The 71,373-nt window shown below is 44.7% G+C and overlaps 3 protein-coding genes across 6 annotated transcripts in view; 2 read left to right on the forward strand and 1 right to left on the reverse strand.

Annotated features, from left to right (window-relative positions):
- The first annotated feature begins 752 nt into the window (after positions 1-752).
- Positions 753-27,636, forward strand: LOC137095320 (putative Kunitz-type serine protease inhibitor). Of its 3 annotated transcripts, none has more exons than XM_067461816.1 (7): positions 753-1,009; positions 15,821-15,985; positions 20,428-20,496; positions 21,882-21,941; positions 23,874-24,044; positions 24,153-24,227; positions 26,389-27,636. In XM_067461816.1, exons 1-7 carry the CDS (start codon positions 922-924, stop codon positions 26,550-26,552), a joined length of 792 nt encoding a protein of 263 aa, XP_067317917.1. In that variant the 5' UTR covers positions 753-921; the 3' UTR covers positions 26,553-27,636. The 3 variants fall into 3 exon arrangements, with proteins under 3 accessions (XP_067317917.1, XP_067317915.1, XP_067317916.1); XM_067461814.1 differs by having other exon boundaries at positions 754-1,009; positions 26,386-27,636; XM_067461815.1 differs by having other exon boundaries at positions 754-1,009; positions 21,885-21,941; positions 26,386-27,636.
- Positions 27,637-35,869: 8,233 nt separating this feature from the next.
- Positions 35,870-47,024, reverse strand: LOC137095181 (protein YIF1B-like). Of its 2 annotated transcripts, none has more exons than XM_067461545.1 (8): positions 46,911-47,024; positions 44,757-44,986; positions 42,674-42,778; positions 41,044-41,122; positions 40,822-40,879; positions 38,779-38,934; positions 38,535-38,628; positions 35,870-36,623 (listed from the first exon to the last, which is right to left on the reverse strand). In XM_067461545.1, the coding sequence occupies exons 1-8, from the start codon at positions 46,969-46,971 to the stop codon at positions 36,468-36,470; spliced, it is 939 nt and encodes a 312-aa protein (XP_067317646.1). In that variant the 5' UTR covers positions 46,972-47,024; the 3' UTR covers positions 35,870-36,467. The 2 variants fall into 2 exon arrangements, with proteins under 2 accessions (XP_067317646.1, XP_067317647.1); XM_067461546.1 differs by having other exon boundaries at positions 46,920-47,023.
- A 15,499-nt stretch (positions 47,025-62,523) lies between these two features.
- Positions 62,524-71,373, forward strand: part of LOC132780140 (potassium channel subfamily K member 6) — a 20,055-nt gene continuing 11,205 nt past the window's right edge. The window contains exon 1 of the mRNA XM_067462126.1: positions 62,524-62,878. Coding sequence (XP_067318227.1) covers positions 62,563-62,878 — 316 coding nt within the window. The 5' untranslated portion in view covers positions 62,524-62,562. The remainder of the gene's footprint in view (positions 62,879-71,373) is intronic.

Genomic DNA, 71,373 nt, shown 5'->3' on the forward strand with positions numbered 1-71,373 from the left:
AAGGCCCTGTCTCTCGTCCCCGCCAAGCGTGCTTGTGAAGCAGACGGGATTGAGAGCAGGGCCTCCTCAGATGATCTTAGCTTCCTGGAGGGTTCGTAGGAAGAGATGCGTTCGGATAGGTAGGCTGGGCCAGAACCGTTTAGGGTTTTATAGGCTAAAGCCAGCACTTTGAATTGGGCCCGGTAGCAAACCGGCAGCCAGTGAAGCTGGCGCAGCAGAGGAGTTGTGTGCTCCCTGAGCGCCGCTCCTGTTAGCAACCTGGCTGCTGCACGCTGGACCATTTGAAGCTTCCGGGCCGTCTTCAAAGGCAACCCCACGTAGAGCGCGTTGCAGTAATCTATGCGGGATGTAACCAGAGCGTGGACTACCGTGGCCAAGTCAGACTATTATTATATTATTATTAAAATAGTAATATATGGTTCAACATATTATTGCTTATTATTGTTATTTTGGAGGCCTCTTTTGTGATGCAAGGAGAGGCAGGTAATAATACAACAATAATAATAGTTATTATTTATTATTGTTATATTATTATATTATTGTTGTTCAGCAGCACCATGAGCACAAGTAATTTTGTCTTCCACGGGTTTTGGACTCCAGCTCCCAGAATCCCTGATCACTGTCCCAGTTAGCTGAGGCTTCTGGGAGTTGAAGTCCAAAACACTTGGAAGAGGAGAAGGAATCTGCGCATGCTCCTTCTTCCTTAGCCCCTCCCCCTCATTGGCGCTATGCAAACGAGGTGGGCGTGGCCTGGGCCCTCTTCGCATCGCAGGTGCTGCGGAGGCGAGGCTCTGTCTGTGACGTCGCGCTCCCCGATTGGGCGACGGGGACCCGGGGGGCGTGGCTCACCTGTGGGGTTTGGTAGCCTCTGCCCTTCTCCGCCCAGTTGCCCTCCTGGAAGCAGCGTGGAGAGATCAGAGGATGCATTCGGCCAGGGAAAGCGGTGGAGCCCCGTTGTGGGCCTTGCTGGCCCTATTGATGATGCTGACCGGGGCGGAGTCGGTGCCAGGTGAGAAGAAAACCAATATTTCGAAGGGAAACACCCCTCTTTATTGAAATGGACCAGTCCATTCGCGTTTGGAAAAGGGAATGGAAGCATCCATTTGGAGGCCTTATAGGGGGGGGGGGATTTGACTTTATCAGATTTGGAACTAAAATGCTCCCCAATGGGAGTATTGTGTGTTTAGTGGGTTTGCTGGTTGTTGTTTACACTGAACCCACTTGTGTTTGGAAACCTGACGCTCCTTCTGCGGGGTCCTTTAAGACATACTAGTGATGTCAGGCTGGGCCTCAGGATGTCCCATTCAGTTTTGGCCTTTCTTTGGAAACTCCCCTCTTTATTGAAATGGACCAGTCCGTACGCGCTTGGGAAAAGGAGTGGAAGCATCCATTTGGAGGCCTTATAGGGGGGATTTGGACTTTTTCAGATTTGGAACTAAAATGCTCCCCAATGGGAGGATAGTGGATTTAGTGGGTTTTCTGGTTGTTGTTTACACTGAATCAACTTGTTTTTAGAAACCTGATTGAACCAGTTTGGGGCTGGAGGAGGAGAAAGAGGCAGCCCCCCTCCCCAAAAGGAGTGGAGGAGAGTTCAAACTAGCCATGGTGTGACGTCATTGCAGGGTGTTTTGGGCAACAATATGGGGAGTGGCTGATCAGGGAAATTGGGAGGGAGGATTCTTCTTTTGCAGCACCTAAAATCTATAGAATTGGAAGAAATCACAAAAGCCATCTAGTCCAATCCCCATTCCATTATTATTATTATTATTATTATTAGTGACACAAAAACACAGTATGTCACAGCAAACGAGACCTATGTGCTGGATTTCGGAAGTGTTCAACAAAATCACAAGTTGAACACTTCCGAAGCGTCTAGGACTGTGTTGTTGTTGTTATTATTATTATTTTGTATCAAAAGCATTGCATAAATTAGTATAAAACTAATAAAAATAGAAGGAACGCAGGTGGCTAAATATCCTTTGACCAAAAACGAGCAACAGCAACAGCATTGTCTGTAGCCTCCAACAACTCCTCCTCTGTACATGAAGCAGGGCACAGTGGACAAGCATACAGATGCAGAGTTGTCTGCTGATCAGGGAAATTGAGTGGGAGGATTCCTCATTTGCAGCACCTAAAATCCATAGAATTGGAAGGAATCACAAAAGACATCTAGTCCAACCCCATTCCATTATTATTATTATTATGTATCAAAAGCATTGCATAGATTAATATAAAACTGATAAAAATAGAAGGAACACAGGTGGTTAAATATCCTTTGATCAAAAACGGGCAACAGCAACAGCATTGTCTGTAGTCTCCGACAACTCATCCTCTGTACATGAGGCAGGGCACAGTGGACAAGCATACAGATGCAGAGTTGTCTGCTGATCAAGGAAATTGGGTGGGAGGATTCCTCATTTGCAGCACCTAAAATCCATAGAATTGGAAGGAATCACAAAAGACATCTAGTCCAACCCCATTCCATTATTATTATTATTATTATTATTATGTATCAAAAGCATTGCATAGATTAATATAAAACTGATAAAAATAGAAGGAACACAGGTGGTTAAATATCCTTTGATCAAAAACGGGCAACAGCAACAGCATTGTCTGTAGTCTCCGACAACTCATCCTCTGTACATGAGGCAGGGCACAGTGGACAAGCATACAGATGCAGAGTTGTCTGCTGATCAAGGAAATTGGGCAGGAGGATTCTTCATTTGCAGCACCTAAAATCCATAGAATTGGAAGGAACCACAAAACCTATCTAGTCCAACCCCATTCCATTATAATATTATTATTTTATATCAAAAGCATTGCATAAATTGGTATAAAACTGATAAAAATAGGAGAGCAGGTGGCTAAATATCCTTTGACCAAAAACGGGCAAGAGCAATGGCATTGTCTGTAGCCTCCAACAACTCTTCCTCTGTACATGAGGCAGGGCACAGTGGACAAGCATACAGATGCAGAGTTGTCTGCTGATCAGGGAAATTGGGAGGGAGAATTCTTCATTTGAAGCACTTAAAATCCATAGAATTGGAAGGAACCACAAAAAAAAAGCCCCAACCCCATTCCATTATTATTATTATTATTATTATTATTATTATTATTTTGTATCAAAAACATAGCATAACGTAGCATAAAACTGGTAAAAATAGAAGGAGCGCAGGCGGCTAAATATCCTTTGACTAAAAACGGGCAACAGCAATGGCATTGTCTGTAGCCTCCAACAACTCTTCCTCTGTACATGAAGCAGGGCACAGTGGACAAGCATACAGATGCAGAGTTGTCTGTTCTGCTCAACAATCACACAATAATTTTTGGCTTTTAAACCCTATTTTATCACCTAAGAAGACACATTCTAAGCCAGGCATAGGCAAACTTGGGTCCTCCAGGTGTTTTGGACTTCAACTCCCACAATTCCTAACAGTCTCAGGGCCCTTCCTTTTCCCCCTCAGGCACTTAAGCCTGATCTAAGCACTCCTAACAGATGACCATCCAACCTCTGCTTAAACGAGACACAACCACACTTTGTAGCAGCCTATGCCACTGCGTAGAAGCTCTTACTGTCAAGAGGTTCTTCCTAATGTTTACGTGAAACCTCTTTCGCTGTACTTTGAACCCAAGTTTGCCCCCTCCTCAATGGGACATTCATTCAGATCTTTCGACATGATGTCCCCTTTCGATGGTCTCTTTCTCCAAACTAAACATACACAGCTCCCTAAGCTGCTCCTCATAGAACAGTGGTTCTCAACCTGTGGGTCTTGAGATGTTTTGGCCTACAACTCCCAGAAATTCAAGCCAAAACATCTGGGGACTTCCAGGTTGAGAACCACTGTCATAGAGCATTGCTTCCAGACTTTGTACTATTGTGGTTGTCCTTCTCTGTTCCATATTGCCAATATTCTTCTTAGATTGTGGTTTCACAGAAATAGATGCAGTCTTACACTAGGTGAGGTCTACCCAAAGCACAATGGAGTGGGACTACGAATCCCTTGATGTATAGTTATGGTTATTAACCTTACTAATGTCATGACCCCTTCATACAGTTCCTCATGTTGTGGAGACCCCCAAACATAACATTATTTTTGTTGCTACTTCATAACTGGAATTTTGTTACTGTTATGCATCGTAATGTAAATATCCGATATGCAGGATGTATTTTTATTCATGGGACCAAATTTGGCACAAATACCCAATATGCCCAAATTTGAATACTGATGGGTTGGGGGGGATTGATTTTGTCATTTGGAATTTATAGTTCACCTACAATCAAAGAGCATTCTGAACTCCACCAACGATGGAATTGAATCAAACTTGGCACACAGAACTCCTATAACCAACAGAAAATACTGGGAGAATCTGGTGGGCACTGGCCTTGAGTTTGAGAGGTGTAGTTTACCTACATCCAGAGAGCACTGTGGACTCCAACAATGATGGATCTGAACCAAACTTGGCATGAATACTCAACATGCCCTTATGTGGACACTGGTGGAGTTTGGGGGAAATAGATCTTGATATTTGGGAGTTGTAGTTGTTGGGATTTGCAATCAAAGAGCATTCTGAACTCCACCAACAATGGAATTGAATCAAACTTGGCACACAGAACTCCCATGACCAACAGAAAATACTGGGAGAATCTGCTGGGCATTGACCTTGAGTTTGGGAGTTGTAGTTCACCTACATCCAGAGAGCAGTGCGGACTCCAACAATGATACATCTGGACCAAACTTGCCACCAATACTCTGCATGGCCTAATGTGAACACTACTAGAGTTTGTGGAAAATAGACCTTGACATTTGGGAGTTGTAGTTGTCGGGATTTATAGTTCACCTGCAATCAAAGAGCATTTTGAACTCCACCAACAATGGAATTGAACTAAACTTGGCACACAGAACCCCCATGACAAACAGAAAATACTGTGTTTTCTGATGGTTGGTGACTCCTCTGACATCCCCTGGTGACCCCTCCCCCCGGGTCCCGACCCCCAGGTTCAGAAAGACTATATTCCTATGCATGCAGCCTAGAATTGCATTGGCTTTCTTGGCCGCTGCATCACACTATTGACTCATTTTCAAATCATAGTATTTAGGGGGGTTCTTGGCGTGGTGATCCCAAGAGTACAAGGGTGGCCAGGCTCTGGAGAGTTACATCCTCCTCACCGTTGCCACGTATACCCATATTAAGACTCCTGAGTTACCGGAAAGCCTCCTTAAAAAGGGAGTAATGGTTGTCAAGTACATGATGTCCTTCCTGGTTTCTTGAAACTGTGTGCCAACCCTTGTGCGAGCTTGTCCGAACCTTAGTGCAGTATTACTGGAAGGGGAAGGGCAAGCTGCTCCCCTTAGCAACCCCCCCCCCCCAATTGCAGTGTTTTGGCCCATTATGACACAGTTTAGAAAAGGATTATTCTAAGAGGGAGTGCCACTCAATCAGCCCCAGGCAGTGGCTTGCTTTGGGAAACTGAAGTTGCCTTTAACAATGGAAGCGGAGGAGGAAATAGTGCATGTTTACTCATGGCTAAAGGTGTGTGGGTGCAGAGAGCCGCAAGTCAATGCCCAGAGTGTAGGAGTGAAGTCTGAGTTACTAAAGGAATGGTTCCTGTCCAGAATGGGGTGGGAAAATCCCTCTCAGGCCTGCAGATCTCATTGGAATGCCAAGTTGGGAATTTCAGGTGGCAATCTGAACTTCCCAACTGGTTTCCAGCAAGCTGTTTGCACTGAAATTTCCCCGATGTTCCAACATTTACCTGACCTGGAAGGACATAACCTGCTTTGCCTGTGGATGGTGAATGGTGAACTATTATGCCAGGTGTAGTGAGTCACAGAGTTGGAAGAGATCTCAAGGGCCATCTATTCCAACCCCATTCCATCATGCAGGAAGACACAATCTAAGCACTCCCAACAGATGGCCACCTGACCTCTGCTTAATGGAGACACGACCATACTTTGAAGCAACCTATGTCACTGCCGAGCAGCTCTTACTGTCAAGAGATTCTTTGTCTGCAAGAAAAACACAATCAAAGTACCCCTGATAGATGTTCATTCAGCCAGCCTCCAAGGAAGGAGCTTCCACCACTCTAAAGCAGTGAGTTCCACTATTGAACAGCTAATATGGTCAGGAAGTTCTTCCTAATGTTCAGTGGAATCTCTTTTTCTGTTATTTGAACCCATTACTCTTAGTTTCCAGGGCAACACAAAACAAGCCTGCTCCCCTTCCTTATGACAGCCTTTCAGATATTTAAACATGGCCATTCTGTCTCCTCTCCACCTTTTCTACAAGCTGAATAGACCACTCCTCAGGGGGATTGATGGTCTACAGACCTTTGTTATCTTTCCCTTGTTTTGGTGGATTCTTTTCACAGAGTTTGAGAGGGCATGACTGTTTCTGGGTTGAGGAAGAGGCTGCCCTAGCACTGAACCAACACAGTGCTTTAGATTCAGAGTGAAACCTGCTTGAACTGGGTTGGGCCACCTTCCCCAAACTGGCTCTACCTGTTTGCCCTGATGTCACCATGGCGGCCTCCGGCTGAGTCAACAACAAGCAGCAGCAGGAGGATTGGGCACATAGGGATGGCCAAGACTCAGACTTCCTTGTGGGGAGTCGGTTTGTCTGACACTGACATGACCTCTTTTGCTTTCTTTCACGTCCCTTTACCTTTCTCAAATGTGCAAAGAGACCTAACTGGATACTCCGTGCTGTCTTCTTGTTTCAGAATGACAGATTTGTTGCATAGTCTTGTGTCATATTCAAGGGTGCAGAGTTTATAGGACTGAGAATGGTGGCCTTGTGGAGGGTTTTTATTTATTTACGACATTTATATGCCGCCCTTCTCACCCCAAAGGAGACTCGGAGCAGCTTACAAGATAATATATACATGCAATGTATTATATTATTAGCATAGCACAATATCAGTATTATATATTACTATATTGTACTATATCATTATACTGTAATAATAATAATATTACATCTATATACATAAAAATGTAATGTTCGTTTGTGGGATTAACATAACTCAAAAACCACTGGACAAATTGACACCAAATTTGGACACAAGACACCTATCAGGCCAACAAGTGACCATCACTCATAAAAACACTGAAAAGCACAACAGAAGAGACTTAAAAAGCCAAAAAACAAAAATACATATCGATATATTATTATTTATATTATTATATATTTATTATGTGTGTAGAAGATATATGTATAGAAGATAGAAAATATATGTAGATTTACTTAGAATATCAGGTGCTATTCTATAGCTGTGGACATAGTACTCCAAACTACCTACACAATTGTTAAGTCCCAAGAGGAACTACCAGCCTTCAGAGGAGGAGCCTTCACCACACTCTGGGGCAGAGAGTTCCACTGCTGAACAGCTCTCACAGAAAGGAAGTTCTTCCAAATGTTCAGGTGGAATCCCCTTTCCTGTGGTTGGAAGCCATTGTTCCATGTCCTAGTCAGCAGAAAACAAGCTTGCTTCCGCCTCCCTATGACTTCCCCTCACATATTTATACATGGCCATCATCTCTCTTCCCCCCCCCCCCCCCAGCCTTCTCTTCTGCAGGCTAAACATGCCCAGCTCTTTAAGCCAGGGGTCCTCAAACTAAGGCCCAAGGGCCGGATACAGCCCTCCAAGGTCATTTACCCGGCCCTCGCTCAGGATCAACCTAAGTCTGAAATGACATGAAAGCACACAGCAACAACAATCCTGTCTCATCAGCCAAAAGCAGGCCCACACTTCCCACTGAAATACTAATAATTTTATATTTGTTAAAGTTGTTCTTCATTTTAATTATTGTATTGTTTTAAGTGTTTTTTGCACTACAAATAAGATATGTGCAGTGTGCATAGGAATTCATTTATGTTTTTTTTCCTTCAAATTATAATCCGGCCCTCCAACAATTTGAGGGGCTGTGACCTGGCCCTCTGTTTAAAAAGTTTGAAAAGCCTTGCTTTAAGCTAATAATAGAGTAAAATAATAAATGCAATAATAATAAATTCAAAGCACTGAGCTGCTGAACTTGCTGACCAAAAGGTCACAGGTTCGAATCCGGGGAGTGGCATGAGCTTCCACTGTTAGCGCCAGCTTCTGCCAATCTAGCAGTTTGAAAACATGCAAATGTGAGTAGATCAATAAGTACTGCTCCAGCTGGAAGGTAACAGCTCTCCATGAAGTCATGCTGGCCACATGACCTTGGAAGTGTCTATGGACAGTGCTGGCTCTTAGAAATGGAGATAAGCACCAGCCCCCAGAGTTGGACACGTCTGGACTTAATGTCAGGGGAAAACCCTTTACCTAATAATAATAAATTGAGTAAAATAATAAATGTAATAATAATAAATAGAAGTGTCCGACCTGTGATCCAGTACAACAGCCAGCATATAGTGACCTTGTTTGCTGTGTACTAATTTTGTTGTGTTTCAAATAAATGGAGTAAAATAATAAATGTAATAAAAAATAATAACAGAGTAAAATAATAAATAACCTTGACTCGATTATAAGCCGAGGGAGGCTTTTTCAGCCTAAAAAAAGACTGAAAAACTCAACTTATAATCAAGTATCCATGGTGCATGCTACATTTTAGTCTTTGCTAAATAATTTTTTGTGTGATTCTGCTACTTTGTTGCAATTGCAAACTTTTGTCGGTGGAGATACATTTGTTATTTTATGCTCCCTAGTATATGTGAAAGTTGCTTATTAAAAGCTCATTATCATTTTCTAACATGTGGAAGGTAGACTTTGCCTAAAGGGAGGGAGGGAATAGGATGAGATGGAATTTACCTGTTACCAAAAATGATGACAAAATGGTTGATGACCAACAGACAGGAAATGGGTCTTCTTTGGGCAGCTTTACGGTGTATGAGTCTGGCTTAATGACGCATGTAAAAAACGTTGGGAGTGGGGAGGTATTTTTGCTGTGTTAGTCAAACAGTCCTCAGGCACCTTAAAAGGCTAAACATTTCCATTCACCTACATCTTAGATGTAGATCTAATGAAATTGGATGTAGTCCTCAAACTATAACCTGCTAGCCTTTAAGGTGCCACAAGGCTCCTTTTTCTTATATATGTAAACAAACTAAAACCCACACACCTTCTTGTGGCCAGCACATGCCCATAAGCTGCAGGGAACATGCTATGTTTCCCAAGGACATGCACCTACTCTCTTAAGTGAGTCAAAATCCAGTTTGGTTGGTTACCGTTGCTTCAGGAAACAACCTGGAGGCAGTGAGAGTTTTGTGACCTTTCCACAAATCCTTTAGTTAAGCAGCTGCCTCCATGAAACAACAACAGCCCAGCCACACCTAAAAGACAGACACTGGGTAATATATGATGGTACGGCTTTTCTGGGCTAGAGTCCAATATATCACAAAAGAGCCTGGGAGAGCGCTCTGCCACAATGGATCCTTTATCTCAGAGCTTTCCAAACTTTCCATGTTGGGGGCATGCTTTTTAGACCTGCACTATTTCGCGACACGGTCATTCGGTTTTACTAGCAAGCTGGAGGATAAACCAACCTTTTATAAGAGATTCATACAATATCTATATAAATAAAAATGTAATTTTCATTTGTGGGATTAACATAACTCAAAAACCACTGGGTGAATTGACACCAAATTTGGACGCAATACACCTATCAGGCCAACAAGTGACCATCTATATAAATAAAAATGTAATGTTCGTTTGTGATACCATCAGAACTCAAAAACCACTGGAGGAATTGACACCAAATTTGGACACGATGCACCTAACAACCCAATGTATGTCCTTCACTAAAAAAAACAAACTGATTTTGTCATTTTGGGAATTGTAGTTGCTGGGATTTATAGTTCACCTACAATCAAAGAACATTCTGGACCCCACCAACGATGGAATTGAACCAAACTTGGTACACAGAACTCCCATGACCAACAGAAAATACTGGAAGGGTTTGGTGGGCAGTGTCCTTTGCTTTGGACTTGTAGTTCACCTACATCCAGAGATCACTGTGGACTCAAACAATGATGATTCTGGACCAAACTCTACACGAATACTCAATATGCCCAAATGTGAACACTGGTGGAGTTTGGGGAAAATAGAATCTTGGCATTTGGGAGTCGTAGTTGCTGGGATTCATAGTTCACCTACAATCACAGAGCATTCTGAACAACACCAACGATAGAATTGGGCCAAACCTCCCACACAGAACCCCCATGTGGGCCACAGCAATGCATGGCAAGGGACGGCTAGTATCTATATAAATAAAAATGTAATGTTCGTTTGTGGGATTAACATAACTCAAAAACCACTGGGTGAATTGACCAAATTTCGACACAAGACACCTATCAGACCAACGAGTGACCATCACTCATAAAAACACTGAAAAACACACAGATTAGATTTAAAAAGCTAAAAAACAAAAATAGATTACAACACATACACAAAACCACACACATATACGCTAACACATATACACAAATAGGAGTCCCCGGTGGCGCAGTAGGTTAAACTGCTGAGGTGCTAAACTTGTTCACAGGTTCAAATTGTGTCCAGATTTGGTTCTAATCCGGGGAGCGGCATGAGCTTCCACTGTCAGCCCCAGCTTCTGCCAATCTAGCAGATTGAAAACATGCAAATGTGAGTAGATCAATAGGTACCACTCCGGCTGGAAGGTAATGGCGCTCCATGCAGTCATGCTGGCCCCATGACCTTGGAGGTGTCTATGGACAATGCTGGCTCTTTAGCTTAGAAATGGAGATGAGCACCAGCCCCTAGAGTCGGACACGACTTGATTTAATGTCAGGGGAAACCTACCAACTCTACACAAATATATATATACACATATATACACACACAAAATACATATACACAGATTGGGCCACAGCAATGTGTGGCAGGGGACGGCTAGTATAATATAAGTATCATATAATCTGTAATATTTACATGAGGTTTGGAAATGTCTCCTTTATACTTCTTATGTACTACAGTTGATTCTTGCATAGTTCCCTCTATGGCCCCTCCGTGGGGTTCCTCGCAAATATCATTGTCAATAGATGATATGATTGAGAGATAGATATGGTTGAGAGAGAGAAGATCATGTCAAAGGGGTCACCAAAGACCATCAGAAAACACAGTATTTTCTGTTTGTCATGGGGGTCCTTTGTGGAAAGTTTTACCTAAACCTATTATTGGTTAGGTTCAGAATGCTCTTTGGTTTTAGGTGAACTACAACTCCCAGCAACTACTCCCAAATGCCAAGGTCTATCTTCCCCAAACTCCAACAACATTCACTTTGGGCATACTGAGTATTTATGCCAAGTTTGATCCAGAGTGCTGTCTGGATGTAGGTGAACTACAACTCCAAAACTAAAGGTCAATGCTCATCAAACCCTTCCTGTATTTTCTGTTGGTCATGGGAGTTCTGTATGCCAAGTCTGGTACAATTCCATCATTGGTGGAGTTCAGTATGCTCTTTGATTGTAGGGGAACTATAAAACCCAGCAACTCCAACTCCCAAATGACAAAATCCTACCCCAACCCCACCAGTAGTCAAATTTGGGTATGTTGGGTGTTTGTGCCAAATTTGGTCCAGTGAATGAAAATACATCCTGCATATCAGATATTCATATTGCGGTTCATAACAGTAGCAAAACTACAGTTATGGAGTAGCAAAGAAAATAATGTTATGATTGGGGTCACCACAACATGAGGAACTGTATTAAGATTGAAGCATAAGGAAGTTTGAGAACCACTGTTGTAGAGTAAAAAGGAAAGGAAAGTGCAGCAAAATACATTTTTTTGCTGATTCAACACCGCCCATTATCAACCAGTTCCCCAAATCAGGACAATACATAAAGAAGAACACTCAAAAAGCAGGGGAATTCCAGACAAGAATCAATCAGGGTCAGCTAATACCTCCCAACAAAGGATCTTCCCAAGTAGCAACCAGCTAGGCTTTGAAGCTGCAAGGCTATTAAATGCTAATCAAGGTGGCCAATTGCAACATTCACACTTGCCTCAAGCAATCAAAAGTTATTTCCCCCACCTTGGACATCATTCCACAGGTATATAAACCTCACTTGTCTAGGTTTCCAACAGACCTCACAACCTCTGAAGATGCCTGCTATAGATGTGTGCAAAAGGTCAGAAGAGAATGCTTCTGGAACATGACCATACAGCCCGGAAAACTCACAGAAACCCCTTTTCCCATGATCCCAGACCAAATATACCCTCTCAAGACCTGGTTTATCTACCATCCCTTTTTCTCCTTACTCATCCTCCTCTTTTTCCTCAAGGAAAATGATCTGTTTTTCAAATCGAACCTTATATGCCCCAAACCTAAATACCTTGAAAGTACCAGATCCCATCTGATTTTGGAAGCAGGACCAGGCAGGATTAGTACTTGGATGGGAGACGTTCAAGGAACCGGAGGGTGCTGTAAAATATATTTCAAAGGATGATGAGTTACTTCTGAGGATTTCTGACTAATGAAAATCCTATGATATTAATGGGGTCAGCAAAGATCAATAAATGTCTTGGCAGCACATAGACCCTGCCCATATCCCAGTAGGTCATGGATGGAAAAAATTCAGCTCTGGGGCCACAAGAATTGAGGAGGGGGGCAAATAAAGACATTGCCCCTTCAAATAAGAATTCTGCTTGCCAATTGAATTTTCTTTTAGTCCCCAAATATCTAGCACTGTACAATGTGTGACATCTACAACTCTTAACATGTGCTGTGTTTGCTTCCCATCTGTCACTTTGCCTTATTTGATCCTTATTTTTATTTTGGTTGTCTAAATTCCAATGGCTTCAAACTACAAGAAAGAAGATTCCATCTGAACATGAGGAAGAACTTCCTGACTGTGAGAGCTGTTCAGCAGTGGAACTCTGCCCCGGAGTGTAGTGGAGGCTCCTTCTTTGGAAACTTTTAAACAGAGGCCGGATGGCCATCTGTCAGGGTGCTTTGAATGCTATATTCCTGCTTCTAGGCAGGGGGTTGGACTGGATGGCCCATGAGGTCTCGTCCAACTCTATGATTCTATATTTTCAGTGCTCCAGTTTTAAATTATTGGGAATGGAAGGAATATTTTCCTTTTTTGGGGAGATACAGTACTCTCAGGTTGGCCCTATACTTTTAAAGAAATCAGAAGTCTCCTTATCGCCTTAGGCCTGGAGGATGGATTTCCCTTTGACAGAGGGCATGAGAATTGTCCTGTATTCCTTTTGTCCTTCTCTGCTACCTGAAACAAGGTACTTCTTCACAAAAGTAGGCAGATGGGGCGGTTATGATGCGGAGGGAACATGTTTTTCTGTTGTGATATTCCCAAGCATTTCCAGAGGAAGTTTGTTTGAGTCCCAATCCTTGGCCCAGCCTCCAGCTTCCCTTTGACCTAGGTGAAGAGGCATCGCCCCACATTGCTATGCAGTCTGAAATGTTGTCACGCTGGGCTATTTGCTGCAAGACGTCCCACTTGGCTGTTGCAATCGGAAAATCTCCACTGTCCGCTTTAAGTTGGGTGAACCTTTCCATCGGGATGAACAAGCAGAGTTCACTGGCTTGATGGGTGGGATCACAAAGTAGATCAGACATGGACAAACTTTGTGGGACATCTCCCACCATTCTTAACAGCTGGTAAGCTGGCTGGGATTTCTGGGACTTGAAGTCCAAAACACCTGAAGGGCCAAAGTTTGCCCATGCCTGGTGGATCGGTCCCATTTTCCTAAGTGATCCTTGGGTGGGCTGTTTAGCTTGGAGCTTCCACACTTAATAATCATACTTACTGATTAGGATTATTTTCATATGATGAGAATTCTCCAATTATTACATTTATTATCTTTTTAAAGATGAAAATCTAAAATTATGTGCATTGTGTCAGTCACTTCTCCTCAAATATTTATCCATGGCCTTCATCAACAGCTTTCACGGTTAGGAAGTTCTTCCTAGTGTTCAACTGGAATCTCCTTTCCTGTAGTTTGAAGCCATTGTTCCACGTCCTAGTCTCCATAACAGCAGAAAACAAGCCTGCTCCCTCCTCCCTATGACTTCCCTGCACATCTTGATCCATGGTCCTAATCATGTCTTCTCTCAGCCTTCCCTTCTGTAGGCTAAACATGCCCAGCTCTTTAAGCCGCTCCTCATAGGGCTTGTTCTCTAGACCCTTGATTATTTTAGTCGCCTTTCTCTGGACACATTCGAGCTTAGAATCAACATCTCACTTCAATTGTGGTGTCCAGAATGGGACACAGTGTGGTTCTCAGTGTGGTCTGACCAAGGCAGAATAGAGAGGTAGCATGACTTCCCTGGATCTAGAGTCCTGTTTATACAGACCAAAATCCCATTGACTTTTTTAGCCTCCGCTTGACATTGTTGGCTCATGTTTTACTTGGTCCTCACGAGGACTCTATAATCTTTTTTTCTTGCTGTTGAGTCAGGCATCGTCCCTCATTCTGTATCTTTCCATTTCATTTTTTTCTTCCTAAGTGGAGTATCTTGCTTTTGTCCCTGTTGAACTAGTTCATCAGCTTAAGTGGCTGAAGGGGAAAAGAAAGGGACCTGTAGCTGTGAGGAATTGTGGGAGTTGAAGTGCAAAACACCTGGAGGGCCCAAGTTTGCCCATGCCTGATTTAACCTGTTAGAATCTGTGTAGGAAATGTATAAATAATAATCAGACCAAAAGGAAGACTAGAAAAACATTGTAATAGAAAGGAAGAACAGAATTATATACGAATGTTTCCAACCCAAGGGACAGGAAGTTTGAATATATTTAAAGTGTGTGTGTGTGTGTTTTTGAGAGTGGAGATTTTTATTTCTAACTAGCCATCCCCTGCCCAGTTGTGTTGCTGTGTTGCTGTGGCCCAGTGTTGCTGTGGCCCAGTTTGTGTATTTGTGTTTTGTGTGTGTGTGTATATGTGTATATATGTGTGTTTGCATATATATGTGGTTTTGCACATGTGTTGTAATATATATTTTATATTTTTCTGTGTGTGTGTGTATATATGTGTGTGTTTGTGTGTGTGTATGTGTGTTTGTGCATATATATATATATGGATGGGGTTTTGCGCATGCTTTTTGTTTTTTTGGCTTTTTAAGTTTCTTCTGCTATGTTTTTCAGTGTTTTTATGAGTGATGGTCACTTGTTGGCCTGATAGGTGTCTTGTGTCCAAATTGGGTGTCAATTCGTCCAGTGGTTTTTGAGTTATGCTAATCCCACAAACGAACATTACATTTTTATTTATATAGATTGTGATTTGGTGGATTTTAGTTGTTAATAATGACATTGAATTAATAAAAGCAACAATAGTCAATTTTTATCTAATAGGAATTTTAATATATCTTTAGAGGAAAAAGTCCTCCATGCTTTGCCCTTTTCCTTTCAAGTATGCGTCCTTTGCACAAATAGCACTATATAACATGATTTTGTTCCCGGGTTGTAAATGCCATTTCCTAATGGGGGAAAGTTGATTAAGGTGCAAAAACTTTGTTTTTGTGGGACATCTTGCAGCACATTTTCCTCTAGTTTTTCAATGAGCATCTCCTAGAATCTCCACCAATTCAACATAGTTTATGGCAATCACAAAAGCAAAGTTTTTGGAGTGTAACAACTATTTTCAAAGTAAGTCCCACACAGTTAAACAGGAATTAACACTTTCAAACCAGGAACAGATTTTTTTCCAATTTTGTTAGATAGTGTAATCAACCTGAAAAGTGGTTCCTGGCCCCACAGAAATTGAGCGATCAGTTGCTTGTCCCCAGTGTCTACATGTGGTGGTTCTATTCATGGCTCAACTACTTAGCCTCCCTCTCACAGGCTCCCTCTTTGCTTTCAGAACATTGCCACTTGCCCAAAGTTGTGGGCCGATGCCGGGCTTCCTTCCCAAGATGGTGGTACAACGCCACCAGCCAGACGTGCCAGAGATTCATCTTTGGGGGCTGTAAAGGCAACGACAACAACTTTCTGTCTGAAGAAGAGTGCCAGAAGGGGTGTCCCACAGGTGAGAGGTTTGTTTGGGGAGACAGGGGCAAAATATACCAGTGTATCTAGCACACCTGAAATTCTGCCTTTGTCAAGAACCTTTTCCTTTTATTATTATTATTATTATTATTATTATTATTATTATTAGTATTTATAGTCTGCCCTTCTCACCCCAAAGGGGACTCAGGGCAGATCACAGAACACATATACAGCAAAAATTCAATGCTGATTATACAATGACAGAACAGACAACAGATAGAGGGATTATATAGGCTTTTTCTGTCTTTTTGGCGTATTTGGAGGCTGTGCTCGGTTCCGGCCACAGGAGGGTGCTGTCGCACCATCTCCTTTACGAACAACTTTCTTTGTTCGTAAACTTTTCCTTTTTTTCTGATTGAAATGCTGTGCCTAAAATATCTCCCCGCTTTAATTCAGTTCCTATTTATCTACTAACATTGCTGTTTTCGATCTGCTAGGTGGGCGGGGAGCTGGGATGAAGGTCAGGAGCTCACCCTGACCTGGCTCTGAACTGTCAACCTTTCGGTTGACAAGATTTATTGCAGCTGGTGATTAACTTGCTGTGCTAAAACCGGCCCTTTTCCTTGTAACCAAATAATCATTGCTGCTGCCTTTGAGATCTCATGTTTACACATTCTCGCGGTGGTTTTACAATGATGGAGTATATCAGAGTGGTTTTTATCGTTGTATCACGGAGTTGAAAGAGACCTCCAAGGGCCATCTAGTCCAGTGTTCTCAACCTTCCTAATGCCGCGAAACTTAATACAACTCCTTATGTTGTGGTTACCCTCAACCATAACATTATTTTTGTTGCTACTTCATAACTGTAATTTTGCTACTGTTATGAATCATAAAGAGCAAACTACAGACCACCTGCTGCAATGCAACCAGAGCCCTGCCACATGCACCATGGAGGACCTTCTTGCAGCAACGCCAGAGGCACTCCAGGTGGCCAACCACTGGTCAAAGGACATTTAATCAACTACCAAGCTTGCAAACTTTGTGTTTGTTTGCTTGTTTAAAAAATGCAATGCAACTGTTTGGTCTGCCCCTGACACGATAAATAAATAAAATGAATCATAATGTAAATATCTGATATGGAGGATGTATTTTCATTCACTGGACCAAATTTGGCACAATATGCCCAAATCTGAATACTGGTGGGGTTGAGGGGATTGATTTTGTCATTTGGGAGTTGCTTGGATTTATAGTTCAACCTAAAATCAAAAAGCATTCCGAACTCCATCAATGATGGAATTAAACCAAACTTGGCACACAGAACTCCCATGACCAACAGAAAATACTGGGAGGGTCTGTTGGACATTGACCTTGAGTTTGGGAGTTGTAGTTCACCTACATCCAGAGAGCACAATGGACTCAAACAATGATGGCTCTGGACCAAACTTGGCATGAATACTCAATATGCCCAGATGTGAACATATGTGGAGTTTGGGGAAAATAGACCCTGACATTTGGGAGATGTAGTTGCTGGGATTTATAGTTCACCTACAATCAAAAAGCATCCCGAACTCCACCAAGGATGGAATTAAACCAAACTTGGCACACAGAGCTCCCATGACTAACAGAAAATACTGGGAGGGTCTGGTGGGCATCGACCTTGAGTTTTGGAGTTGTAGTTCACCTACATCCAGAGAGCACCGTGGACTCAAACAATGATAGCTCTGAACCAAACTTGGCATGAATACTCAATATGCCTAGATGTGATCATAGGTGGAGTTTGGGGAAAATAAACCTTGACATTTGGGGTATGTAGTTGCTGGGATTTATAGTTCACCTACAATCAAATAGCATTCTGAACCCCACCAATGACAAAATTGGGCCAAACTTTGCACACACGACCCTCATTGCCAACAGAAAATACTATGTTTTCTGATTATCTTTGGTGACCCCTCTGACACTCCCTCGTGCTCCCCAGGTTGAGAAACGCTGGTCTAGAACAACAGAAAACAAACTTGCCTCCACCTCATTACTGAACATAACTATCATATCCCTCTCAACCGTCTCTTCTCCCAAGTCAAACATCCCCAGCTCCCTAAGCCGCTCCTTATAGGGCTTGGCTTCCAGACCTTTGACCATTTTAGTTGCCTTTCTTTGGATGCATTTCAGCTTGTCAATATCCAAGTAGAGAAGGCAGGGACAGGTTCAACGGGTTCTGCTTACTACTATTTACTCATATATATATAAGTCAAGAGAAGGTATGGGGAGCAAAATTATGGATTTTGATACGACCCGTGGGTAAGTTGAGTGGCACCAGCACCACCTCAGGGGGTCAGTTTTAACTGATATTGCTCAATTTATGCATGAATAGATAGATAGATAGATAGATAGATAGATAGATAGAGTAACTTCTGGGATCTGATTGCAACCTACATGCAGCGTTTCCCCTCCTTTCCAGAAAGTAAACATTCAAAAGTCATGCAACAGAAATGGGGCAAGGAGAAAGGCATTTATTTCCTCCAACCCACTTCCTCTTTCGTATTCAGTATCCAAACGCCTACTATCTGATAGTTAAAGTATTTGGAACAGTGGGAAACAAAATGAGGAAACTGTTCATTTATTACAAGTTCTTCTTTGTTTGCGGGATCTTGAGTTTATGTTTAACTACAAACCCATTTTCACTTCCTTGGCTGATTCTTTTGCCTCTACAGCAGGCATGGGCAAACTTGGGCCTTCCAGGTGTTTTGGACTCCAACTCCCAGCATTCCTAACAGCCTCAGGCCCCTTCCTTTTCCCCCTAAGCGGCTGAGGGGGAAAAGGAAGGGGCCTGAGGCTGTTAGGAATGCTGGGAGTTGGAGTCCAAAACACCTGGAGGGCCCAAGTTTGCCCATGCCTGCTCTACAGATAAACAACGTTGAGCTATTTTTCATTGCTTGGGATCCTTTTGCAATATCCAAGTTACAGCCTTACGTTTCTCCATGCAGTCCTGGGATTTGTAGTGCGGATAAGAGTTTTAGAAATCTCAGGCAGGGAATTCTAATGCCTCACCAACTCTCAAGATTCCACAAGATTCAGCCATGGCTGTTAAAGTGCAGTGATAACACTATAATCCTGCATTGTCAAAAGCTCCCCTGATGATCTTAAGGCAGGTTTGTTTTGCGGAGTAATTTTCAGGCTGGGCATTGGGCACTTTTCTCTTTTTATATGCATGTCTTTGATGCTTTCTTTTGGAAGTCCAAAGGCATGTCAATGCTGACAAATTGCATTATTGTCTTTGACGTTTGTAACAAAGCACTAACAACCAATTAAAATGTCTTGGTGCCTTTGTTTATAGGTCAGTTCGTGGAGTTATTTTGGGCACAGATTCGGAAACTCATTTTTTCTATTTTCTAAAATATTTTTATATTTATATATATTTTTCTTTATTTTTTTTTACATTTCCTACTTTACTATATATCACATTGTTCTCCCACTTTCAATGTTACAATATCCATTTTCTTTTTCATTTCTTTAAACAAAACCCTAATAATATATATATATTTTTAAAAAACTGCATCAGATGCATTACATCAGCTCTAGTTTCTTAGATATGGTTAACATGGTTTTCCGTGGGTGCCCCCATGGTTACAATTGGTTAAATCTTTGTGCTAACAGGACTGCTGACCGAAAGGTCAGCAGTTCAAATCCAGAGAGTGGGGTGAGCTCCCATCTGTCAGCTCCAGCTTCTCATCCTGGGACATGAGAGAAGCCTATCATAGGATGGTAACACATCTGGACATCCCTTGGGTAATGTCTGCTGACCAAAAGGTCAGCGGTTTGAATCCAGGGAGTGGTGTGAGCTCCCACCTATCAGCTCCAGCTTCTCATGCTGGGACATGAGAGAAGCCTCTCATAGGATGGTAACACATCCAAACATCCCTTGGGTAATGGTTCAAAAACAGGGAGAGGGGTGGACTCCCATCTGTCAGCACCAGCTTCTCATGCGGGGGCATGAGAGAAGCCTCCCATAGGATGGTAACACATCTGAACGTCCCTTGGGTAATATCTGCTGACCAAAAGGTCAGCGCTTTGAATCCAGGGAGCAGGGTACGCTCCTGTCTGTCAGCTCCAATTTCTCATACAGGGACATGAGAGAAACCTCCCACAAGTCGTTAAAACATCTGGGCGTCCCATGGGCAACGTCCTTGCAGACAGCCAATTCTCTCTCACCAGAAGTGACTTGCAGTTTCTCAAGTCGCTCCTGTCACACACAAAAAATGGGTGAACAGATGGTGACTGGTAGACTGCATATGTTCTGTATCTCAAAAGCCAGAGCTGATAGGGGAGAACTAGTGCCATTTTCAAATCCAGTGTTCAAACATACCCAGAAACAGGTCTGATACTTGAGGCACCAAAATGTGTTGGCCAATATAATCAACGCAAAGGACATCTGTCTTTGGACGTCTTCATCTATGCTTGGCTCATATAGAATTTTTTTGCTTTCAGATGGAGATGTGGATGTACCAGTGACCCATGACGGACCAGCAGAAGAGATCATTACGTCCACTACTAAAGGTAGGCCGTCTCCATTGAGAAGTTTGGAGGATGAAGGATGGAGAGTCGAGGGAGATTATGGGCTGATCATCCTGGAAACTGAAAGCTGCCTTCCTTTATTCCCAGTGGTTCTCAACCAGTGGATCCCCAGTTGTTTTGGCCTACAACTCCCAGAAATCCAAGCCGGTTTACCAGCCGCTAGGATTTCTGGGAGTTGAAGGCCAAAACATCTGGGGACCCACGGGTTGAGAACTACTGAGGAATCCTGTTTACAACCAACAGTACCACTGGTTACCAAGAACAGCTCTCAGCTGCCATGGCTGTGATTCAGAGAAGGCAAAACAAAGTTTGGTAACTTGGAAGGCTTTCCATTTAAGAACCTCCCTTAAGTCGTGATCTTGTTCACTGCAGGTTTTCTAGGGATGTCCGGTAGATTTTATCTCAGGCTTTGGCTGAGCTTAAAACATTACTTTTTGAAAGTTAAGCTGTTGGTTGTTTTTTTACAAAGTAAAGGTTTTCCCTTGACATTAAGTCCAGTCGTGTCTGACTTTGGGGGTCGGTGCTCATCTCCATTTCTAAACCGAAGAGCTGGCCTTGTCCGTAGACAACTCCAAGGTCATGTGGCCAGCATGACTTCATGGAGCGCCGTTACCTATTGATCGGCTCACATTTGCATGTTTTCAAACTGCTAGATTGGCAGAAGCTGGGGCTAACAGCAGGAGCTCACCCTGCTCCCGGTATTTGAACCGCTGACCTTTTGGTCAGCAAGTTCAGCAGATCAGCAGTTTAACCCGCTGTGCCTTTGGGGACTCCTCTAGAAAGGTCTTATTTTCAAACACAAAACACTCCCTAAAATGACTTAGGTTGTATTGCAAAGAATAGTGATAACCCCTCCCATATAATCCCAAAAAGATGGCAAGGGGTATTTGGGAATCAAAAATGATTTTTGTGTGTACAGAGGATACATCCCTTCCCAAGGTCCACCTGGATAGCTAATGTTTTTCAAACTGCTAGGTTGGCAGAAGCTGGGGCTAATAGTAGGAGCACACCTCACTGCCCAGATTCAAACCACCAACCTTTCGGTCAGAAAGTTCAGCTCAGCGGTTTAACCCACTGCACTACCAGGGGGCTCTGAGCAAACTATATCTTTGTATTGTCGGAAGGCTTTCATGGCCAGAATCACTGGGTTGTTGTAGGTTTTTTGGGCTATATGGCCATATCCTGATGTTTGGCCTGCATCTATGGCAAGCATCCTCAGAGGTAGTGAGGATGCTTGCCATAGATGCAGGCCAAACATCAGGAGAGAATGCCTCTAGAACATGGCCATATAGCCCGAAAAAACCTACAACAACCCAAACTATATTTTGCCAAAATGGGTTCCAGACAATTCTGCCTTCTCTCCCCAGCAGCTACGTCCAGATCTGGTCGCCGTCGTGAACCAGGAGACGACAGAGTTGGCTTTGAAGGTAATTCACCCTTTCTTTCACTGAGATTAGCGGGCAATGGACCATGAGTGGGGAGAAAGGGATTCACATACAGCTCTGACACCAAATCCATGGAGGATACATTCCTGAACTTATTGTAGAAACATGGGTAATGCCTAACCCCTACAGAAGAAGATTTTAGGTTAGCATTTCTCAACCTAGGGGTCGGGACCCCCGAGGGGGTGAGGGGGGTGTCAGAGGGGTTAACAAATACCATCAGAAAACACAGTATTTTCTGTTGGTCATGGGGGTTCTGCGTGGGAAGTTTGCCCCAATTCAATCATTGGTGGGATTCAAAATGCTCTTTGATTGTAGGTAAACTATAAATCCCAACAATTCCAATTCCCAAATGACAAGGTCTATTTCCCCCATAATGTACTCAAAATTGGATATATTGAGTATTTGTGCCAAATTTAGTTCAGATCCATCATTGTTTGAGTCCACAGTGCTCTCTGGATGTAGGTGAACTACAACTCCCAAACTCAAGGTCAATGCCCACCAAACACTTCCAGTACTTTCTGTGGGTCCTGGAAGTTCTGTATTTATTTATTATTTATTTAAAATATTTATATTCTGCCCTTCTCACCCCAAAGGGGACTTAGAATGGAGCACAGCATATATATGGCAAACATTCAATGCCGGGACAAGAATTCATTATATCTATATAAATAAAAATGTTATGTTCGTTTGTGGGATTAACATAACTCAAAAACCACTGGATGAATTAACACCAAATTTGGACACAATACACCTATCAGGCCAATGAGTGACAATCACTCATAAAGACACTGAAAAACACAGCAGAAGAGACTTTAGAAAACTAAAAATACATTACAACGCATGTGCAAAACCACATATATACACGCAAGCACACATATATACACACATAAAAATTTATACACACACAAAGCACATATACACAGACTGGGCCACAGCAACGTGTGGCAGGGGACGGCTAGTGCATACATAAAAATTAAAACAATTAAAATACACTGTTTAAAACTGCCTCGATCCTCTGCATCTAATCTAATTGGCCTGGTAAGGTATCACTGCTTTATTGCATTGTCCCAAAAGCTTGGTCCCAAGTTTGGTTCAATTCCATCATTGGTGGAGTTCAGAATACTCGATGATGATGATGATGATGATGATGTACCCCGCTACCATCTCCCCAAGGGAATCGGTGCGGCTTACATGAGGCCGAGGCCGAATACAACAGTACAAGCAATAATAACAACAGTACAAACAATTAAAATAAAACATAGACAATAAAATATACAACATTATCAATAAGATTGTAGGCAAACTATAAATCCCAGCAACCACAAGTCCCAAATGTCAAGGTCTATTTTCCCCAAACTCCACCAGTGTTCCCATTTGGGCATATTGAGTATTTGTGCCAAGTTTGGTCCAGATCCATCATTGTTTGAGTCCACAGTGCTCTCTGGATGTAAGTGAACTACAACTCCAAAACTCAAGGTCAATGCCCAGCAAGTTTGGTTCAATTCCATCATTGGTGGGGTTCAGAATGCTCTTTGATTGTAGGTAAACCATGAATCCCAGCAACTACAACTCCCAAAGACAAAATCAATCCTCCCGAACCCCACCAATATTCAGATTTGGGTGTATTGAGTATTTGTGCCAAATTTGGTAAAGTAAATGAAAATACATCCTGCATATCAGATATTTACATTACGATTCATAAAATAAATTACAGTTATGAAGTAGCAACGAAAATAATTTTATCATTGGAGGTCACCACAACATGAGGAACTGTATTAAAGGGTCACAGCATTAGGAAGGTTGAGAAGAACCACTGTTGTAGGTCTTTCGGGGCCACTTTATGGTAACCTCTGGCCCTATTGATACATCTAGTGAAGGCACTGGGTAATATCTGATGGCATTCTGCTCTTTCAGAGTTTTGTGCTGCACCCAAGGAGGTTGGTCACTGCCGGGCCTCCTTCCCACGATGGTACTTTGACACCGAGACTCGGACATGCAAGATGTTCATCTACGGCGGCTGCGGAGGCAACAAGAACAACTACATCTTTGAGGAGCATTGCCTGAACCAGTGCACTGGGAGTGGAGGTAAGAGGAGGGAGATGCTAAGACCCAAAAGAATATTGATAAGAGCACTCTAGTGAACCAGACGACGCTACTTTTGCACCCCTCAAATCTCCTTCCTTGCCTTTTTAGATATCATTGATGAACCCCTGGGGCCAGACTCACCGTCCCACTTCTTCCCAGGACCCTTGATGCACTCCACCAGAGGTAGGTGACTCTTCCAAAGGGAGCGGGGTATAAATAAAATATTATTATTATTATTATTATTATTATTATTATTCAACCTGGGGTTTGTCTCACCAAAGCTTGTCACACTAGGCCTTCTCATGAGGGCTACTAACACTGAGGCCTCTCTCCCTTTGAGACCTTCTCACACTGAGGACTCTCTTAGACCGAGCCTTTCTCCCACTGAGGCCTACTCATGCTGAGGCCTACTAACACACTGAGGCCCTTCTCCCAGAGAGACCTCTCACAGACTGAGAGCTACTAAGCAACAGGCACACCTGCTCATATTGAACTGCAGCTTTTGTAAAGTCATTATATCCATTTAACCCTTTCAGTGCTTGACTCACTCATTTCTGTCATTCAAAATACCTAGTTAATTTTAATATTTCTGAAAATAAAGTGGAATAATACTGCTATAACTTTGTAGTGTGAATAAGATTGTAGTTCTGTGAGTAAGTGGCGAAATCTGAGCTGGGGGATTTTCCAAACATAAACTAAAACAAACAAACAACAACCATTTATTATGGTCCATAGACCCATCAGTAAAACCAATCTATATAAATAAAAATGTAATGTTCGTTTGTGGGGTTAACAGAACTCAGAAACTACTGGACGAATTGACACCAAATTTGGACACAAGACACCTAACAACCCCATGTACGTCCTTCACTCAAAAAACAATGAAAACATAAAGCAGAAAGGACTTCTAAACTGCATGCCCACAAAGAGACCCATGGCCATGCCCCCTCCTCCTTGTGGGGAAATTTGTGTTGCCAGCTGTCTCTGGCAACACAAGCTCACATTTCTCTCTCTCTCTCTCTCTCTCTCTCTCTCTCTCTCTCTCTCTCTTTCCCTCCCCTATTAACATCCAGACTGGGAGGTAGCTGCCTCTGCCACATTCCACTCCTTCTCTCCCTCCCTTCCCTTCTTTCCTCCCTCCCTTTTTTTCCTTTTCTTCCTTCCTTCCCCTTCCTTTCCTTCCCCCTCCTTCCTTCTTGTCCCTCCCTCCTTCCTTTCCTTCTTTCCCTCTTTCCCTTCCTTTCTGTCTCTTCTTCCCTTCCTTTCCTTCCTCCCTCCCTCACTCCCTTTCCTCCTTCTTTCCCTTTCTTCATTTCCTTCCCCTTCATTTCCTTCCCTCCCTCCCTCCTTCCTTCCCCTTCCTTCCTTCCCCTTCCTTCCTTCCTTCCTTCCTTCCTTCCTTCTCCTTCCTTTCCTTCCTTTGTTTTTCCTTCCTTCCTGTCTCTCCTTCTTTCCTTTCCTTGCTTCCCTTCTCTCCCTCCCTCCCTTTTTCCTTCCTGTCCCTCCCTCCTTCCTTTCCTTCTTTCCCTCTTTCCCTTCCTTCCTGTCTCTTCTTCCTTTCCTTCCTTTCCTTTCCTTCCTCCCTCCCTCACTCCCTTTCCTCCTTCTTTCCCTTTCTTCATTTCCTTCCCCTTCATTTCCTTCCCTCCCTCCTTTCTTCATTTCCCTCCCTTCCTTCCTTCCTTCTCCTTCCTTTCCTTCCTTTATTTTTCCTTCCTTCCTGTCTCTCCTTCTTTCCTTTCCTTTCCTTGTTTCCCTTCTCTCCCTCCCTCCCTTTTTCCTTCCTTCCTTCTTCCTTTCCTTCTTTCTATGTAAGATATAAATACAATATTTTATATATTGTTATGTACATTACTATATAATATGTTAGTATTATATATTACTATATAATACAAATTAAAAAGAATTGTAGAACAGAGTTGGAAGGGACTGTCAAGAAGTAACAAGAGAAGGAGGGAAAGAGGGAACGAATGAAGGTGGGAAAGAGGTAAGGAGGGAGGGAAAGAAGGAAAGAAAGAAAGGTAGAGAAGCAAGAAAGGAGAGAAGGAAATAAAAAAGTGAAAGGAAAAATACAGGGAAGGAAGGAAATAACCAAACACCAAAGAAAGGGAGGAAAGAAACAGGTAGAGATGGAAGAAATAAGAAGATAAATAGGAAGGGAAAGAAAAAGAGGAAAAGAAGGAGAGAAAGAGGGAGGGAAGGTTGGCCACAGCAATGCGTGGCGGGTACAGGTAGTAATCATTATAAATGGTTCACCATGAATGATTGGCCATGAAACGGACCTCACCATTTGGCTCGCCCTGCCTTGCCCTAATGCCTGGATATTCTCTCCTCTCCGCAGCAGTGGTTCTGGCAATTCTCCTGGCTGTCATGGCTGCCATTCTCCTGGGCTCCATGGTGTTCTTCTTCGTCAAGCTCTGCCGGAGGAACCAGGACGGCACACTGGAGAGGGTATGGAGCACCATGGATGACAAGGAGGCCCTGATGAACAACGCCTACACACTCTGAGCGCGCACTCCTTGCGAACGCGGCTGGGGCTCCGGCCGCCTGTAAATAATACACAAGTGGGGGGGGGGGGACCCTCCTCACCATGTCTCAATCCTTTGTAGATCCATCTTCATAGGAATACACCTGGATCATAAATCTATCCTAGGAGGGGCTCCTTCTCTCATAGCAATGATGACTCCATTCTCGTCTATCCAAGGGCTTGTTTGGTTTTCAGTAGAGTTTCTGGTCTGTCCACATCCAGAAGAGTACAGAAGTGGGGGAAATGTTGTCCTCAGGGGTTCGTCATTGTGGTTGTTTGTGGGAGGAAAGGACAAACAACGGCTGCAGCTGTAAAGCAGGTGGGATTGAGTAGATAGCTGTGCCACTTTTCAACCCTTTTTGACATTTTGCAGCACACTCTTAAGGAGAGTCTCTCTTCCCCACCTTGATAAGCAGAAAGAGTTCCAAATTTTCCTCAACACTCCTTCCCTTTCTCCTTGGCTACTATTTTGGTTGAACCTCTTTTGAACTTCCATCTCCTCAGTCCATAAGACAGGGATTTGGATACCACAAGGAATTACAAGCGGTACTTGATGGGTTTCCCTCTTTTTTGCAACCATCTCCTCTGTCTCCCTCCAACCGCTGGCTATATACCTCTTGGGTGTTTTCTTGGGATCTGAAGCGGGTCTTCTCATTCTGCGTCTCACTTGGAAAACCAAATTGCAACCACATGCATTTCAGTTTTTGGAGCTCTTCTGCTTCTCTCTCTCTCTTGGGTGACTGTTTGAGTTGCTGGGACAGCGGGGAACCTTTTGCTTCTTTCTCTGAATCAGATCTCCGTTGGCATAGCAGGCCTCACCTGGCGTGCCTCTGTCTCAACTCCTGTGCCTGCCTTGAGCAATGATGCCCTTTTGCCTTCCAGGAAGAAAGAAGTTTCTGTGTGAGCAGGATAAGACTTCTGTAGCGTTTAGTGCGTTTTTATACTTTTTAACAAAAATCAAAACTTGATTGCGTTCAGTCTCTTTGGGAATTGTTCTCTTGATAATTGCCTTTTATAAAAAAAAAAGATTGGAAGGACTGTCAATAAAACAGAATAAAAATGAAAGTTTTGTTGTGGTTTGAATCATTGAGTCAAGGGGGATGTGCAGCCGCAGCAGCCAAAGGCTTAAGGAAGACCGCTAAAAGTTATGACACCATTGCAACATAATGGATTGAACATTGTGATTCGAAATGAGGGTTCCACTCAGCCATGAAGACCCTGGGCAGGTCACACTCTGTGCCCCCAACAACCCTGGGGCAGGGACACCATTACTCAGAAACAACGTGAACTTTATACTGTGATATTGGGATATGGATTGTGACAAGAGCCCCCTGTGGCACAATGGGTTAAACCAGTGTTTCTCAACATGGGGGTTGGGACCCCTGTGGGGGTCGCGAGGGGATGTCAGAGGGGTCACCAAAGACCATCAGAAAACGTATTTTCTGTTAGTCATGTGGGTTCTGTGTGGAAAGTTTGGTCCAATTCTATCGTTGGTGGGATTCAGAATGCTATTTCATTGTTGGTGAACTATAAATCCCAACAACTACAACTCCCAAATGGCAAGGTCTATTTTCCCCAAACTCTACCAGTGTTCACATTTGGGCATATTGAGTATTTGTGCCAAGTTTGATCCAGATCCATCACTGCTTGAGTCCACGGTGTTCTCTGGATGTAGGTGAACTACATCTCCAAAAACTCAAGGTCAATGCCCACCAGACCTTCTAGAGGCATTCTCTCCTAACGTTTCGCCTGCATCTATGGCAAGCATCCTCAGAGGTAGTGAGGTCTGTTGGAACTAGGAAAAAGGGTTTATATATCTGTGGAATGACCAGGGTGGGACAAAGGACTCCTGTCTGCTGGAGCTAGGTGTGAATGTTTCAACTGACCACCTTGATTAGCATTTGATGGCCTGACAGTGCCTGGAGCAAACTTTTGCAGACTACGTCAGCCATAGCAGAGCACCTGATGAACCAACCTGGACACAGCATTTTATTTGAGAACACAGAAATGCTGGACCACTCTCACAACCACCATGTCAGACTAAACAGAGAAGCCATTGAAATACCCAAGCATGTGGACAATTTCAAGAGAAAGGAGGAAACCATGAAAATGAACAAAATCTGGCTACCAGTATTAAAAAACTCTAAAATTACAACAGCACAACAACAAAGAGGAAACAAACAAGAACATCTAATCACCTCTCTACAAAAGTTTGCTCCAGGCACTGTCAGGCCATTATAATCAAAAGGCCTACACAGCAGGCATGGGCAAACTTTTAACCTTCCAGGTGCTTTGGACTTTTTCAGACCATTTCCTCCTCCCCTCACCCAGCTGCTTAAGTGGCTGATGGGGGAAAGAAAAGGGCTCAAGGCTATTAGGAATTATGGGAGTTGAAGGAATATTGTGTCCAATTCTGGGCACCACAATTGAAGATATTGACAAACTGGAATGCGTCCAGAGGAGGGTGACTAAAATGATCAAGGGTCTGGAGAACCAGCTCTATGAAGAGCGGCTTAAAGAGCTGGGCATGTTTAGCCTGAAGAAGAGAAGGCTGAGAGGAGATATGATAGCCATGTATAAATATGTGAGAGGAAGCCACAGGGAGGAGGGAGCAAGCTTGTTTTCTGCTTCCCTGGATACTAGGACATGAAACAATGGCTTCAAACTACAAGAAAGGAGATTCCATCAACATGAGGAAGAACTTCCTGACTGTGAGAGCCGTTCAGCAGTGGAACTCTCTGCCCTGGAGTGTGGTGGAGGCTCCTTCTTTGGAGGATTTTAAACAGAGGCTGGATGGCCATCTGTCAGGGGTGCTTTGAATGCAATATTCCTGCTTCTTGGCAGGGGGTTGGACTGGAAGGCCCATGAGGTCTCTTCCAACTCTATGAGTCTATGCTTCTAAGTCCAAAACACCTGGAGGGCCAAAGTTTGTCTATACCTGCCCTACAGTGTGCAGCATCCAAAACTCTGCCTTGGAAAGTGCTTTAGAGCACGTGTGAGATTAAATCTGGAGATGCAAAAAGGTTAGATCAGATTGGGTCCAATGGGGAAAAGTCCCCAATTCAGCCATGGCTGCTTCCTTGGCCAAATGCTGCAGAAAGGCTTGTGCCAACCCTGCAGGGACTGAGACTGAGGTTAGCCACAGAATCCTGGAGAAAAGGCTCCCCCAAGGAGTCCAACCCCATTCTGCCAGAAAGGAAGACACAATCCAAGCCATCCCGACAGATGGCCATTCAGTCCCGGCTCCAAAGAGGAGATTCCACAAAGCAAGTAGGTGTCACTGTCGAGCAGCTCTTCTTCCCAGGCTCAGAGGAGCTCCGCCTCGGAGGGAAGGCCAACTTCCTCCGGATAGACCTCCTCCGCCCAGTTTGCTGCAGTAAGAGGCATTTGGGCGTCACCATGGGAGACTTCGACCTGGCTGCAGGTGAGCAAACATGGGCAAGAAGGGCCCCTGGGTCTTTTTTCTGGCTGAAGAGTTAAAGTTCCCCCATTCCTCTTGGGCCAGAACCCCCATAGGGCGGTGGCTTAGCAAGACTAGAGTTTGAATCCCCTCCATGGTTGTGAAGACCCATTGGATGACTTTGGGTGAGTCACATTCTCTCAGCCTCAGAGGAGGGACAAGGCAGGCAGACCACCTCTGGACAAATCTGGCCAAGAAAACTCCCTGAGAGGGTACTCATCAGTCGGAAATGGCTTGAAGAGAGATAGAATCATCCAAGCCCCTGTCAAGAAGCAGGAAAATCGCATTCAAACCACCCCCGACAGATGGCCATCCAGCCTCTGTTTAAAAGCCTCCACCACACTCCAGGGCAGAGAGTTCCACTGCTGAACAGCTCTCATAGTCAGGAAGTTCTTCCTGATATTCAGATGGAATCTTCTTTCTGGAGATTCCAGAAATGGCAACAAGCCATCTTGGCAGAAGACAATTTCTGACTTCCTAAGGAGCTTAGTGTTAGTTACTATCTGCTTCCCATCCTTTTCAAGGTGGCAGGGTTTGGAAATTTCCAACCTATCTGCAAACTCCAGAAGTGAGGGGTGAAATGAGTCTATGTTTATCAGTTGGACCCGTCCTGGTCTTGCATATTTTCATGCTTAAGTAAGTTATCTCTACTTAGTTGCTGTGAGTTCTCCAGGCTGTCTGGCCATGTTCCATAAGCATTCTCTCCTGACGTTTCGCCCACATCAATGGCAGACATCCCAGAGGTTGTGAGGCCTGTTGGAAACTAAGCAAGAGTGGTTTATATATCTGTGGAATATCCAGGGTGGGAGAAAGAACTCTTGTCTGTTTGAGGGAGGTGTGAATTTTGCAGTTGGCCACCTTAATTAGCATTTAATGGCCTAGCAGTTTCAAGGTGTGGCTTACTTCCTGGGGGGAATCTTTTGTTGGGAGGTGATTAGCTGGCCCTGATTGTGTCTTGTCTGGAATTCCCCTGTTTTTGAGTGTTCTGATTTTAGATTTCTTTTTTCATGCTGGTAGCCAGATTTTGTTTATTTTCATGGTTTCCTTCTTTCTGTTGAAATTGTCCACATGCTTGTGGATTTCAATGGCTTCTATGAAGAGCGGCTTAAAGAGCTGGGCATGTTTAGCCTGAAGAAGAGAAGGCTGAGAGGAGATATTATAACCATGTATAAATATGTGAGAGGAAGTCACAAAGAGAAGGGAGCAAGCTTGTTCTCTGCTTCCCTGAAAACTAGGATGCAGAACAATGGCCTCAAACTACAAGAAAGGAGATTCCATCTGAACATGAGGAAGAACTTCCTGACTGTGAGAGCCGTTCAGCAGTGGAACTCTCTGCCCCGGAGTGTGGTGGAGGCTCCTTCTTTGGAAGCTTTTAAACAGAGGCTGGATGGCCATCTGTCAGGGGTGCTTTGAATACAATATTCCTGCTTCTTGGCAGGGGGTTGGACTGGATGGCCCATGAGGTCTCTTCCAACTCTATCGATTCTAGTCTGACATGGTCCAGCATTCCTGTATTCTCAGATAATATGCTGTGTCCAGGTTGGTTCATCAAGTGCTCTGCTATGGCTGACTTCTCAGGTTGAATGAGTCTGCAGTGCCTTTCATGTTCCTTGATGTTCCTAATCACCTCCCAACAAAGGATTTCCCAAGGCAGTAAGAAGCCAGGCCTTGAAAACTGCTAGGCCATTAAGTGCTAATCAAGGTGGACAATTGCTACATTCACACCTACCTCAAACAGACAAGAGTTCTATCTCCCACCCTGGACATTCCACCGATATGTAAACCCTATTCTAGTTTCCAACAGACCTCACAACCTCGGAGGATGCCTGCTATAGATGCACGTGAAATGTCAGGAGGGAATGCTTCTGGAACATGGCCATATAGCCCGGAAAACTCACAACAACCCAGTGATTCCAGCCATGAAATCCTTTGACAATACATTAAATGGCCTTGTAATGCCAAAAGCTGACTAACTGCTGCCCGAGGGATCCTTTGTTGGGAGGTGTTAGCTGGCCCTGATTTATTCTTGTCTGGAACTCCCCTGTATTCTCTCTACTTGTGTGTCTGTGGTGGGGGATCATTTTGCAGCACTGGGACCAGAGCCTGCGGCACCGCATCCTGCTCCTGCCCACCAGGAAGTGAAGGTCGGGGAGCACAAGGCCGACACCCCGGTCCCACTGCCACACCATCCTACAGATCCCAAAGGCCCAGGACAGAGCCATAAGGTAAGAGCCATTTGGAGGAGAAAGGGGAGCATTGCTGGCTTTGAGCTGACCAAAATAGTGTTCCCGTTTGCTTGTCTAAAAGCTCAGCGGCCTTGGCAATGGATGACAAAGTGGCCCAGCCCCAGAATCCACACCAAACCAGGACCCCACCCCAGCAGACCAGTAGGATGTAACTTATTTTTCTCCATATGTAGGATGGAACCAGTGCACACTCCTCTTCCTCCTCTTCGAGCAGCAGCTCCTCCTCCAGTGACAGTGAACGGGGCAACAAGGTAAGAGGCCTCAGGGCCTGGCTGAGCTCTGGGGATGGGCATGCAGCACTTGACCCCCATCTTGGGCCCACTGGATCCTGGTAAAGCACCACTCTTTGAAGTTTTCAGCCCACTGAAGGAAAATAAAGCCATTTGCTGTGGAGTTCAGGGAGTGGAGAACTTGACTAGAGGCAGTCCCAGGTCACATACAAGATCTTGGGAGTCCTTGTGGACAACAAGTTAAACCTGAGCCAACAATGTGACGCAGCACCTTAAACAATCAATGGGATTTTGGCCTGCATAAATAGGACATGGGGTTTATATATCTGTGGGACGTCCAGGGTGGGAGAAAGAACTCTTTGTCTGTTGGAGGTAGGCGTGAATGTTTCAATTGCCCACCTTGATTAGCATTTAATGGCCTAGCAGTTTCACCTTGAAACTGAAGGAAAATAAAGCCATTTGACAGCTAATCACCTCTCAATCCCGGGGGAATCTTTTGTTGGGAGGTGATTAGCTGTCCCTGATTGTTTCTTGTCTGGAGTTCCCCTGGCTTCTTACTGCCTGGGATAATCCTTTGTTGAGAGGTGATTAGCTGCCCCTGATTGTTTCTTGTCTGGAGTTCCCCTGGCTTCTTACTGCCAGGGGTAATCCTTTGTTGAGAGGTGATTAGCTGTCCCTGATTGTTCCTTGTCTAGAGTTCCCCTGGCTTCTTACTGCCTGGGGTAATCCTTTGTTGAGAGGTGATTAGCTGTCCCTGATTGTTCCTTGTCTAGAGTTCCCCTGGCTTCTTACTGCCTGGGGTAATCCTTTGTTGAGAGGTGATTAGCTGTCCCTGATTGTTCCTTGTCTAGAGTTCCCCTGGCTTCTTACTGCCTGGGGTAATCCTTTGTTGAGAGGTGATTAGCTGTCCCTGATTGTTTCTTGTCTGGAGTTCCCCTGGCTTCTTACTGCCAGGGGTAATCCTTTGTTGAGGGGTGATTAGCTGTCCCTGATTGTTTCTTGTCTGGAGTTCCCCTGGCTTCTTACTGCCTGGGGTAATCCTTTGTTGAGAGGTGATTAGCTGTCCCCGATTGTTTCTTGTCTGGAATTCCTCTGGCTTCTTACTGCCTGGGGTAATCCTTTGTTGAGAGGTGATTAGCTGTCCCCGATTGTTTCTTGTCTGGAGTTTCCCTGGCTTCTTACTGCCTGGGGTAATCCTTTGTTGAGAGGTGATTAGCTGTCCCTGATTGTTTCTTGTCTGGAGTTCCTCTGGCTTCTTACTGCTTGGGACATCCTTTGTTGAGAGGTGATCAGCTGTCCCCGATTGTTTCTTGTCTGGAGTTTCCCTGGCTTCTTACTGCCTGGGGTAATCCTTTGTTGAGAGGTGATTAGCTGCCCCTGATTGTTTCTTGTCTGGAATTCCCCTGGCTTCTTACTGCCTGGGGTAATCCTTTGTTGAGAGGTGATTAGCTCCCCTGATTGTTTCTTGTCTGAAGTTCCCCTAGCCATGCTGGAACACAGCGATGTTCCAGAAGCGAATGCTTCTGGAATATGGCAATACAGCCTGAAAACAACAACCCATGAAAGCCTCTTGCTTGACATATGAATGGAATGGGGAAGAGACATGGTTAATGCCCAATACCACCAGTTGGGTCCTCTTGGCAAGTCTTTTCAAGGAAGGAACCACACCCCTTTTTCTGACTCATGTATAATGCTCTGTTGGGGCCCATCCCTCCTCTCTGAAGAATAGAGCACAGAGTAACCATTCTACTTCCAAAAAAGTCTCCAAACTGGGACAGAGGAAGCGGGCAAACTCTTGCATCCTTGGGAACTGATGGGTAACATAGGTGTGTGTGCTCTTTGCCTCCACAGGACCTTGGTACTGACCAGAAGAAAAAACAGAAGAAGCTCAAAAAGGACAAGAAGCACAAGGTAGCCAAGGAGAAGAAGAAGAAACATTGACTTGCATATCTCCCACTTCACCGCCATCCCATTCTATTTTACTCTTGCGGCAGCAAGGGAAATAAGGCTGAGTTGCCCGATGTTGGCCAAGCACACCCTTCTGCTTTACTGGACTTTGCCATGCTGTAACTGGTAATAAAAGGCCTGCATCAACATTGCAGTGAAACATACAGCAATTTGTGAAGCTGGGCCTCCAAAAGAGGTGCTGCTTTCAAGCCGGCAAAGTGTGAATGTGTGCACCTGAGCATGCTTCCTCCCACAAATTCTGCTCTATTTAGCAACTTCTAAGAGGAATTATGGATCATGCCAAAGCATCACATGAAAGACACCAAGGAGCCCCATCTCAGGGGGAATCTCTTCTCCAGCCTGCTCCTGCAACAAGTAGTGAGGTTTAGAGACGATAATGTTGGTCTGCTTTGTGACTAAAATAAAACTAATCTGATGCTCTTTAAAGGTCCGTCCTTGGCTTTACATCGGTGGTTCCTAACCCTGGGTCTGTAGTCCACAAGAACTAAATAATCAGGCATGGGCAAACTTTCTAACTTGGGGGCTGCATGGTGGGCCAGAATAGGGTGGGTGGGCCGGGAGGGAGCGAGCGGCTTCTCCCCAAGTCCCCTCCCTGCCCTTTCCTCATGACACCAAATTGGGAGGGACAGCCAATACTCCAGAGGACAGGAGCAGGATTCAAAACGATCTTGACAGATTAGAGAGATGGACCAAAACTAACAAAATGAAGTTCAACAGTGACAAACGCAAGATACTCCACTTTGGCAGAAAAAATGAAATGCAAAGATACAGAATGAGGGATGCGTGGCTTGAGAGCAGTACGCGTGAAAAAGATCTTGGAGTCCTTGTGGACAACAAGTTAAACATGAATCAACAATGTGATGTGGTAGAAAAAAAAGCCAGGGGATTTTGGCCTGCATCAATAATGTAATTTTATTGGTATCTATTTTTATTTCAAAATTTACCAGGAGCTGCTGCATTTCCCACCCTCGGCTTATACTCGAGTCAATTGGTTTTCCTAGTTTTTTAGTGGTAAAATTCGGTCCCTTGGCTTATATTCGGGTTGGCTTATACTTGAGTATATACAGTATTCTGAATCAGCATCCCAAATAACCAAACCGAATCTAAAGTTGATCAAAATCTGATTCAAAACCCTTTTGGTGCTAATGCTGGAGAGTGGTCCCTGGTCAAAGTGGTCCCTCGTTGAAAAAAAAAAAGGTTGAGAACCACGACTTTACATGGACAATCAGTAACTGTAGAAAGCTGGAAAATGAGTGGTAAGCAGCTCTGAAGATGAGCTATTTCAGGCAGCAGCCTTACTCCAGAAAGAGCAAGCCCCAAGTGGGGTGTGTACAAGGGGTTTCTATCTCCTGCTTGTAGTTTACTTCAGCCTGGCAAGAGAACACCTCGCAGCAGAGTTTTCACTTTTTATTTTGCTTGTTGTGGGTACAGCGCAGGCTTTAACCGTAAACAGAGAAACAAGCACCCTTTTCAGACTTTTCTATCTGCTTCCAAAGTCTTCCCAGTGTGATAATAATAATTATAATAATAATACTGACTTACTCACAGACAGATTCAAGAGCTGTCCAAACAGCTGCCAGGCAGACTCTTTTGACCTAAACCAGAGGTGTACCCAAAAAGCAAGCACAGGGTCATGGCATGCATGCAGAGGCAAGTGGGGCAACAGAAAGGTGGTAATTCAGTCAGAGCCAAAAAAAGGCTGTGCAGGAACCTAACTCCTCTTCCAAAACAAAGGCAGTTGGGAGGGACACGTGGGGTGTGTATGCTTCCCTATACACACACTCACTCTCTCATCTCCAGGCTCACATTCCTGCTATCCCTCAGCCTCCATCACATATCAACACACACACACAGATCACTTGCAGTCTTCCCGCGAGCCGCAGTACTTCACGGCTGTCTCTATTCCCAGTGTGTTTGTACAGCGACCAGTGAGTGGGCCACCCAGCTGGCTACTTGCAGAGGAAGACTTGGCTGGCTGTAGCCTGGGAGCCGTCAGTGAACAAGGTGGAAGGTCAGCCAGTACATGAGGAGCGGCTGCAGGCCAGCCACCGCCATGGTCAGGTACATGCGCAGCTGGTTTTTGGCGCCCCGCACTAAGACCCCTTCTGCAGCCGCCTCGGACAAGATCTTCAGGCGCAGGGTCCGGATCTGGAGGGCAGGGGAGGAAGAAAGGAAGTGCCAGGAAAAGGAAAGGAATTAATGCACTAACTCCCATGTTATGCCAGCTCCACTGGCTGCCAGTTTGCTACCGGGCACAATTCAAAGTGCTGGCTTTGACCTATAAAGCCCTATGTACCATTGCGGAGATTAAGATCCTCCGGGGAGACCCTACTTTCCGTCCCGCCATTGTCACAGGCGCAATTGGTGGGGACGAGAGACAGGGCCTTCTCAGTGATTGCTCCCCGGCTATGGAACTCCCTTCCTGGTGAGATCAGGTCCGCCCCCTCCCTGCTGTCCTTTAGAAGGATGGTAAACACTTGGCTGTGGGACCAAGCTTTCGGGACAGGGCAATAAAGCGGCAATAGAAAAGATGACCAGAACAATTATATTTGACGTGGATGACTAGGATGGTTTTAAATGGTGTATTTTAATATTTTGATAAATGTTTTTTTTAATGTTTATGTATGTGTATGTGAATTTGTGTCCCGGCATTGAATGTTTGCTGTTTATATGCTGTGCTCTGCCCTGTGTCCCCTTTGGGGTGAGAAGGGCGAAATATAAATGTTTTAAACAAACAAACAAACAAGCAAGCAAGGGACAAGAATGGAATAGGTACTGGGATGCAACCCACTTTGGGGAGCTTCTGTGTCAAGAAGCTGCTAACTCATTGAAACTACGGCAGAGCCCAAACTCACACCCATTCCAAGTTGTCAAAATCCGACTCGTGATGGGTATTCAGTAGGCATGTGCAGTCAATTTTAAAAAATGGTTCTAAACTGTGTTCAAAGGTAGGGGACGCTGGTGCCTCGTTTTTCAAGTTCATTCTGAATTTTTGGGGCAAAAGTTTCAAAACTCTAATGAAATTTAAGAATCTTAAGTACTCTGTTAATGGCAGTCGCGATTGCGCAATACGGACATCATCACTGGCAGTGGGAAAAATTCAAGGGCTTCTCTCTCCCTCATTTTTTGAGCTATTTTGATAAATTTTGCTACAGTGGTAGAATACATTTACCACTGTTAGCCCACCAAATTCCATAACATTTGACTTATCCATGGATTTTTGGCAAATTTCTAATTTTTAAAAAAACATTTTAAAAAACCCACCAAGAATGATCTCATTGAATTTTCTATGCAATGACACAAGATAACAGGGATTTTTTTTTGGTTGTGTCAGAAGCGACTTGAGAAACTGGTGTGAGAGAATTGGCCGTCTGCAAGGACGTTGCTCAGGGGACGCCGAGAGGTTTTGATGTTTTTACCATCCTTGTGGGAGGAGCTGGAGCTGACAGAGGGAGCTCATTCGCGCTCTCCCTGGATTCAAACCTGTGACCTGTCGGTTTTCAGTCCTGCTGGCACAGGGGTTTAACCCACTGCACCACTGGGATCCACCCAACTTTCAGAAATATTAATACATCTACTGGTTTAAGGGATTTTTTTAAGTTTTCGGAAAAACGAACTGATTAGGGGGAGTGATAATTTTCTCTCTCCTCTCCTGATTGGTGCATTCTCCTTCCAAGGCATACTGGGAAATGTAGTTTAAGGCAGGGCTTAACCATTGGTGACCTGGCCTTCCCAAACTACAGTTAAGATGGCTGTGATTAGCCTCCCTTAGGGCAGTGCCAAAAAAGATAGGGTCAAAGGAATAAGATTTTAAAAGCAGCTTTACCAAAGTTACTTAATGGTTATAGTAAAATTAAACTGACCTTGGGAGACATCCAAAAATGGGTAAGTGATTCAGATTCGAACTCCACCCCCCCCCCCCCCCCCACTTTTCTGCATACCCCGGAACTCAATTTCGTATGCCAAAATTCCACAAACCAGATACTAGTTCCAATCAAATCCAAAATTATGCACCAGCCTAGTATTCAGTAGATAAAAGACAAGCCTTCCTTTTCTTACCATAAAGACAACAATCGTGATGCAGCACCAGCTCAGCAGCAGGTAGTAACCCATCTTCCCAAAAAGCAGTCCAGCCAAAAGGCCCACAATCATCCTGGGATATGAAGAGGAGGCAACAGGGTCAATGGAAGGTATGGGCCCAACTCCGCTGCAGCCTAGCATGCTGCAGATAAACTATATAGCTCCCTGTGTTTTTGCAAGTGGCACTTGCTGTCTTTCCTTCTGACTTAAGTAAGGTACTTACCCGACATACTTGTACCCCGAGAAGGCAACCAAGTCGATTGTGGACAAATCTGTGTTGACTGTCACGAGGTAGAGACTGAGGAGGATGGCCAGCACCTCAACAATGAGCCAAGCCAGGGCCGAGCTTGCCTGCAAGCCCAGCAGGTCAGGAGAGAATCTGTAAGGTTATATGATAGAAGTGGTGAGAAGGAGAACGAAGGAGAGAGAGGTCCTCCAGGGAGGCAGCACAAGCCACCTCAAAAGCCACCCAGTGTTCAGACAGAGTTTTGGAGCACAATACTCCTGACCTCACGATCGTGTTAAAAAACAAAGTATGGATTGTCAATGTTGCAATCCCAGACGACAGCAGGATTGAAGAGAAACAACTGGAAAAGCTGACACAATATGAGGATTTAAAGATCGAACTGCAAAGACTCTGGCACAAGCCAGTCAAGGTGGTCTCAGTGGTGATTGGCACACTGGGTGCAGTGCCTAAAGACCTTGGCCTTCACTTAAACACAATCTGTGCTGACAAGATTGCTATCTGCCAGCTGCAAAATGCCACCTTACTGGGATCTGCATGCTTTATTCACCGATATATCACACAGTCCTAGACACTTGGGAAGTGCCCGACGTGTGATCCAATACAACAGCCAGCAGAGTGTCTGCTGTGGACTCATCTTGTTGTGCTTCAAATAATAATAATAATAATAATAATAATAATAATAATAATAATAATCTTTATTTGTATTCCACCCTATCTCCCCAGGGTGACTCAGGGTGGATTCCAACATACAACAGCAAACAAACAAGTACCAACATAATAACCCAGGTCTCAAAAGGCTTGGGAATGAACTCCAAACTTTTGATCATTAGTAAGGAGCCCTCAGTGGCGTAGTGGGTTAAACCCCTGTGCCAGCAGGACTAAAGACTGACAGGTCACAGGTTCAAATCCGGGGAGAGCATGGATAAGCTCCCTCTAGCAGCTCCAGCTCCTCATGCGGGGACATGAGAGAAGGCTCCCACAAGGATGATAAAACATCAAAAAAATAGCCAGGCACCCCCTGGGCAACGTCCTTGCAGACGGCCAATTCTCTCACACCAGAAGTGACTTGCAGTTTCTCAAGTCACTCCTGACACAACAAAATTAATCATTAGTAGCAGTTTGAAGAGCTGCATCTTCTCCACTCAAAGCAATCCCTGCATCTTTCCCACTTAAGCATTCAGGAGTCTGTTTCAAACTGAGGATCTTAGTAAATCGCAATTACAGCAAGATAACAGCATGCCATTACATGACATTGTTTCTCCTCTGTTGTTTATAGAATAATAGAATCATAGAGTTGGAAGAGACCTCAAGGGCCATCCAGTCCAACCCCTTGCCAAGAAGCAAGAATATTGCATTCAAAGCACCCCTGACAGATGGCCATCCAGCCTCTGTTTAAAAGCCTCCAAAGAAGGAGCCTCCACCACACTCCGGAGCAGAGAGTTCCACTGCTGAATGGCTCTCACAGTCAAGAAGTTCTTCCTCATGTTCAGGTGGAATCTCCTTTCTTGTAGTTTGAAGCCATTGTTCCGCGTTCTAGTCTCCAGGGAAGCAGAAAACAAGCTTGTTCCCTCATCCCTGTGACTTCCTCTCACATATTTATACATGGCTATCATGTTTCCCCAGTGGGAGTTCATTAGAATACATTTATTTTACAAAAGAAAGTCATTAATAGGTTACTTGTTTTGGCAAATGAAACACTTTCCAAACTGTTTCCCACTCATGTGATAAGCCCAAGCGTTTCCCTTTATTTAACTTCCACATGAAAGAATGAAAAAAAATTCAAAGACTTCCATCTCCCTATGGTGATATTGTGCACATTCTTGATAGGTTTTCACAGTTATGGCATTTGCATTTCACACAAAAATAACAAGAGGAAAATAAGCTAATCTTTTCACTTTTTGGCCTGCGGCAAAATAAAACAAAAATCTTGCAGTTGTTGGTAATGTTATACACCTGCCAAGTCACCCTTTATCACTGAAGAGGAAACAACAAAGATAAGATAATCCAGGCAGTTCTCACCTATTCTGTGTTCCCAGTGCCAGGCCTGCCACCAGAATGTAGGTGATGAACGCCATGACTGTAGAAAAGAAAAAGCATTAGCCACATCAGAGTCTACAAGTTAAATTTCCAAAATTTAGTCATAATGACCAAGCCAAGCCTCTTTTGAAATGGGGTAGCACGTAGGCAAAAGACTGAAAATCCAGATACATTTGCCTTTTACCCCAAAATAATGTGTCGTACCTGGAATGTAGAGGTCCGGGGCATTGATGTCAAAGCGTGGGGCCACAGGGGTGTCCTGCTGGTACTGAACCTGCCAGTCCTGCCAAAAAGAGCCAGATATGTCTGCACTGCCCTATGTGCCAACTTCTAAAGAGCACGAGGCCACCTGGCAGCAAGGTCCCAACAGGCAGGCCATGGGCAGCAGTGTTGTTACCACTACGTATTTTAATATATGTGTTGTAGTGGTATTGTATTTCATCTGGCTGTTTTAACTGTGCTTTATCTGCCTCACACTGGGTAAATAATAATAACACTATGTAACAACATTTGAAGAGATTTCTGTTCCTGGTTTGAAAGTGTTATTTCCTGTTTAATTGTGCGGTACTTACTGTATATACTCGAGTATAAGCCTAGTTTTTCAGCCCTTTTTTCAGGCTGAAAAAGTCCCATTTGGCTTATACTCGAGTCAAGATTATTTATTATTTAACTCTTATTATTATTATTGCATTTATTATTTTACTCTATCATTATTACATTTCCATTATTTTACTCTTACTATGACTATTATTATTACATTTATTATTTTACTCTCTTTATTATTGGAAGGATACGCAAGCATATTTACACTGAGGAAGTTTGGTATAATGGTTTTAACTGTGTTGGACAGTCTTATCTTAAATTGCACCTTTATGTAAATATTCAAAATCATTCAACCTACTGATGCCTCAATTAATGCCATTGTATTGGAATCTCTTTTTATTTTGGAACTAGCTGTCCCCTGCCATGTGTTGCTATGGCCCAGTCTGTGTATATGTGTTTTGTGTGAATATATGTGTGTATCTGTGTGTGTATATATATTTGTATATATGTGTATATATGTATGTTTGCCTGTATATTTATGTGGTTTTGCACATGTTTTGTAATGTATTTTTTATTTTTTGGCTTTTTAATTCTCTTCTGCTATGTTTTTCAGTGTTTTTATGAGTGACGGTCACTTGTTGGCCTGATAGGTGTATTCTGTCTAAATTTGGTGTCACTTCGCCCAGTGGTTTTTTGAGTTTTGTTAATCCCACAAACAAACATTACATTTTTATTTATATAGATTTACCAATAGCTGCTGCATTTTCCACCTTCAGCTTATACTCGAGTCAATATGTTTTCCCTTTTTTTGTGGTAAAATTCGGTGCCTCAGCTTATATTCAGGTCGGCTTATACTCGAGCATATACGGTACTTTGAAAGTAGTGGTTATACTCCAGAAACTGCCACAAGCTATGTTGAATTGGTTGAGATTCTTATGGGATAGTCATTGAAAAACTATAGCAAAGTGTGCTGCAGGATATCCCACAAAAACAAAGTTTTTGCAGTTTAATAAAATTTTCCCATGTTTTTATGATAAAACCAATTAAGAAATGACATTTAGAACCCAGGAACAAAAATCGTGTTACATAGTGTAGCAATAATAATAAAAATATGTTCCACATGACAAGTATCATCGTATCTCCTAGAGAGCAGATGGGTGAGACTTTGGGATCAAGGGGGAAGAAGGGAGAGATCGGCACATGGAGAGGTGAATGCAGCCAAGCCTTAAGCAGTGAAGATAGTCACTTGCACTACAAAATGCCCCTTCCTGCTGTTCATGGCTCAGCTCACCTGGTGCAGGAACGGAAAGAGAAGCAGTCCCAGTTTCTTGCCCACATAGACAGTGTCCACAGCAAAGTAGTACTTCAGTTTGGTCACGGGGATGAAGCGATCAATCTGGGAGAAAGCAGTGACAAGGAGAGGAGATATGACCAGCTTTGTCACAGAGGGAGAGAAAGACTGTTCCTTAGCCCAGTGGTGCACTTTGCACATGCTCTAGAGCAGAGGTCCTTAAACTAAGGCCTGGGGGCTAGATACGGCCCTTCAAGGTCATTTACCCGGCCCTTGCTCAGGGTCAGCCTAAGTCTGAAACTTGAAAGCACACAACAACAACAATCCTTTCTCCTCAGCCAAAAGCAGGCCCACACTTCCCATTTAAATGCTAGTAAGTTTAGATTTGTTAAAATTGTTGTTCATTTTAATGATTGTATTGTTTTAAAGTGTCTTTGCACTACAAATAAGTTATGTGCAGTGTGCATAGGAATTCATTCATGTTTTTTCAAATTATAATCAAGCCCTCCAACAGTTTGAAGGACTGTGACCTGGCCCTCTGTTTAAAAAGTTTGTGGACCCCTGCTCTAGAGCTATGCCACCCAAAGGGGTGAAAGTCTCTGAACCATTATAGCTGCCAGCATCTGGCAATTTTTTGAAGAAAGAAAAAGACGAAACGATCGCACCCAACAGGAACAAATGTGTTACCATGTCCTGATAAAACTAGGATATCCCTGAAATTGTGTCATATATTATTTTACAGGAGTTACAAACATCCGACTTACAAATGACACCTAGTTAAGCACAGGAGTGAGACAACAGGAAGTGAGAGAAATCTATCCCTCAGAAGGGAAATTCACTCCTGGGGAAAGGGGGTCTCCACGGAAGCTTTCTCTCCAATCCTTGTTTTTTGTTTTTTTTTAAGGTAGACTCAAATCAAGGGAAAGCATTATGAGAACTACCACTCCTCTTGGCGTCCCCCCAGCAACAGCAAGGGTATCCCTCTGGGCAGCTAAACCAGGAAATCCCAACTGGATGCCACCCCACGAGGGTCTTCCTCCAGGGGCAAACCAGGAATGGGCAACTTGGAAGTTCCTGAACAGAATCAGAAGTGGAGTGGGCAGATCAAAAGACAACCAGGCAAAATGGTACTACCTAAAATAATCCCACACCTTGTAATTTTTATATTGTTTGCTGTATTCTTATAGTTTATGTTTTATGTAATTTATTATGTTGTTTATGTTTTTGATTTCATTTATTGTATTGCGTTGTTGGGCTTGGCTTCATGTAAGCCGCCCCAAGTTCCCATTGGGAAGATGGTGGTGGGGTATAAATAATAATAATAATAATAATAATAATAATAATAATAATAATTTATTACTCTGCATCTGTATGCTTGCCCACTATGCCCTGCCTCATGTACAGAGGAAGAATTGTTGGAGGCTACAGACAATGTCATTGCTGTTGCCCGTTTTTGGTCAAAAGATATCTGCGCTCCTTCTATTTTTATCAGTTTTATACTATTTTATGCAATGCTTTTGATACGAAATAAATAAACCAATCCTTGTTTCCAGAACAAGTCACATTTGGGCTTGTTCCAATTCTCACAGGTAAGAAAGTGAGGCGGAATCTCCTGAAGAGGGGAACAGACAGCAAAACAAATGCCACAGGGATGTTAAAAACTTCCTAATGCTATACAAAGCGAAATATTAGGCTACAGCAGGCATGGGGCCAACTTCAGCCCTCCAGGTGTTTTGGACTCCCACCATTCCTAACAGCCTCAGGCCCCTTCCTTTCCCCCCTCTGCCACTTAAGTGAAGCTGGTCCAGGCCTGGGCTAGTTATATTTTTAAAATGTACCTGTTATGACTTGCATAAAAATTCAACTTAAGAAAAACTTATAAAACCCGCCCTGTTCCGAACTTGGGGACTACCTGTACTGGTCTCCATGGCACATCGATGACTCCTGACCTTTGTGGACTTCAACTCCCAGAAGCCTTAGCCAGCTTGTCCAATGTTGAGGAATTCTGGGATTGGAAGTCCAAAATGGTCTGGAAGCACTCACTGATCCCTGGAGAGCATGACTGAGGCCTTCAGGGACTCACGTTGCGGTCCACCAGCTCCTTGCCCTGCGAAGCGAGGCTGCTCCCATAGGCTGCAGCAAAAGTGGAGACTGGGTCTGCCAAGAAGGGTCCCTGTGGTGCCAAGGAAGAAGATGAGGCGCTGCCAGCGCTATTGCTGCTTCCTGGAGGAAGAGTCCCGGTGGAAGGGGAGGCACTGGTGTCCTCAAAAAGCCGGTGTGGGTCTGAGGCGGCGGGGAGGCGGCGCTTGGTGGCTGTGGAAAGAAAGGACAGGTCAGTCAAGGTCGAGAAAGGCATGGGCAAACTTGGGCACTCCAGGTGTTTTGGACTTCAACTCCCACCATTTCTAACAGCCTACCGGGTCTTATCGACCAAAATTTGCCTATGCCTGTGGTAGACTTTAGACCCCTTCTACATTGCCTTTTAATCCAGATTATCAAAGCAGATAATTGAATTATCTGCTTTGAACTGGATTATATGAGGGTCCTTCCAGACAGGCCTTTATCCCAAGATCCAATCCCAGGTTTTCTGTTTATCACAGATTATCTGGCAGAGCATTCACATAATCCAGTTTAAAGCAGAAAACCTGGGATCCGATCCTGAAGCATACGAGAAGCTCGGCCTGTCATTGAACATTGAGAAAACCAAAGTGCTCTTCCAGCAGTCACCAGCCAATCCCTCTCCAATGCCAGAAATACAGCTTAATGGTGTAACATTTCAGAAATGTTGAACATTTCTGCTCCCTTGGCAGCCACCTCTCCACCAAACTCAACATTGACACCGAAATGCAACATCGCCTGAGCTCTGCAAGTGCAGCATTTTTCCAAATGAAGTAGAGAATATTTGGGGACCAGGACATCCGTAGGGAGACCAAGGTGCTTGTTTATAAAGCTACTGTCCTCCCAACCCTGCTATACGGCTGCGAGATGTGAACTATCTACAGATGTCACATGGAAAAAGTCAACATCGACACCAAAATACAACACCGCCTGAGCTCTGCGAGTGCAGCATTTTCCTGAATGAAGCAGAGAGTGTTTGAGGACCGGGACATCCGTAGGGATACCAAGGTGCTTGTTTATAAAGCTATTGTCCTCCCAACCCTGCTATACGCCTGCGAGATGTGTACTAACTACAGACGTCACATGCGACTCCTGGAACGATACCATCACCACTGCCTCCAGAAAATCCTGCAAATCTCTTGGGAAGACAAGCAGAAAAATGTCAGCGTACCGGAAGAAGCAAATACCACCAGCATTGAAGCGATGGTCCTCAGCCATCAACTCCACTGGACGGCCACGTTGTCCAGATGCCCGACAACCGTCTCCCAAAGTAGTTGCTCTACTCCGAACTTAAGAATGGAAAACAGAATGTTGGTGGGCAAGAAAAAAGATTTAAAGACGGGCTCAAAGCCAACCTTAAAAACTCTGGCATAGAAACTGAGAACTAGGAAGCCCTGGCCCTTGAGCGCTCCAACTGGAGGTCAGGTATGACCAGCAGTGCTGTAGAATTTGAATGGAGGGCAAAAGAGAGAAGGTGCATCAAGCCAACCCTGACTGGGACCGCCTTCCACCTGGAAACCGATGCCCTCACTGCGGGAGAAGATGCAGATCAAGAATAGGGCTCCATAGTCACCTACGAACCCACCGCCAAGACAGTACACTTGGAGGAGCATCATCCTTGGACTACGAAGGATCGCCTAAGTAGGTCTATGTCTATACTGCCATTTAATACAGTTGAAAGCAGATAATCTGGATATTACATGGCAGTGTTGATGGGACCTCTGGCTCCTTCTAGACTGCCATATACAATTCCGGCTGTTAGGAATGGTGGGAGTTGAAGTCCAAAACATCCGGAGGGCCCAAGTTTGTCCATGCCTGCGATAGCCTATATTGGCAGCTCAAGTGATGTCAAAACTACATTAATTCTACTGTGTAGATACACCTAGAGCAGGTATGGGCCAACTTGGGTCCTCCAGGTGTTTTGGACTCCAACTCCCATCATTCCTAACAGCCTCAGGCCCTTTCCTTTTCCCCCTCAGCCGCTTAAGCGGAAAAGGGAAAAGGAAGGGGCCTGAGGCTGTTAGGAATGATGGGAGTTGGAGTCCAAAACACCTGGAGGACCCAAGTTTGCCCACCTCTGTCCTACACACCCACACACTACTACTAAGCCCCTCTTTACCAGACTCACGCATGCGCCCCATTCCTCCCCCGGCCAGGCCTGGGCCGCCCGCCACATTCATGGCGGCGGAAATCGAGCTCTGCTAAGACACAAGGCCCCGGCTTTCCTCCGCGACCAATCAGCGCCTTCCTTCACTTCGCTAGCCAATCACGAGCCACGTCGCCGACGTCCTCGAGGCGTCGCCCAGGAGACAATGGGTCACGTGACCTCGAATGCCATTTCGGCCTGGTTCGCCACAGAGCGTCGCGTTGGCGCTACATTCAGAATTTGAAAATGGCGTCCTGAGGAAGGCCGCTGATTGGTTCCCCTGGTGTTTTGGACTTCAGCTCCCAGAAGCCCCTGCCACCACTTCCAATGGCCAGGAATGCTGGGAGTTGGAGTTCTAAACTGCTGGAGGACCTCCAGGTGTTTTGGACTTCAACTCCCACAATTCCTAATAGCCCATTAGTTGAAGTCCAAAACAACTGGAAGGCCCAAGTTTGCCCATGCCTGCTGTAGACTTGGGGCAAGCCTCAGGCCCCTTCTAATCCAGATTATCAAAGCAGATAATCCATTTTCTGCTTTGAACCGGATTATATGAGGACCCTTCTAGATAGGCCTTTTATCCCAGGATTAGATTCAACATATTCTGTTTATTCCAGATTATTTGACAGCGCAGACTCACTTAATCCAGTTTAAAATAGAAAATCTGGGATCAGATCCTGGGATAAAGGGTCTGTCTGGAAGGGCTCTCATATAATCCAGTTCAAAGGAGATGTTGTTCATTTGTTCAGTCACCAATTTGTATTTTTTTTTATTGTTGCTAGTATGTTTTGGTTGTTTGGACTTTTTTTCTTTTTTTCTTCTCAATATTTTTCTCTTTTTCCCCACTTTCTCTTGATATTATTGTTCCACCACTTTGTTGTTATTCATTCGTTCAGTCGTTTCCGGCTCTTCGTGACCTCGTGGACCAGCCTACGCCAGAGCTCCCTGTCGGCCGTCACCTCCCCCAGCTCCTTCAGAGTCAAGCCAGTCACTTCAAGGATGCCATCCATCCATCTTGCCCTTGTTTGGCCCCTCTTCCTTTTGCCTTCCACTTTCCCCAGCATCATTGTCTTCTCTAAGCTTTCCTTTCTTCTCATGATGTGGCCAAAGTACTTCATCTTTGCCTCTAATATCCTTCCCTCCAATGAGTGGTCGGGCTTTATTTTCTGAAGTATGAACTGGTTGGATCTTCTTGTGGTCTAGGGGACTCTCAGAACTTTCCTCCAGCACCACAATTCAAAAGCATCTATCTTCCTTCGCTCAGCCTATGGTCCAGCTCTCACATCCATAGGTGACTACGGGGAATACCATTGCTTTTACTATGCGGATCTTCATTGCCAGTGTGATGTCTCTACTCTTCACTATTTTATCGAGATTGGTAATTGCTCTCCTCTCAAGAAATAAGTGTCTCCTGATTTCCTGGCCGCAGTCTGCATCTGCAGTCATCTTTGCACTTGGAAATACAAACCCTCCAGCAAAGGATCACCGCCTTGTCGGGGCGCTGGAGCTTGAGCACCTCAATGATGTCATGAGCGAAACCGTGAAGGGCCACCCAAGACGGGACGGTCGTGGCAGAGAGGTCAGACCAAGCGTGATCCCTGGGGAAGGCAATGGCAAACCACTCCAGTATCCTTGCCAAGAAAACTAAATGGACCAGTACAACCAGAGATATGTCGGTATGCCATTGGAAGATGGGATTCCCAGGTCGGAAGATGGCCAAAATGCTACTGGGGAGGAGCAGAGGATAAGTTCAACTAGCCCCAGATGTGATGACGCAGCTAGCTCAAAGCCGAAAGGAAGGCTAGCGGCCGACGGTACTGGAGGCGAACGACGAATCCGATGCTCTAAAGATCAACACACCATAGGAACCTGGAATGTAAGATCTATGAGCCAGGGCAAATTGGATGTTGTTATTGGTGAGATGTCAAGACTAAAGATAGACATTCTGGGGGTCAGCGAACTGAAATGGACTGGAATGGGCCACTTCACATCAGATGACCACCAGATCTACTACTGCGGACAAGAGGAACATCGAAGAAATGGAGTAGCCTTCATAATTAATAAGAAATTCGCTAAAGCGGTGCTTGGATACAACCCAAAAAATGACAGAATGATCTCAATTCGAGTGCAAGGAAAGCCTTTCAACATCACAGTGATCCAAATATACGCCCCAACCACAGCTGCTGAAGAAGCAGAAGTAGATCAGTTCTATGAGGATCTGCAGGACCTACTGGATAATACACCAAAAAGAGACATTATTTTCATTACAGGAGACTGGAATGCCAAGGTGGGAAGTCAAATGACAACTGGGATCACAGGCAAGCATGGTCTGGGAGAACAAAATGAAGCGGGACGCAGGCTGATAGAATTCTGCCAGGAAAACTCGCTGTGTATAACGAATACTCTCTTCCAACAACCTAAAAGACGGCTTTATACATGGACCTCACCAGATGGTCAACACCGAAATCAGATTGACTACATCCTTTGCAGCCAAAGGTGGCGGACATCCATCCAGTCGGTGAAAACAAGACCTGGGGCTGACTGTAGCTCAGATCACGAACTTCTTATTGCCCAATTTAGAATAAAACTAAAGAGATCAGGGAAAATACACAGACCAGTTAGATATGATCTCACTAACATTCCTAGCGAATATACAGTGGAAGTGAAGAACAGATTTGAAGGACTAGATTTAGTAAACAGAGTCCCAGAAGAACTATGGACAGAAGTCCGCGACATTGTTCAGGAGGCGGCAACAAAGTACGTTCCAAAGAAAAAGAAAACCAAGAAGGCAAAATGGTTGTCTGCTGAGACACTGGAAGTAGCCCAAGAAAGGAGGAAAGCAAAAGGAAACAGTGATAATAAGGGGAGATATGCCCAGTTAAATGCGCAATTCCAGAGGTTAGCCAGAAGAGATAAGGAACTATTTTTAAACAAGCAATGCATGGAAGTGGAAGAAGACAACAGAATAGGAAGGACAAGAGACCTCTTCCAGAAAATTAGAAACATTGGAGGTAAATTTCAGGCAAAAATTGGTATGATAAGAAACAAAGATGGCAGGGACCTAACAGAAGCTGAAGAGATCAAGAGAAGGTGGCGAGACTATACAGAAGATCTGTATAGGAAGGATAACAATATCGAGGATAGCTTTGACGGTGTGGTGAATGAATTAGAACCAGACATCCTGAGGAGTGAGGTTGAATGGGCCTTAAGAAGCATTGCTAACAACAAGGCAGCAGGAGACGACGGGATCCCAGCTGAACTGTTTAAAATCTTAAAAGATGATGCTGTCAAGGTGATGCATGCCATTTGCCAGCAAATATGGAAAACACAAGAATGGCCATCAGACTGGAAAAAATCAACTTATATCCCCATACCAAAAAAGGGAAATGCGAAAGACTGCTCAAACTTCCGTACAGTGGCCCTTATTTCTCATGCCAGTAAGGTAATGCTCAAGATCCTGCAAGGAAGACTCCAGCAATACATGGAGCGAGAGTTGCCAGATGCTCAAGCTGGGTTTAGAAAAGGCAGAGGAACGAGAGACCAGATTGCCAATATCCGCTGGATAATGGAGAAAGGCAGGGAGTTTCAGAAAAACATCTACTTCTGCTTCATTGACTATTCTAAAGCCTTTGACTGTGTGGATCATAATAAATTGTGGCAAGTTCTTGGTGGGATGGGCATACCAAGCCACCTTGTCTCTCTCCTGAGGAATCTGTACAAGGACCAAGTAGCAACAGTCAGAACTGACCACGGAACAACAGACTGGTTCAAGATTGGGAAAGGCGTACGGCAAGGCTGCATCCTCTCACCCAACCTTTTTAACTTGTATGCAGAACACATCATGCGATGTGCGGGGCTGGATGAATGCAAAGCTGGGGTGAAAATTGCTGGAAGAAACATTAACAACCTCAGATATGCAGATGACACCACTCTGATGGCCGAAAGCGAGGAGGAGCTGAGGAGCCTTCTAATCAAGGTGAAAGAAGAAAGCGCAAAAGCCGGGTTGCAGCTAAACGTCAAAAAAACCAAGATTATGGCAACAAGAATGATTGACAACTGGAAAATAGAGGGAGAAACCGTGGAGGCCGTGACAGACTTTGTATTTCTAGGTGCAAAGATTACTGCAGATGCAGACTGTGGCCAGGAAATCAGAAGACGCTTACTTCTTGGGAGGAGAGCAATGTCCAGTCTCGATAAAATAGTGAAGAGTAGAGACATCAGACTGGCAACAAAGATCCGCCTAGTCAAAGCCATGGTATTCCCTGTAGTCACCTACGGATGTGAGAGCTGGACCTTAGGGAAGGCTGAGCGAAGGAAGATCGATGCTTTTGAGCTGTGGTGTTGGAGGAAAGTGCTGAGAGTGCCTTGGACTGCGAGAAGATCCAACCAGTCCATCCTCCAGGAAATAAAGCCTGACTGCTCACTGGAGGGAAAGATACTAGAGACAAAGTTGAAGTACTTTGGTCACATCATGAGGAGACAGGAAAGCCTAGAGAAGACAATTATGCTGGGGAAAGTGGAAGGCAAAAGGAAGAGGGGCCGACCAAGGGCAAGATGGATGGATGGCATCCTTGAAGTGACTGGACTGACCTTGAGGGAGCTGGGGGTGGTAACGGCCGACAGGGAGCTCTGGCGTGGGCTGGTCCATGAGGTCACGAAGAGTCGGAGACGACTGAACGAATGAACAACAACAACAACATGGCCTCCACGTTTTCTCCCTCTATTTCCCGGTTGTCAATCATTCTTGTTGCCATAATCTTGGTTTTTTTTATGTTTAGCTGCAACCCAGCTTTTGCGCTTTCTTCTTTCACCTTGATTAGAAGGCTCCTCAGCTCCTCCTCGCTTTCGGCCATCAAAGATTTGAACTGGATTATATGTCTACGTTGCCATATAATACAATTGAAAGCAAATAATCTGGATTTTAAATGGCAGTGTTGATGAGGCCTCAGGCTCCTTCAAGACTGCCATATAACATCCAGATTACTTGATTATATGGTAGTGTAGATTATCAGAGCAGACAATCCACATTATCTGCTTTCAACTGTATTATATGATTCTATACTGCCATATAATCCAGTTCAAAGCAGATAATATGGACTTTATATGGTAGTGTACAAGGGGCCCTTCCAGACAGGCCCTATATCCCAGGATCTGATCCCAGGTTTTCTGTATATCCCAGATTATCCGGCAGTGGGGACTCATATAAACCAGTTTAATGCAGAAAATCTGGGATCGGATTCTGGGATATAGGGTCTGTCTGGAAAGGCCCTGTGTCTTCAGTCTGATCTAGCAGGGGTTATTGTGTGTTCAGCACTAAACAGCGCTCTTTGGCAAGTACTGTAAAGTCAATATGTTGTTGAAGGTTTTCATGGCCAGAATCACTGGGTTGCTGTGAAGCATTCTCTTCTGACTTTTCATGCATGTTTTGCCTGCATCTATGGCAAGCATCCTCAAAGGTTGTGAGGTCTGTTGGAAACTAGGCAAGCGAACACCCTTCCAAGGGAAATAAGACAGGCCCCATCACTCCCCTCCTTTTGTAAGAGCTTGAAGACCTGGTGGTTTCAACAAGCCTTTGAAAATTACCAGTTCTAACTCAGCCCTACACGATTGAATATGGCCTTATTCTTCCTACCAATTACCCAGATTCTTTCCTCTAATCAGCCCTGGGATGAACAGCCACAGACCCATACCTAATATTATTGCTGGCTGCCATAGCATTTCACTTAATTCCTGGGCCCCCTAGAATTTTTGGGTTTGCACAAATCTTGGCCTGGCCTTTTAATTTTTTAATTGCCTTAAACAGGCAGGATTACTTTTAATATATGTGTGTTATGGCAGCAATTTTTATGCTTATATTTTGTTTTGTTAATTTTATGGTTATGTTGGTTTTTACTTTGTATGTTTTGTGATGTTACCTGGGAACCGCTCTGAGTCCCCTCGGGAGATAGAGCGGTATATAAATAAAGTTATTATTATTATTATTATTATTATTATTATTGTCTGCTTGTGGTAAGTGTGAATTTTGCAATTGGCCACCTTGATTAGCATTTAATGGCCTTGCAGCTTCAAAGCCTGGCTGCTTCCTGCCTGGGGGAATCCTTTGTTGGGAGGGTGTTTTTTTTTTATATCAGGAGTGATTTGAGAAACAGCAAGTTGCTTCTAGTGCCAAAGAATTGGCCGTCTGCAAGGACATTGCCCAGGGGACACCCAGATGCTTTGATGTTTTACCACCTTTGCTGGAGGTTTCTCTTGTGTCCTTGCATAGGGAGCTGAGCTGACAGAGGGAGCTCATCCACACTCTCCCTGGATTTGAACCTCTGACCTGTCGGATCTTCAGTCCTGCTGGCACAAGGGTTTAACCCATTGCCCCACCGGGGGCTCCTCGTTGGGAGATGTTAGCTGGCCCTGATTGATTCATGTCAGGAATTTCCGTGTTGTTTGAGTATTCCCTCAAAGTCAGCTCTACAAGAGCTAATCTGCCACAGATCCTGATCAAATTCTGGAGGAAGTATATTACCAGCCTGACAGTTGCATGGCAGGGCATGAAAGGAACCATACTGCTTGAGGTAAATTAGTATATCTGTGTAAATACACTCAAATCACTAAATGTTGCCGAGTCCATGCACCTGGTGACTCAGTGCTTACAATAGTCTGTTTTTCCCCATTCCCTCTTCTCCCTCATTCCTGTCTGTCTGCTATTTCTGGATGATTTCTTCCTTGGATGATACAAGGACAGTTGCAACCCAAACACCCCTCTCCAACTTCTCTTCCAGAGCAACCCAGTTTTGCAGCCTTTGCCCTGCCTCAGCCTCACTAGCCTTTCCAAAGAGCAGCTTTGATGAACAAGTGAGTCACCTCTTCCCCAGATCCCGTTGTTTACCCAGAAACTGTTTCTTACCAGGAAAGATGGGGCAACTCTCTTGCGCCTTGAACCAGCAAAGAGGACAAGCACAAGGCACTTCTCTGTGCCAAGGGCATTTGTGACATCCCATCCTACTTGATGTGCAGTTCAAGGAAAAGATGACAAAGAAGGTAGGAAAAGCTTTACAGCACAGATCCTGGTGTTATTTGGATGGCACTCCAGCCCTGAAAATGCCCTAAACTACCCCATTATCTCAGATCAGCCATGTGTGAGCCCCATTCTCGATTGCCCAACATTGTTCCCAAGTCAGAAGATGTTTTTTAAAAACAACACTCCAGTGGGAAGTTGTGCTTGGCTACAACAGTCACATCTTAAGCCCCTTCTACACTTCATATAACCCATATTATCAAAGCAGATAATCCAGATTATCTGCTTTGAACTGGATTATAGGAGTCTACACAGCCATATAATCCAGTTCAAAGCAGATAGTTTGGATTTTAATGGCAGTGTACAAGGGGGGCATAGTAACCTTACCTTTGAAAAGGTGACGGAATTGGTGATACAAAATGCTGCCACCAATTTGGTGTCTAGAGACATTTAGTCAGAGCATGTTTCTCTTTTTGACATCGTCATATGCTGCATAAATCTGCAATTCTGATTTTTACTTCTCAAAGTTTAGGACCCATGTACTTTAAGAAATGTCTTCTATATTTCTCCTGCTTCTATATTTCTGGAGAACCAGCACCATTTCACCAGTGAATTAAAAGTCTGCAGGTTAGTTATTTAGAACAGGGCCTTCCCAAGTGTTGCACCAAATCTGCTTAAAGTCCTCCCAAAGGTTTCCTGCCCTTTGTTTTTCAAACATCGTAGTAAACCACTTCAGAAAGGGATGCAAAACTGACTAGTATTTTACTCCTTTTCTTTCCTGCATGGTTTGTTTTTGTTTGCTCACTTTGTTTATATGTTGTTGCTGCAATGGTATTTCATGTATTTGTTCTTAAGGCACATGAACTGTTTCCCATTTTTCTATTTCGCTTTGATACATTACCATTTTCATTATTTGAATAACATGTCTTAAAATGTGGCATGGACACTTTCAAAAGCAAAACAAACAAATATTTGACTGATGTTTTCCTGGATTGCGCCAAAAGGTTATAACCTCCTTTCCTCAGTAAAGCAACAGAATTACATTGAGAATGTTACAACAAAAGGACGTGGCATTTGGAGCCCATTTTATTTAAGATGGTCTTTCTCAGTTGAGTTGGTAATGGCTGCATTTTTTTTATCCTCATCATCTTTCAAGTGTGTAAGTCTATCTCTTTTTGGAAAGGCATAACCTTTTGGAAAACCAGGAATCTCCATAGCTTTTTGGAAGTGTGGCTCATTCGGAGATTAACTGGCATTCACACTATTTGAGATAATCATAACCTTTTGTAAAGTATGATCTTCCTGAGAAGAGTTAAATACTCATTTGAGTGAATCTTCTCCTTAGTGGTAAATATCCATTAGTAGTCATTCAGAGCAAATTAGGCTTCTCAGTTGTTAGACAGATATACCTGGTTATCTCTCTGAACTGTTAGGACCAATGATATGCCAATGCACAAAATATATAGCAGATTTTCAGAAGTGTTATTTCAGTTGCGCAAAAAACATCTACCCTCTCATAAAATATATTGTTTTTTTAAATCATGCTCTCAAGAAACCAAAAATAAGTAGTCTTTGTTAAAAGTAACATAGTTGATTTACTTACAAACTTCATATATTCAGTATACAAGTATGTTTCTTATTGGTTGATAGTTTAAACAATAAGTTCTCTTAAGCATTCTGCTTTAGTCTTTTCTTTGTTGCATACAGAGTAATACTCTTTTCAGTCTAATACATTGCTGAACATTGCTTCAATAAAGACTGACTACACACTGCAGCATATCGACATTGATCTTACAACAACACTGACAATTGCATACTGTACTGACTGACTTCTAAACTGTATTGAGTATTAAAATGGAGTCTCAGTTTGAATAGTCCCAGATCTGGTCACATGGTCTGCAGTCCCTCCACAACCTCCAACAACATTAAGGGAAAATGGCATATCAATATATACATACAATATAGTAAGCAATTACAATTATATGCATAACAAAAAACCTCTGAGATGGTATGAAAAGAGATAGTTACTTTGAGCATTAAAGATATAAAGTAGTTCAGTACCAGCTTTGAGACTAAAAGGATGGAGAAATCTGTAACCTGGGCTTTCATAGACTCAATCCACAGGAAAAAAAAATATTGTGTGCTTTCAAGTTGTTTCCAATGTATGGTGCCAAGGTGAATGCTGCACAGCAAGAATTGTTTAGAGGGGGTTTGCCCTTGACTTCCTATGAAGATGAGAGAGTGTGTGACTTGGCCAAAGTCACCCAGTGGGTTTCTGTGGCTGAGTGGGGATTCAAACTACCATGGGTTTTCCTTGGTTGGCAACATTAGTTCAGAAACTGTTGCCATTGCCCTCCCTCGAAGGTTTTATTTATTTATTTATTTATTTATTTATTGTATCAGGAGTGAAAGAAGAATACAGTTGTGATGTATTTACAAACACAAAGTGTAAGAACTTGGAATTCTATTAAATGTTCTTTGACCAGTGGCTGGCTACTTGGAGTGCCTCTGGTGTTGCTATAAGGAGGTTTTCCATTGTGCATGTAGCAGGGCTCAGGCTGAATTGTAATGGGTGGTCTGTGGTTTGCTCTTCTCCACACTCGCATGTCGTGGATTCCGCTTTGTAGCCCCATTTCTTAAGGTTGGCTCTGCATCTCATGGTGCCAGAGCACAGTCTGTTTAGTGCCTTCCAAATTGCCCAGACTTTTGTGTGCCCAGGAGGGAGTCTCTCACTTGGTATCAGCAATGGGTTGAGCTTCCGAGTTTTAGTCTGCCACTTTTGGACTCTCACTTGCTGAGGTGTTCCTGCAAGTATCTCTGCAGATCTTAGAAACCACCAGGATATGTTGCAATCTTGCAGGGAGGCTTCTCTCATGCCCCCCTCCTCTAATATTGAAAAAGTGTGACTTTCTCAACCTTAGAGGCAAGAAGAACACAATCAAAGCCTTCTTGACAGATGGCCATCCAGACTGCCTTAAAACCCTAAGAGAAAGAGACTATTATATTCCACTAGAATTGAGACTCCACATATGCACATAGGATATCCAGTCCAAATCCAGTCTGCCAGGCGGTAAGACACAATCAAAGCCCTCCTGACAGAAGGCCATGAGGCTTCTACATGAAAACCCCAAGAGGAAGAGACTTTGCAGGGCTAAGCAGGGATTCAAACTCTGGCCCTATAGGTTGCTAGTTCTACATGTAAACCACTCCATCTCTCTCCCCGCCTACCCCCAAACCACACATTCTATAATAGTACAAGTTTCCACTGAGAACTAGATATGATTTTTCTTTTCTATGAACTTAATCCAGACTCTGAGGAGGGGCTGGATGGAGGGCAGGCTCTGACGTGTCCAGTGCAGACTTGTGCCATAGTCCAAATGGGACCCAGTTTGGGGAGCTGTGGGCCCTTCCAGGAACATCTTGTGCTCCGATGTACTCTGTTTCCTTGCTCTCCATGTCCCCTCCTTTTAGCCCCCAGTCTCCTCCGTTAATGTCCTTCTGTCAATAGACCGTGGACTGTCGGACCCATCCGGCCTGGCCAGGACTGGCTTTTGGGGGCTGGAAATCCTCCTTGCTCTGCTGTTCCAGCAGAAGAGGACCCTGGCCATGTCTGGCGGCCCCTTGGCGGAATTATCTGTTCCCTCTCGACTCCCTGGCCTGGCCATGGGGCCAGTCACCCTGCTGGGGAAGCTTATCTCAGGCCTCTTCCCTCCTGAGCTTTGTTGCTCAGATAGCTTATTTACTCCCTTTGAAGGAAGATAGGCCCGCTCCAAAGCGTGCACGTGAACACAGGTATGTGCTGTGGCTGCTACTGAGTGCAGCATTGTGAGGGTCCGCATCCTTTCCAGCCTTGAAGAGTATCCATAGAAGCTCCTTAGCAGGATACCTTTGCTCAAGTATCTCTTAACTCAAATCTGCTTTATTGAAAGCAACACATAATGAGTCCTTGATACCACAATCTGTGGATGCTCATGCCTTATACACAGTGGCCTAGTAGCTAAAGTGGACAATGGTCATTGAGGCTCGCTGGACTGTTGCTTCATTGTAAAGCAGGCCTAGCAGGAGAAAGTGGCTTGCCAGGAGGCCATGTGGGCCCAAAGATCTGGTTGGACTGCACTCTAGTCCTGCAGAACCTGTTTCCATATTTTGTGTGGCCTGATGGCCTTCACTCAAACCAAGACTTCCCCATATGCAAAACCTAAAGACTTCCCCTTTCTGAGGCCATAACTCTTGTCTGCTGTTCAAAGAAATGCTCTTTGGTGATGATAGCTATGAATGTACCTCCAGCACACCATTAGAGCTATGTGATACTACCTCTAAATATCCAGTAAACAGTCTTGGACAGCAGTGGTTCCCAAAGTGACCCATTTAAGGTGGAATCAGGTGTCAAACAGGGATGTGTTATTGCCCCAACCTTATTTTCCATCTTCATCGCTATGATACTTCATCTTGTTGACAGGAAGCTTCCCGCCGGAGTGGAAATCATCTATTGGACAGATGGCAAGCTATTCAACCTCAGCACACTGAAAGCCAAAACCAAGGTTACAACAACATCTGTTATAGAACTCCAATATGCTGATGACAACGTCATCTGTGGACATTCAGAAGAGGACCTACAAGCCACTCTAAACACTTTCACAGAAGCATATGAGAAGCTCAGCCTGTCATTGAACATCAAGAAAACCAAAGTGCTCTTCCAGCAGTCACCGGCTAATCCCTCTCCAATGCCAGAGATACAGCTTAATGGTGTAACATTAGAAAATGTTGACCATTTCCGCTCCCTTGGCAGCCACCTCTCCACCAAAGTCAACATTGACACCGAAATTCAACACCGCCTGAGCTCTGTGAGTGCAGCATTTTTCCGAATGAAGCAGAGAGTGTTTGAGGACCGGGACATCTGTAGGGATAGCAAGGTGCTTGTTTATAAAGCTAGTGTCCTCCCAACCCTGCTATATGCCTGTGAGACGTGGAGAGTCTACAGACATCACATGCAACTCCTGGAACAATTCCATCAGCGCTGCCTCTGAAAAATCCTGCAAATCTCCTGGGAAGACAAGCGGACAAATGTCAGCGTGCTGGAAGAAGCAAAGACCACCAGCATTGAAGCGATGGTCCTCTGCCATCAACTCCACTGGACTGGCCATGTTGTCCAGATACCTGACCACCGTCTCCCAAAGCAGTTGCTCTACTCCGAAGTCAAGAACGGAAAACGTAAGTTTGGAGGACAGGAAAAGAGATTTAAAGATGGGCTCAAAGCCAATCTTAAAAACTGTGGCATAGACACTGGGAACTAGGAAGTCCTGGCCCTTGAGCGCTCCAGTTGGTGGCCAGCTGTGACCAGCAGTGCTGCAGAATTTGAAGAGGCACGAATGGAGGGCGAAAGAGAGAAACTGCCAAGAGGAAAGTGCGTCAAGGCAACCCTGACCGGGACCACCTCCCACCTGGAAACCGATGCCCTCACTGCGGGAGAAGATTCAGATCAAGAATAGGGCTCCACAGCCACCTACGGATCCACTCCCAGGTTACCACTCTTGGAGGACCATCATCCTCGGACTACAAGGGATCACCTAAGAAAAAAAGAAGAAATATCCTAACTCCATCCTGTGGAATCCTAGTGTGTGTAGTTCCATTATGAACATAGACTTCTCTGCTAGCTCAGTTTAGTCCACTTCTATGAAGTCTCTGCAACTCTCCCAACCACAAAGAAGTCAGTTTTTCAGGCTGTATGATCATATTCCAGTAGCATTCTCTCCTGGCATTTCACCATCTGTTGGACAATTTTGTGTGTGCATCAGGAACGACTTGAGAAACTGCAAGTTGCTTCTGGTGTGAGAGCATTGTCTGTCTGCAAGGACATGGCCCAAGGGGCGCCCTGATGGTTTACCATCCTGTGGGAGGCTTCTCTCATGTCCCTGCATGAGAAGCTGGAGCTGACAGATGGGAGCCCACCCCGCTCCCTGGATTCAAACCGCCAACCTTTCAGTCAGCAGTCCTGCTGGCATGTTGAACAATGAAGCAACTGGGGTATATATATATCTGTAGAATGTCCAGAGTTGGAGCAAGAACCCATGTCTGTTTAAAGCAAGTGTGAATGTTGCAATTAGAAAGATTGAATAGTATTCAATAGCCATGAAGTTGCAAAGTCATTTAGTAGTGGTGGCCTGGCCTCTGTTGCCTGGAGGCATCCTCTGTTTTCGGAGGTGTTAACTGGCCCTTGATTGCTTGTTGTGTGGAGATCTCCTGTTTCTGAGTGGTGTTCACTATTTACTGTACATGCTTTTCTCCTTTCTGTTGAAATTGTTCATATGCTTGTGGATTTCAATGGGTTCTCTCTGTAGTCTGGCATGATGGCTATCAGGATGGTCTTTACAAGGCATGAGCCAACTTGTGCCCTCTGGTTGTTTTGGATTTCAACTCCCACAATTCCTAACAGCCTCAGACCCCTTCGTTTTCCTGAGAGGGGAATAGAAGGGGCCTGAGGCTGTTAGGAGTTGTGGGAGTTGATGTCCAAAACACCCGTACCCTCATCACACTAGAGAATGAATCCACTTAAAATCCAGTTTGTGCCTCCTGCAGAATTCTGGGGTTTGTAGTTTAGGGAGGAGACTTTAACAGCCTCACTAAACTACAAACCCCAGAATTATGCAGGAGGCAGAAACCGGATTTAAAGTGAATTCATTCTCTAGTGTGATGAAGTAGTTAGAGAGCCCAAGTTTGCCCCATCCCTGGCTGAGTGCCACGGCAGGGCTTTCCTGGGTTGTAATAGGGATGCCCTGCGGAGCCGCAGATTCCGCTGCCCGGAAGTAGAAGTGAGCTGCTACTTCATCACACTCGAGAATGAATCCACTTTAAATCTGGTTGCTCCCTCCTGCAGAATTCTGGGGTTTGTAATTTAGGGAGGAGCCTTTATCATAGAATCATAGAGTTGGAAGAGACCTCATGGGCCATCCAGTCCAACCCCCTGCCAAGAAGCAGGAATATTGCATTCAAATCACCCCTGACAGATGGCCATCCAGCCTCTGTTTAAAAGCTTCCAAAGAAGGAGCCTCCACCACACTCTGGGGCAGAGAGTTCCACTGCTGAACAGCTCTCACAGTCAGGAAGTTCTTCCTCGTGTTCAGATGGAATCTCCTCTCTTGTAGTTTGAAGCCATTGTTCCATTGCGTCCTAGTCTCCAAGGAAGCAGAAAACAAGCTTGCTCCCTCCTCCCTGTGGCTTCCTCTCACATATTTATACATGGTTATCATATCTCCTCTCAGCCTTCTCTTCTTCAGGCTAAACATGCCCAGCTCTTTAAGCCGCTCCTCATAGGGCTTGTTCTCCAGACCCTTGATCATTTTAGTCACCCTCCTCTGGACACATTCCAGCTTGTCAATATCTCTCTTGAATTGTGGTGCCCAGAATTGGACACAATATTCCAGGTGTGGTCTAACCAAAGCAGAATAGAGGGGTAGCATTACTTCTTTAGATCTAGACACTATGCTCCTATTGATGCAGGCCAAAATCCCATTGGCTTTTTTTGCCGCCACATCACATTGTTGGCTCATGTTTAACTTGTTGTCCACGAGGACTCCAAGATCTTTTTCACACGTACTGCTCTCGAGCCAGGCATTGTCCCCCATTCTGTATCTTTGCATTTCGTTCTTCCTGCCAAAGTGGTTTGTTGTTCATTCGTTCAGTCGTCTTCGACTCTTCGTGACCTCATGGACCAGCCCACGCCAGAGCTCCCTGTCGGCCGTCACCACCCCCAGCTCCTTCAAGGTCAGTCCAGTCACTTCAAGGATGCCATCCATCCATCTTGCCCTTGGTCGGCCCCTCTTCCTTTTGCCTTCCACTTTCCCCAGCATAATTGTCTTCTCTAGGCTTTGCTGTCTCCTCATGATGTGGCCAAAGTACTTCAACTTTGTCTCTAGTCTCCTTCCCTCCAGTGAGCAGTCGGGCTTTATTTCCTGGAGGATGGTCTGGTTGGATCTTCTCGCAGTCCAAGGCACTCTCAGCACTTTCCTCCAACACCACAGCTCAAAAGCATCGATCTTCCTTCGCTCAGCCTTCCCTAAGGTCCAGCTCTCGCATCCGTGGGTTACTACAGGGAATACCATGGCTTTGACTAGGCAATGGATCTTTGTTGCCAGTCTGATGTCTCTACTCTTTACTATTTTATCGAGATTGGACATTGCTCTCCTCCCAAGAAGGAAGCGTCTTCTGATTTCCTGGCCACAGTCTGCATCCAAAGTGGAGTATCTTGCATTTGTCACTGTTGAACTTCATTTTGTTAGTTTTGGCCAATCATCTCTCTAATCTGTCAAGATCGTTTTGAATCCTGCTCCTGTCCTCTGGAGTATTGGCTCTCCCTCCCAATTTGGAACCCAACCCAAAGGCCATCTAGTCCAACCCATCCGAGAGATGGCCATATAGCCACGCTGCTTCAGACCCTCGGGAGAAGGACTCCAAGGCAAGAGGATTCCCCAATGGGAAGTTTGTAGGCGGGGCCTCTTTGGGTCCGCCAGGTGCCTGGGGAGGCCGGAGGAGAGTCCTGGCTCCGCCCGACGGGAGGGGCTTGGCGGCTGCCTAAGAGGGACGGACGGGAGGGCGGGCCGGTCGGCTCTGCTGGTCGGGGCGATGCGGGGCTGCGCGGTGCTGGCCTGCCTGGGCCTGGGCTACGCGGGCTACCTGCTCCTGGGCGCGCTGGTAATCTCGGCCGTCGAGCGTCCCGTGGAGAGCCGCCTGCGGGCCGAGCTGCGGGCGCAGAAGGCCGCCTTCCTGGCGCAGAGCCCCTGCCTGGGCGAGGAGGCCCTCGAGCGCTTCCTGGCCGCCCTCCTCGCCGCCAACCGGCACGGCGTCACTCTGCCCCGAAACGGCTCCAACGCCGCCGCCGCCTCCAACTGGGACTTCGCCTCCGCCTTCTTCTTCTCCAGCACCTTGATCACCACCGTCGGTGAGTCCTGGGGAACTCCTCGCCACTGTCTTCAGCATTCTCCGTCTGCCGCCGCAGGAAACCCGACGCCTTTCCGGCTGGGCTGGTTTGGCATCCTCTCTATTACCCACCCACCTCTCCCTCCCAAAGGATCAATCTCTTAGTTCAATGTTTCTCAACTTGGGGGTGGGACCCCTGGGAGGGGGGGGGGGTGTCGCAAGGGGTGGGGTCTGAAGGGCTACCAAAGACCATCAGAAAACACAGCATTTTTTCATCGTCATGGGGGTTCTGTGTGCCGAGTTTGGTTCACTTCCATCGTTTTTGGGTTCAGAATGCTCTTTGATTGTAAGTGAACTATCAATCTCAGCAACTACAACTCCCAAATGTCTCGGGCTATTTCCCCCAAACTCCACCAGTATCCACATTTGGGCATATTGAGGACTCGTGCCAAGTTTGATACACTTCCATCACTGGTGGGGTTCAGAATGCTCTTTGATTATAAGTGAACTATAAATCCCAGCAACTACAACTCCCAAATGTCTCGGTCTATTTTCCCCAAACTCCACCAGTATTCACATTTGGGCATATTGAGGACTCGTGCCAAGTTTGGTTCACTTCCATCATTGGTGGGGTTCAGAATGCTCTTTGATTGTAAGTGAACTATAAATCCCAGCAACTACATCTCCCAAATGTCTCGGTCTATTCCCCCCAAACCTCAACAGCATCCACATTTGGGCATATTGAGTATCCGTGCCAAGTTTAGTCCAGATCCATCATTATTTGAGTCCACAGTGTTCTCTGGATGTAGGTGAACTACAACTCCCAAACTCAAGGTCAATGCCCACCAAACCCTTCCAGTACTTTCTGTTGGTCGTGGGAGTTCTCTGTGACAAGTTTGGTTCACTTCCATCATTGGGGGAGTTCAGAATGCTCTTTGATTGTAAGTGAACTATAAATCCCAGCAACTACAACTCCCAAATGTCTCTGTCTACTTTCCCCAAACCTCACCAGTATCCACATTTGGGCATATTGAGTATCTGTGCCAAGTTTGGTCCAGATCCATCATTATTTGAGTCCACAGTGTTCTCTGGATGTAGGTGGACTACGACTCCCAAACTCAAGGTCAATGCCCACCAAACCGTTCCAGTAGTTTCTGTTGGTCATGGGAGTTTTGTGTGCCAAGTTTGGTTCACTTCCATCATTGAGGGAGTAGAGAACGCTCTTTGATTGTAGGTGAACTATAAATCCCAGCAATTATAATTCCCAAGTGTCTCGGTCTATTTCCCCAAACTCCACCAGTATCCACATTTGGGCATACTGAGGACTCATGCCAAGATTGGTTCACTTCCATCATTGGTGGAGTTCAGAATGCTCTTTGATTGTAGGTGAACTATAAATCCCAGCAGCTACAACTCCCAAATGTCTCGGTCTATTTCCCCCAAATCTCACCAGTATACACATTTGGGCATATTGAGGATTCGTGCCAAGTTTGGTCCAGATCCATCATTATTTGAGTCCACAGTGTTCTCTGGATGTAGGTGAACTACAACTCCCAAACTCAAGGCCAATGCCCACCAAACCGTTCCAGTAGTTTCTGTTGGTCATGGGAGTTCTGTGTGCCAAGTTTGGTTCACTTCCATCAATGGTGGTGTTCAGAATGCTCTTTGATTTTAAGTGAACTATAAATCCAAGCAACTACAACTCCCAAATGTCTCGGCCTATTTTCCCCAAACCTCACCAGTATCCACATTTGGGCATATTGAGTATCCATGCCAAGTTTGGTCCAGATCCATCATTATTTGAGTCCACAGTGTTCTCTGGATCTAGGTGAACTACAACTCCCAAACTCAAGGTCAATGCCCACCAAACCCTTCCAGTAGTTTCTGTTGGTCATGGGAGTTCTGTTTGCCAAGTTTGGTTCAATTCCATCGTTGATGGAGTTCAGAATGCTCTTTGATTGTAGGTTAACTATAAATCTCAGCAACTACAACTCCCAAATGGCAAAATCAATCCCCTCCCCAACCCCACCAGTATTCAGATTGGGTATTTATACCAAATTTAGCCCAGTGAATGAAAGTCTCCCCTCCAAATGTCATCCAGTCCAACCCTTCTTCCAGCCAAGAAGAACACAATCAAAGCCCTCTTGACAGATGGCCATCCAGACTACCTTAAAACCCTAAGAGGAAAAGACTTCTAGACTATTATATCCCACTAGAATTGGGACCCCCCACATACACACATAGGATATCCAGTCCATACCCAGTCTGCCAGGCGGTAAGACACAATCAAAGCCCTCCCAATAGATGGCCATGAGGCTTCTACATGAAAACCCCAAGAGGAAGAGACTTCTAGAGTATTATATTCCATTAGAACTGGGACTCCGTCACATACACACATAGGATATCCAGTCCAAACCCAGTCTGCCAGGTGGGAAGACACAATCAAAGCCCTTTCGACAAATGGCCATCAGGCTTCTGTGTGAAACTCTTAAGATTAAGAGACTTCTAGAGTGTTATATTCCACTAGAGTTGGAAGGAACCCCCTCCCTCCATATAAGACACCCAGTCTAACCCTTCTGCCAAGCAGGAAGACACAATCAAAGCCACCCCAATAGATGTCCATCAGGCTTCTACATGAAAACCCCAAGAGGAAGAGACTTCTAGACTATTACATTCCACTAGGTACTCTTCACAAACACACAAAGGATATCAGATCCAAACCCAGGCTGCCAGGTGGGAAGACACAATCAAAGCCCTCCTGACAGATGGCCATCAGGCTTCTGCATGAAAACCCCAAGAGGAAGAGACTTCTGCACTATTATATTCCACTAGATTTGGAAGGGACTCCCCACATACACACATAGGATATCTGGGCCAAACCTATTCTGCCAGTTAGGAAGACACAATCAAAGCCCTCTCTGTGGATGGCCTCCCCAAGAGGAAGAGACTTCTACACTACTATATTGCACTAGAGTTGGGACTCCTCACATAGAAACATAGGATATCTGGTCCAAACCCAGTCTTTCTTAAAGACCCTAAGACTGCCTTAAAACCCTAAGATAAAGAGACTTTTAGACTACTAAATTCTACTAGAATTAGAGGGGACCCCCCCCCCAAGACCACCTGTTCCAAATGCAGCCTGCCAGGTGGGAAGACACAATCAAAGCCCTCCCGACAGATGGCCATCAGGCTTCTGCATGAAAATCCAAAGAAAACGAATCTTCACAACACTCCTAAACTATTATACTCCACTAGAGTTTGAAGGCCACCCCCTCCCCAAAGGCCATCCAGTTTTTCCTGCTATGCTGGTTTGCATCCTGTCTATTACGGCATCACCCCCCCCCCCCCCCCAACGCCTCTCTTCGTTGATCCTAGAATTATAAAAGTTGGAAGAGTCCCTGAGGGTTATCCAGTCCAACCCCCCTTCTGCCAGGCACGAAGACACAATCAAAGCCTTCCCGACAGATGGCCATCAGGCTTCTGCTTAAAAACTCTCCGAGACAGCTCATACTCTCAGGAAGTTCTTCATGTTTATATATATATATATATATATATATATATATATATATATATATATAAAACATACACTGCCTTAAAACATTATCGTGAGCGTCTCCATGTCAAATTGTTATTCCACTGTGTTATCAAGTAGTTCCATAATTCCATTTAGCTGTGTCGTATTTGGGAAGGTCTGCTCAAAAAGCCAGGTTTTCACCTTTTTTCGAAAAGTCAGGAGGGAGGGAGCCGATCTTACATCTCTAGGCAGGGCATTTCACAGTCGGGCCACTGCTGAGAAGGCCCTGTCTCTCGTCCCCACCAGACGCATCTGCGAAGAAGGCAGGAGTAAGAGCAGGGCCTCCCCAGAAGATCTTAATCCACCTTGCAGCGTGCGTCAGACTAACCAAAATAAACACAACACCACGTCAGCTCTTGGGGTGGATGCTGAGTTTTCCACCTTCCCTGCCTCTCCTTGTCCTCGTAACTGAGGTCATTGAAAGCAAAAGACTGTATACAGGGGAGTGTCGTTTAGGCACCTCTGAAGATGCCAGCCACAGATGCAGGTGAAAAGCCAGAAGAAAATGCTGCTAGAACATGGCAATACAGCCTGGAAACCACACCACACTATAGTGATACCAGCCATGAAAGCTTTTGACAATACACTGTATACAGTATTTAATTGTCATTCATGCTCTCACCTTCCTTGTGTGACTGCTGGAGCAATGGGTGTGGGTGTATGACTTGCTGAAGCCCGGTTGCGATGGCATGTTGGCCTTGGGGTGTGACATAAGCTGGTAAACTCCGAGTCCCAGGAACCTGCTCATAAAAGAGTGATTAAGACACGGATATGAGGTGGCAGCTAATGCGCCCTATGAGATTTGCATGACCAGTTTCCTTTCCACTAAGCAAACTTTGTTTCTGTGTTGTTGTGAGTTTTCCAAGCTGTATGGGCATGTTCCAGAAGCATTCTCCCCTGACATTTCACACACATCTATGGCAAACTTTATTGCTTTGTCCTTTTTCCACTCTCATCACTTTTTCCTTGTGTTTTGCTAAGGCTGAGTTGTAATTGGGTTTAATTGCCTCCATTGTGGGTGTTATTACTACTCTCTTTTGGGAGCCTTTCATGCAGAGCTGGGAGAAAGTATTTACTTACTTAGGTGACCCCTTGTTGTCCGAGTAGGATTGTCTTCCAAGATCGGTGTCCTGGCGGTGGGTCCCTAGGTGACTGTGGGGCCCTATTCTTGATCTGCAAGTTCTCTCGCAGTGAGGGTATTGCTTTCCAGGTGGAAGGGGTCCCACTTGGGGTTGGCTTGAAATGCCTTCCTCTTTGCACATTTCTCTTTCGCCCTCCATTCATGCCTCCAGTTCGGCGGAGTTGATGGCGGAAGACCATCGCTTCAATGCTGGTGGTCTTTGCTTTCCTTTGCTGACATTTTTCTGCTTGTCTTCCCAAGAAATTTGTAGGATTTTTTGGAGGCAACACTGATGGAATTGTACTAGGAGTTGCATGTGACGTCTCTAGATAGTCCACGATTTGCAGGCGTATAGCAGGGTTGGGAGGACAATAGCTTTATAAACAAGAACCTTGGTATCTCTATGGATGTCCTGGTCCTCAAACACTCTGTGCTTCATTCGGAAAAATGCTGCACTCGCAGAGCTCAGGCGGTGTTGTATTTCAGTGTCAATGTTGACTTTTGTGGAGAGGTGGTTGCCAAGGTTTGTTGTTTAATGACAGGCTGAGCTTCTCGTATGCTTCTGCAAAGGTGTTTAGAGTGGCTTGTAGGTCTTCTTCTGAATGCGCACAGATGATGTTGTCATCAGCATACTGGAATTCTATAGCAGATGTTGTTGTAACCTTGGTTTTGGCTTTCAGTCTGCTGAGGTTAAATAGCTTGCCATCTGTCCGATAGATGATTTCTACTCTGATGGGAAGCTTCCCATCAACAAGGTGAAGTATCATAGCAATGTTGATGGAAAATAAGGTTGGGGCAATAACACTTTCCTGTTTGACACCTGATTCCACCATAAATGGGTCACTTTGGGAGCCATTGCTGTCCAAGACCGTTGCCATCATGTCATCATGGATAAGCTGCAGGATGTTCACAAATTTGATGGCGCATCTGATTGTTTGGAGGATGGTCCAGAGAGCATTGTGAATCGCTGGGAGGAAAGTACAGAAGTGATGACATGAATGTGAAAGTGACTTCTTGTCTTTTTTCTAGCCCAGATTGGGCAATTTATAGCCTTCCAGGGAATGTGAGCCTCCACCTTCCCTCAGCAGAGCTGAACATGAAGGGGGATGATGGGAGTAGCAACCCAGTAACATTGGGAGTGGTGCAGGCGACCCACTCTGGATTCCTCAGGGATTTGCTCCAGATCATGCCTGGTGAAATATGATGAGCAGCCAATGTTCCCAGATAAGGTGCCACAGTCATAGGCCTGAGCATGAGTATTAAGCCATAGCTTTGCTCATGTGTATAGTTATGAGAATTCTGGATCATTAGTGGATTTTGAATTGAATCCCAAGTTTCTAGCACTGCAGTAATTTAATTTTGGTTGACTATTTAGAAATATAGTGTAAGTGCCCAAAGAATCAAGGCAGGTAAAGATACCAGTAAGAGACCTCACAACCTCTGAGCATGCCTGCCATAGATGCAGGCACAATGTCAGGAGAAAATGCTTCTAGAACATGACTATACAGTCCGAAAAACCTACAACATCCCAGTGATTCCAGCCATGAAAGCCTTCGACAATACATACTAGGAAGATTTCTTCATGGAAGGGGGGTGTCTTATTTTGGGGTAATTTTCCCCAGCTGTAGAAATTCCCTGGGATTGCCATAAGTCAACAGGAGATTTGAAAGTACACACAAAGCTACACCCTATATGTTCATCCCACTCAGGACTTTCCTGGATGGCTCCACACAGATGCTAACTTTCAAGCTAGTGGCCATGGCTGGGGATGGGTAGGAAGGCAGGCATTGGTGATATATTGTAAGACCTGTCTCTCCTCGTTCTCCCCACACCCTTAAAACAATATTTTCTCCATCCACCTTCCAGTGGCAAGCTGCACCGAGTGTTATGAGGTGTGGTTGTCCAGCTGCATGTGTTTGTGTAAAGGGTGGGGGAGCCAAGCCCTTTAGCTTTCTGCCCAAGATCTATCTGCCTCACGGAAAGTTCATCTGCAGCTGAGCCAGGTCTCACGTTCTCTGCATCCTGTTTTTTTTTTTTCTGAATGGGTGAAGGCAGAGTATGGATGGAGGAAAGGCTCTCTGGTCATGCTCAAATTCTGCGTTTGCATTTTCCCAGCGGTTGCGGGGGGAGCTAGATGAAATGTAGGAACACCATCAAGCAACTGAAGAGACAATTGTGGTTAACCGCTATTGAGCCAGCTTCTTGCAAACCAGTGACTGAGAGGCCTCCTTTTATCACCTTCGCTGTTGTTGTAACTTGTCCAAAGTCACCCAATGGATGCAGCATGTTGCATTATCACAGGATGTCTGTGCCCTACACCACTGAAGAAATTACACTGTTTAGCTGGTATTGCACCACCTGATATCCACTGGGAAGTAGCAGCCAATAATGAAAGGACCTAGTGACATCTCCAGCTCATCCTTTGTTTGAGTATCATCCAGCACGTCAACGACTTAAATCAAGAAATTGTTTTCTAAGATCTACAGAGATACTTGCAGGAATACTTCGGCAAGCAAGAGTCCAAAAGGGGCAGGCTAAAACCTGGAATCTCAACTCATGGCTGTTACCAAATGAGAGACTCCCTCTTGGGCACACAGAAGACTGAGCAACTTGGAAGATGCTGAACAGACTGCGCTCTGGCACCATGAGATGCAGAGCTAACCTTAAGAAATGGGGCCACAAAGTGGAGTCCACAACATGCGAGTGTGGAGAAGAAAGATCAAACCACAGACTACCTATTACAATGTAGTCTGAGCCTTGCCACATGCACAGTGGAGGACCTCCTTATGGCAACACCAGAGGCACTCCAAGTGGCCAGTTACTTACCAAAGGGCATTTAATATAATGCAAAGTTTTTAAACTTTGTGTTTATATATATGTGAGATATATAAATATAACACACAACTGTACCCTTGGTTTGCTCCTGATACTCTAAATAAATACCCAATGGATTTTCATGAGTGGGGATTTGAACTCCAGTTTCAAGAGTTGTAATCTAATGCTAAACCAACATGCCACACTTGTTTTGCTCAAGTCTTGCCAACTCAAAGCAAAGGCTTCCTTGTCTAATTCTCTCCACCTGTCAAGCATTCTTCCTCTTTTCCTGCTAACTTCTGTTTTCCTGAGCATTATTGTATTTCCTACGGAGGATAGTTCCTTAACGTAGGGACACCTCCCCCAAACCACAACAAGATACATCCTGTAGTAATGCCCCTGGGGCCAAAATATCTTGAAGGCACCAGATTCTGTCTAATCTTGGAAGATAAACAGAATCATGCCTGGTTTGCAGTTGGATGAGATATGAGTGTTCATTTGAGAGGAAGGCAATGGCAACACCTCCTTCTGGGTTTTCCTTGGCTAAGAAAACCCTTATTGACAGTAAGTGTGGTTCAGTAATAGAACCAATTGCTTAGAGAGGTGGTTCCAGACGTCTTCAGGAAATCTACCTGCTGGGATGCTGTAGGTGGAGATCATGCAAGAGATTGGATTCAATGGTCTATGAAGCCTTCCCCACAATATGATTCTGTGACGCCATGATCCCTGGAATAGGAATGTCTTCATCTAATGAAAAGCCAACAAGAAAAGGGTCAGCCTAGCCTCTTGAGGAAGGGAGTTCCAAAGTTTGAAAGCAGTCACTTCTCATAGCATTGAAGACTGGCTTCATTCTGAAGGAGGCACATTCATCCCAAGCCTCAAGGAAACAGACCCAGTTCAATTCACACAGTGGGAACTGCTCCTTCTGGTTCTTCAGTATGCCTCAAAGCATGGCCCCAAAATGGGGAAACTGGCCCCAGCTTTTCCTGTTTTGCTCCTCCACCTTCTG

The sequence above is a fragment of the Anolis sagrei genome, chromosome Y, assembly GCF_037176765.1.
Source record: "Anolis sagrei isolate rAnoSag1 chromosome Y, rAnoSag1.mat, whole genome shotgun sequence".
Taxonomy (NCBI): Eukaryota; Metazoa; Chordata; class Lepidosauria; order Squamata; family Dactyloidae; genus Anolis; species Anolis sagrei.

What these genes read in the sequence shown, in the direction of transcription:
- LOC137095320 (XM_067461814.1), top strand. Translation starts at nt 922, where the DNA reads ATGCATTCGGCCAGGGAAAGCGGTGGAGCCCCGTTGTGGGCCTTGCTG. An exon ending in CCAGAAGGGGTGTCCCACAG is followed by an intron (nt 15,986 to 20,427) that starts GTGAGAGGTTTG and finishes TTTTGCTTTCAG; the next exon opens with ATGGAGATGTGGATGTACCA. An exon ending in CATTACGTCCACTACTAAAG is followed by an intron (nt 20,497 to 21,881) that starts GTAGGCCGTCTC and finishes TTCTCTCCCCAG; the next exon opens with CAGCTACGTCCAGATCTGGT.
- LOC137095181 (XM_067461545.1), bottom strand. Translation starts at nt 46,971, where the DNA reads ATGAATGTGGCGGGCGGCCCAGGCCTGGCCGGGGGAGGAATGGGGCGC. An exon ending in AGGAGCTGGTGGACCGCAAC is followed by an intron (nt 42,779 to 44,756) that starts GTGAGTCCCTGA and finishes GCTTTCTCCCAG; the next exon opens with ATTGATCGCTTCATCCCCGT. An exon ending in GCACTGGGAACACAGAATAG is followed by an intron (nt 38,935 to 40,821) that starts GTGAGAACTGCC and finishes ATAACCTTACAG; the next exon opens with ATTCTCTCCTGACCTGCTGG.